Source organism: Chelmon rostratus, chromosome 13, assembly GCF_017976325.1.
Source record: "Chelmon rostratus isolate fCheRos1 chromosome 13, fCheRos1.pri, whole genome shotgun sequence".
NCBI classification, from domain to species: Eukaryota; Metazoa; Chordata; class Actinopteri; order Chaetodontiformes; family Chaetodontidae; genus Chelmon; species Chelmon rostratus.
In genome coordinates, this window is record NC_055670.1 from 23586257 (window position 1) to 23658109 (window position 71853).

The following is a 71853-nucleotide window of genomic DNA, read 5'->3' on the forward strand; positions in this document are numbered from 1 at the left end:
GCAGATTGTGCCAACTATGTCTCCCAGTTGATGAAAAGAACGACAAAAGTGTTCAAAAACTTGTTTCAAAATATCTGCAAAGCAGTTATCTGGCATTTTAATGAAAATAAATCCAATTTTGACACAAATAAAAGTCCATGCAGATCATTTTAAAGAAGCAGCGCAGCTTAGCATTTGCATATGTTTGGTTAAAGGCAGCATTTCACTTAACTTGCAGCTTTTTGCTAATCAGCTTCAAATTTAGTATTTTGTAAATTAGACTTTGAGTGACGAATACTTTTTGGCTAATTTAAGCGTCAGTCAAATTAATGGGACATTTCCCTGATCCTCCCATTCTGCCGCCATGGTGTGAATGCAGCATGATGTACAGACCGCTGTGAACTGGCTGACCGTGTCCTACTTACATGCAGATGAAATCACACTGAATTGCCATTTTGTTTTCTCTGCATTATTCAGTCTGACAATGTGCACATGGTAGCCAAGTTTTGTCTGGAAGGCACAGTTACTTTGCTCCAACAAGTCAGCATTTCACATATTCCTCCAACCAGCATCGCTTTCAACGACACGCACGCGATGACAGCGGTCGCTTAAATGTGAGTCTGAAAAAGCCTCGAAGAGGCAATTTCATTCTGTCAAACTTCATCACAAGCCTCCATAGATAATGCTTTTCATTGTATGCAGATGGTTTATATCAGTTACACTGTGTCTGATTTGAGCGCACACACACGCACAGCAGACTGTCAAGTCCTCACAGAATTCAGCTTTGATCTCTCAGAGAAGTTTCGTTGTGTAACAAGTCAGAAAATAGACATGTGCACGATACAACAGAGCGTTCAGACAAGTTTAGTTCAAAACAAAGCGCTTCATGAGCAGAAACAGCCGAGCGGCTCAGGCCGAAGCTGTAGCTGCGTTAGCTCGCTTACAGCCAGAGGCTACTGACCCACGTAAATATCTTATCTTATCAGTCACTGATTGCGTATTAGGGAATGACTTTAGTTTGGGCCGTCTGGCTGTTTCATTTACCGGTGAGAGGCTGTCTGTCACCTCTGTCACGTTCTACCTCAGAACCAGAGCTGGGAGGCAGGTGAGCTGGACCACCTGATGTCGCCCGCTGACTGAGCGAGCCCTCTGAGCTGAGACCTTATTTTATTTCTGCTTTTTCATCAGTCTTTCTAAAAGGTGTCTCAGGCCCACGTGTCCCTGCTGGCTGCTGGTTGCTGGACTTTCTTTGTTGATTGAATTGTTTAATTTAAGACGTGTTAGAGCTGAGCTGTGACTCCAGCACAGGAAATGACCCATTTTAATCCCGCCTGCAAAGCTCTGATTGGCTCAGTTAATTCAGTCATTCAGATGTGCAGAGCGACTCAGATGTACTGGAACCAGCCGACTAACTGGTCATATCCCAAAACAACCTGACTCTGGTAAAGTGTGTGAAATACAGAAAACTGCTGTGATCTGCAAAAATATTTCGCACGGAAGCATTTTTTCACGGGAATATGTTGACACAGGTGATGATTCCAAATTGATATTGACTCCGACCTTGTGCTGACTACATTATCAAAAATCTTATTTTCCACTTGCAACTTGTGGTTATTGCTTTTTCCCTTCGCAGGGCAGAGACAGCTTCTTCACATCCTGACTCATCTCATCCACGAGGCACGAGATGAAGTCAGACCGGTCGTCGCAACAGCCGCTATTATCAGCCAATCCTGTCAGAGTGTTAATGAAAGAGTGCTTGTTAACTCCTAATTTAACACCTGTGGAATGTGCCAGCTGGGCAGATACAGTCTTATCTGCAGGAGGATGTGGGAGTTCTGGGTGGTGGACATTCCCCAGAGGCTGAGCAGCTAACCTGGGACCTGAAAGAGGCTAAAGGGTCAGCAGAAGGCCACATTCTGGAGTACGCAACATGAATGCGTGTGGGTCCCCTTACAGTAGGAAAAGGCGACAACTTGGGGGGGGGGCAGTGGGCAAAACAGAGGAAGACAGAGTCCTTTACTCAGGGTGCAGTGGTGAGAAGTCAGCAGCAAAGACGGCAGAAGAGTTGTTTTCTTCACTGTTGGAAACACAGAACTTGTTGGTGACTTGCTGATTATAAGCAGGAGGGAAATGAAAGACAGTGACAGCTGTTCGACGGCGGGCGCGGCGCTCCCTCCTGGCGAGAGGCTATCTCAGGCCACTGAGAGCAGGGGGAGACGCACCGTCCAGATGGCGAAAGTGCATTTACAGTAGCACCGCCTGGCATTCAGCGTGCCGAGAGACTTCTCGCGCTAATTACACAACGCTGAGTTTGTGTGTGCCGAGAGTATACAACGAGAAAAATGTGCGTTTATCGATCAAGGGCGTGCAGTTCTATTTGATTAAGTCTTAAAGTGATAAATGGCCACGTTTGCTGTGGGGACAATTGGCATTTTTCACCATTATGTCTTCTTGGCGGCAGGACGACTGCAGGACTGTCAGCGCGCCCCATGCGCACAAGGAGTTTGTGCATCAGTGTGTGTGCAGAGTGTAGCTGAAGGTTCGAGCGTCACTGAATTGTATGCACGTGTTTGTTTGAGTGCTTGCTTGTGTCGGGATGACAGCTCTAAACAGCTCGGCGTCGCCCGGGGGGGTCATAGTCATTTCAGCGGGTGTCATTAGGCCACGGGGCATGGCCAAATCAGGCTCGCCCATGTGAAGAGTCGGTGTCACGCCACTCACCCCGCTCAATACAGCTGTCAGTCACAGCAGCCCCACCTAAAAAAAAGGCAAGCGGGCCGGGGGGGTCGGTTTGAAGAGTATGAATGTGTATGTGCAAACAGAAGAGTGTAATGTGAGGTCTTTGGGAAACACTGACTAATCAAATTCCAGTGTCAAGCTCTGGGATCGGGGTCCTGGTCCTGTGGAGGGGGGGTCCAAATATGTCAGGGGACCACTGAGGACTCAAGGGAATGGAATGAGTGCAAGTGAGGGTGTGAGAAACGGATGTGTGATGTGAGGCCTGAGGCACAAGAATTGATATGTCCGTCTTTTCTTTTCTGTCGACGTTCGTGTCATTTCAGAAAGAACTGAAGACCTGAAGGCGTTCGGATTCCAGCTTTAACTGAGCCTGAACAATCCACAGCAGTTTAAACAGTGTCTCAAGCTCTTTTCACACAGGCTAAGCTGCATTGTTTTACTGAATAGATTTATTCAGACATGACTCATCCAACAGGGCGCAGATGCTGTAAGAGAGATGGAGAGATAACAGAGCTTCTAAGAGGGATGTGCATGTAATGTGTATGTTCGTCAGTGACAGACTGAGAAGTGACCCTGAGACAAGAAAATAAAGACTGAATATTCATGTCATATTATTGTTTATATCCACTTCAGCTAAGCATAAAGACTTTTTTTGTGATCTTTTGACTGTTTCATGGTGTTTATGCACAAATTAAAAATGGCTGACGTATTTATTGTTCCGGTTAGTTAAAATGTGCTTTTGTAATAATGTAATGTCACTTTTGCAAACCAAAGGAAAAAGTGTGTGCTGCCCTGAGGGAGCAGGAACATGAAATAAAATGTTCTGCTTGTCAGACAGCGTGCAGGATTTATTCCTTTTGCCCGAAGAACAACTTTTCCAGTGCACCTGTCCCTCCAGACCTTTATACGAGAGCGCACACCGACGACTTTGAAGTTCTGCAAACACGAGAATTAATTTACTGTCGCCAACATCAACATCTCTGGCTCACAGATCTCCAGAGGACTGTTTTTACAGATCTTCACTTTTCCTTTCCTCTTCCAATTAACAATCTTAACAAGACCCGGACGGGCCACATATCTGAGCGGGGGTTTAGAAGGTTTTACACTCCGAGTCAAGGGTCAGCTAAGTTTAGTTGTGCCCTGGAGAGGGAGCGAGTGTTTCACCAGAGTTTGATAAAAGAAGCCACCTCTTGCAGGAGCAGCTAGCTCCATACTGAATGTGAATTAGGGCGGGGGCCCATCCACCTCTATTGTCTGGATAAAAGAATAGCTTGTCTTTCATGTCGTGGAGTTTGAAGCCCTCTGGGTCTCCTGGTATCAACCCTACTGATCTCTCTCTCCTGCCACAGGGAGGGACTTTGAAAATGAAAATGCTTTAGCTGCATGCTACTGATATGATAATTAAGATCAAACTGAGATCTGTCCGAGCGAAGGCTTGACAAGGAAACTTTGAGCTACGTCTTCATTGTGCGCTTTGATTGATTACTCCACATGCAGCACTTAAACACAACACAGCTACGTCCAAAGGTGGATTTCAGCCTCCTAGAACTCAGCTTGCAGGCTGCTGACAGTTCTCAAAGCTTGCAAGAGCTCCTGTTTTCCATTTGTCCCTGTCCTCCTGCACCTCACTCTGCACTCTTATGGAACTCATTACCAAGTCTTTCTCCCACCCCTGTTTCCCCAACACACCAGGGTCACATACCTTTTATCAAATTATTCTTCACATATTCAAAGCTGCTGGGAGGACCCTGCATCAGGACAAGTCGTGTGTGGTCACTGCAGAACTGCCAAAGTTGATTTTCTATTGCTTTCCTGCGATTGTCTCAAGGCTTGGCACTTGCATTGTCTTCTTATTTTTCAGAAACCCCACCCATCTGGCACACCAGGCAGGTTAAAACAAACACCCACACTGACGCAAACGCAGCAAACACTATTTGACCCAAGTTTGCTCCCACTTCTTCTTCTACGCTCTTTCTTCCTTCTCTTTATTCTATGTGCTCCACAGAATCAATCCACTGAAATCATTAGATTTTGCTTAGATGTAAAGGAAGCTGTGGAGATAAAACAACATCAAATCTGACACACAGTTCATGTGATTTTCTCCAGGGGAATGAAAGTTTGTCTTTTCACTGCATCAAACACAGTTTCATTGACAGTGACAGTAGCCTTCAGATCTTACAGTTTGAAATACAAGACTGAGAGTCTTTTTTACAACATTGTGTGGAAAAAAATGCTGACAAACCACTAACTCCCTGAGGATGGATGTAAAGGTCCTGTGCAGTAACTAGCCAGCAGTCAGCAACCCCACACTGAAATATCTCAACAGCTACTGGATGGACCCTCAGGATGAACTGTAATAACTGATGAGCCTCTGACTTTCTATATTTCGCCATCAGGTGAAAATGTATTTTTATTCCTGTTCTGGTTTGTTTGGTGGATGACAAAACCCCCCCACAAAGCTCATGACATTCCCATCAGCCTCTGTACTTGTTATTCAGTGCTAATTAGCAAATGTGAGCATGCTATCATGATGACTATGCTAAACACTATACCTGTTAAATGTCAGCATGTTAGCTCTATCATCGTTAGCATTTAGCTCATTATGCCTAAAAGCCTCACAGAGCCACAAACACGGCTGTAAACTGCATTTTCTACCATGTGATCATCAATCATCACACTTGCAGCCCATGTCGTCTTCACGTAGGTCTTGAATTTCATGCACAGAGACAGAAACTCAGACGAGGAAATGACAAATTTATGAATGTGACGCTAATAACACCTTTTCAAATCAATCACTTTTGAACTATTAAAAGAAACAATCAATGGCAGGCAGAAAGTATGATTCATGTGTGTGGATTCAGAATGTCGTACAGTTTGTCAGAAAAAAATGTGTTAATAAAGCTTAAATCGTACATTCGGCTTCTTCTCCTGATGTTTGTGGATGGAAGGAAGCATTAACAGAACTGTGTACACCTGCTGTCTGCGTCTGTTTTAGAGCATATCCTGCCTTTAACCCTCAATATATGTGCCTTCCACAAACACCTTGTTTTTCACTCCAACTTCTAATTTTAATATTATTCAAAAAAATCTCTTTTTGGTTTCTATTTATAGTAAAATGAATAGAGTTGTATTTGAAAGATCTTATTTCCACACAGTGTGTACACTGTGACATGTAGAAATTACTAATAAGAGGTGACAGGGTAATTTCATATTTCATGGTTACTTTAACAGCACGCAGGATGGATTTGTCAGATCATTTGTATTAGTATCATTTACAGCCCTGAAAAAAGGTGAAGGGTCACAGATAGGTGTCAGAATATCCGTAGACAAATGAGTTTAGACCTGGCAGCTCAATTCAGGTCCATAAAGAGGTCAACCCGGCGATGGCGGGGTGTCCTCAACAAGTTAACCCGACTGTGAACGGGCTTCCTCCAGCAGACAAGGCCTCCATACATCGCAGGCATGGCCTCCTACTGTTAGCTGAGGGCCCTGTAGGAGCGCTCGGGGAGGCTACTGTTTCTGCCACTGTCAGTGAGATGGATGAGGGGGGAAGCACGCAGAGAGGGAGGCTCTATTTAGGCCCGGCGACATCTTAGACTGTGGTTGACACGTGAAGAACAAAATCTCACAACCCCCGACTTCACTTAAACTCGCACAATGACCATATGGTGCCCCCAAACACTTCAACACATATGCAAAAGAAATTAGATTACCACTGACGATGATGACCAAATCAGATTTGTCACACTCTCGCACGGGAATAGAGAGCGTTTGCACACACACAAAGTGGGACGATGTGTGCACACACACACACTCATACACACACACGTGTGCGCTACAAAGGTTGGAATTGTGCACAAAAGATTAAAGGGATGACACCATACTGTGCCACGGACAGGCAGAGTGATGGATATGATGGATCAATCACCCTCTCCGTTTAATCAGGACATCAGTCACCAAACTGGATGGAGGCTGATGGGTAATATGGGAGGGGAAGCGGGGGTGAAAGGAGAGGGCGGGGGAGAGCTAGAGGCTCTTTATGACCACATTTAACCCCTGATGGGAATCTTTATGGATGCTGTATATGTAAATTGCCAGCAAGCACACGCTGGTCCTGCAGAGTCCTGTTAGCATAAGAGGAGGTGGAAGAAGAATTCTAAGGGCCGCAAACAACCAACGGCGTGTTGAAACTGATGCTGCTGTTGCTGTTTGTTGTGTAATTACAAAAGTGTGAAGGACCTGACATTATGGGATGTGCTGTCATATTTACATTTAACAGTATTTAACCTAGAACATATAATAATTTCTTTTACCTGCGGTTTAATCAATAAGTAGAGAACTGAAGCTTGACATTAAAGAATTCAGTAAGCTATTGACATCCACTTCACGTCTCGGTTGGCCCGTTGATTTAGGCTGATTTGGTTTTTGCAGGGTTCCGTTTTTTTGGCGCTTTTTGTGTGTAAAACTGAAACCATGATTGCTGTGCCGTTAACAACGTAGTTCATATTTATTTTTAACAAGGACCAGTGTGTCGGGCTTTTGGCATCTAACAGGGACTGCAACCAACTACACCCTTCACCTCACTCCTCCCTTTGCAGGTGTGACGGAAAACCTACAGTGGAAAATGCAAAAGGTACTCTTTAGAGTCTGTATTCGGATTGTCCGTTGTGGGCTACTGTAGAAAAATGGCAGTGCAACTTGGCTTCAATGCCTTTAGAAGAGGACCTGCACCGTCTTTAGATATAAGGAGCTAATTATAAGGTAACAAAAAGACAACAATTCTTATTTTCATTGGATAAAATATTACTGAAAACATACTTATTAATATTATGTTCCATTTCTGACATATTCTGCAAATAGATCCCACTAAATCCTAAACACTGGTCCAATAAGGACTTCCTTGTCTCCCCCTAATCTATGACTGCTTCTCGCTCCACCTTCAAGTGTGACTGCTCAGAACAACTACAACACTTTAGATTTCCAGTGTGGTTGGTTTTAATAGTCTAGTCTAGTCTTAATCCAGCATCAGTGATGCTCTGAGCTAAATGCTAATGCCGCCATTCCAACACACTCACAGTGACAGTGATAATATTGGCCTGATGTGTGGAAATGCACAGGCTCAGAAAATAAAGACAAACAATGGAGGCAGTCAAGTATCTACTTGTGCTAACAGTATGTGAGGCACCCCGGCAGGAGTCTGAGTCCGTCCCTGATCACCGTCCCAGCACCTCTTCAACAGCCAAGCCTGACAAACACACTGTGAAATCAGCCCAACCCCGTCCTCCCTGCCTTCCACAAGAGAGCACTAATGAAAGCTAACACGATCAGCCAAACAGCCGAAAAAAAGGCCCTGGCTCCCTGTCACGCCCTCAGTCCTCTTCCTTTATTCGCGCACACACACACACACACACACACACACACACTTTATATTGTTACTCTGGGAGCCGTACAGCTGTGACTGTAAATCTGAAAATATTGTTTATGTGTGAAAATGATTCAGCAAAGATCCTCGTTCACATTGAAACGCCTCAACAAAAGGCTAAAAAAAGGACGTGATGCAAAACTGCGACTTCGGGGACGAGACAGACGCTCTGGTTCCTCTGCCGAGGCTCAGTGGGGAAACCTCTGTTCTGTGCCACACATTCAAAACTGGGCTGCTCTCATTCACATGTTTTCTGTTTCCCTTGTCAGACAACTGAACAAGCAGAAACTGTCAAGGCTGACGTTCCTACCCGTTAACCAGGCGAACAGTATTTCCTGCACCAGGAACTGAGACATTTCAGCAACTGAGGGGGCGCACATATTCATATTAATTCAACTTATGCATTTTATAGGCTGATTCCAGCACTTTCATAGACAATATATTTAAATGTGAGTCTGGGCTTCCATGAGAGGAAATAGCATTCACAGAAAATGTAAATAGAATATCTATTTCTCTGTTTTTGGTGTGTGTGTTAGGCACACTGCACACACTCGGACTCATGATTTCCATATACATGAAATCCTGGCTGTGGCCCTGACTCTGAGACCTTGAGAGGGAGTGATGTGTGTGCATTCAGACCGACAAGAGATGTGCATTCAACAACAAACACAAAAGCAGGGAGGAAGGCGCTGCATTGATGGGGTGGGGTTGCATTGTTTTTGGATACCATTGTACCTTACTTAGTTATTTAAGCATGCACTGCATGTATGCACATATTGTACTTATTGCCATTTTTATTGATTGTTGTATTTAATAATTATAGTTATTGACTGCTATCTCCAAGACAGGCTGCCCCTCTTAAAGCTACACAACTTAAAGGCTTAAAATTCTTAATCATCCACATGGTGAGAGGAGTCTTTAAGGAATCTGGAAGAAGTTTTTGAAAGACCCTCTGGGTCTGGCATTGGGTTGTGTATATGGCAGCATGAGAAGCAACCTCCAGCAATGAGCCAGTACCGCACGAGGACAGTCTATGCAGTCTGCAAGGCAAAAGATAGGGCAAAAAAAGCAGCTCGCTGCACCACTTGCTGCTGCTTGATGCACTTGTTACCACAGAGCACTCAGTAACTCTTCTCTCACCTGGATTTTAGCAGCTGGACAATAGGAGTTCACTGTTTGGAGAGATTTTAGCGAGGAGACCAGCTGGAAACTATAAAGAGCAGGAGACTGAAACAGAATTTTGGAAAGTGTGGGGGGACACCGACACCCCGACCGTTGGCTCATGTGTTTTTCACAGCCTTAGCAAACACACACTCTCTAGCGTTCCTGCTCCAGGTAACACCTTCCTCTCAGCTCCGAGAGGTGACGCACACACACATCTGCCCTGAACTCACGCAACCCCTCCACAATCCCGTCTGAAAGCCCGGAGGGAGCGGGGTGTGGGCGGATCGACGCGAGGTGGCAAACTCGTCTGTTCATGCTAAACATGGCGGCTGTCAGGGCTTCGTGAGAGTGACGGAGCGGCTTCTTTTCCCTTAAAGCTGATGTAGACGAGAGCTAGCCTGACAGCGAGAGGCACCAACCTGACGAAGCCTGAGGGGCGCACAGCGCGCTCGCTCTGATCCACTTGTTGTTGCACTAAAGATATCAGACTGATGGAAAGAGTCTGAAGCCTTCACTGTTTGCTGCTTTCATCTCAGCATGAATAATTACCCCCTCCTCTAACCTTAGAGTGAATGTGCTACTCAGAGCAGTCAAGATGAAGTGATTCCTGAACAGCAGCCAGAAAGTCCATATCTGACAGGTGAAGCTGTTCCGGACTGTGAGCAGATAAAAATCACTGCTGCGTATTTGTACTGCGCTGATTAAAAACTGACTCATGCTGCATTCAGAGGCAGCAAACCAGTGAGCTGCACCTTCCCTTGTGAAATGTTTGCGTAACGCTAAAAGATGATGAGTGTTGAGTGAGGAAACAGCGCAAGAATCTGAAAGCAGGTCTCTTGTTGTGTGGGCTTCCATTAAAAAAAAGCCATTTGAGTGATGGTTGGATGTTGAGTAAGACCTTGGCTCCTTCCTATTCGCCGGTTCTTGAGCTTTCGCACACCGGCGGCTCGTCGCTCACGACGTCACCGTGACCCCGGTCTCCAGGAAGCGTCCATTGTTACAGTGTGGAGTGGCGAGCAAGGAGAGAGGACGGTGAACTGTGAGGAGGGGGGTGCGTGCTTGTGATGGATGTGTCTCTCTTCCTGTTTGTAGTTTCTCAGGAGTGCTCTTTTTCCCATGCTGTGATTCACACACACACACACACACACACTCTCTCTCTCACACACACACACTGCTATGCCTTCTATGTGCATGCTGTGGGAGGAAAGCAGGCACAAGAAGCAGGAGAGGAGGGAGATGAAAGAGTCGCAGGAGTAAATCTCATTCCCCTCGGACCAAATGATACGCCAGAGACACGCTCAGGAGGGCTGGAGAGTCTTTTAAGTCAAAAACTTTATCCCCCCCCTGTTTTGACAGAAAGCTCCAGGCTGCACAGCGAGCGTGGTGCACCGGCGCACAGAGCAGCTCCCGTCAATCCGTCGCCCTTTCATGCATCTTTTCGCTTGAGCAAACATGGGCCAGCCTTTCTGAGTTCACTCGCAGTTTTTAATTTCAGCTGATAATTGCTCTGATACCTAACCTTCGCTCGTTTGAGTTCTGAAAGGCAGGGCGGGGAGGGACCTCCGGGGTGCCGCACCAGGACGAGAGGAGAAGCAGGCCGCTCGTCTGAGATGAAGATGGAGACAAGAGCTTAACCAGATCAGCTTCCCCGCCGGCCAATACTTCAAACCCGACCCTTGACCTCTCTGTTTGGCCTGTCAGAATCACCTGTCCTCCTCTCTCTCTCCTCGTCCTGCCCTCTCGAGAAAGATGATCCCCGACGCTGACCGCCGCTTGTCAGGTATACGTGGTGGTGACAGCCAAGTTCCTTCAGAGCCTTTTGTCACAGAGGTCATCTCTGAAGCTCCTCTAACACTTAATTACATCTCTTAAGAGGAAGGGGACATGGCCGACACATGCGAGACGGAGCTGAGCTCTTCGCCGGCCTTGACGCAAACAAATCTTCAAGAGGGGGACATTAGGCATATGGTGGCTGAAGTGAATGGGGAGCTCTTTTAAGGCTTGGTGACTCTGAATTGAGTGAATCGTCAGGATGACCGTTCTTGAGTAATGGTCAGTCAGAGGACAGACATCTGGTCAGTGGGTCAGTGGAGACAGTGTGTGACGAATGATAGAGGAAAGTGGCAGAACAAATCAAATCGGACGGCAGCAGAAGAAGAAAGGCCATGTTGGTTCTTTCAAAACACACACACACACACACACACACACGATCAAATCATGCAAGCAGCATCAGCTCATGTGACAATGTTAGCGCTCTGCGTAGAAGTGTGGATCAGCAGTTAAGATTTCCAAACAGAAAGGTGGACACTGTGCTTTTTCTAATGAACGTCTCGAGAGGACGTCGTGATGGGGCTGGAACTTCCTCACTGACTGCAGCTTAGCAGAAACGTCTTGAGGTTAATCACAAAAACGCAGCTTTTTAAGTTGTGATGGATTTATTATGTTTTGTTACAGATGGACCTCGAGGACACCAGCAACACTTCATGCTTTGTGGGTTTTCTGGCCCACCATCATCTAACGTGTTTGATTATTCTCACACTGAACAGTCTGAGTCTTATTAAGTTGTTCTGAATCTGAATCTGGTCTTAAATGTGCTGCTTGTAACTACACAGGCCATGACACGGATGAGAGCGCAGTGTTTGTTCTTGAATTACGCCGTCATCAGACAGCAGCCCGCATCGACAGCCCCCACCAGAGACACTCGATGCATGCCCACCAGCTATTATTAACTCAGGCATTGACAGGTGTGTTTGAACCTGATCCAAAAAGCACCTGTGGAAAAGCTGCACGAGCTTGACATGCATAAATTAATTTTCAGAAAAAGAGGCTGAATCCAGAAGGGACCTGAGGACAGTCAAACCTGTTTGTAGGAGTTAATCACTTTAACTTCAGACGGTAAATAAAGAAACTCCAACATCATTTAACTTTTAACTGTCAACATCATTAAAAGTTGTTTCACATCACAACATCACAAACCTGCTGTTTCTGCACTACTGTGTTATTTATCTCTAACATTTTGCTAATATCCACTACATCCGAATAAATATCCTGTGCAATACTGCATTTTTTTTTACTGTGCTTATATACTTTATACTATTCTTTACATATTTTTCAACTTTGCAATAGTACAAAACACAGTATTTTTATTATCCATATCTTATCATGTGCACTTTAAAAACATTTCCATTGAGAAACTGAGGCGTCTAAAGGCAACTTTATTTTTTATACGCTTTTGTATATATTAGACATATAGTTTACAGTACATATGTATATATAGTTGATTCTTATTTTATATTCCTTCTTATTGTCCATTTATTATTCTTTCTTATTCTTATTATTTATTGTTTATTCTTGCTATCATTGCTGTGTGTAACAACATAATATCCCTGGCGTGGGATCAGTAAAGTTATATCTCATCTTATCTTATCTTATCTTATCTTATCTTATCTTATCTTATCTTATCTTAATAATTGGTAGCCAGAGACTTTTGCTGCATTAAAGTCTGTTAAAATAATGAGGAAGATTCATATACTTTGATTTTTATCACTCTGCCAGATTAACTGAAGGTAACTCAGAGGAAGCAACGAGCTTCATCGGTCAGTCCTGGTGCAGAGAGCACATGATGTGTGTTTCCCAGCTCTCATTGGTCAGCAATGCAGCCCAGGCAGACTAAACTACCCCCTCCCCTCTTTTCCTCCACATCCTCAATCTCTTCGCCCTCCTAAAAATCTCCACCTCCACCGTCCTCCCCCTTTGTCTCCTTCTCCTCCTCACCTCTCCCATACCCAGCCCGAGGTGAAAGAGCTGTTCTCATTCAGGGCAGTGGAGGGGGAAAGCTTGCTTTCAGGTCCCCCTCCTCAATGGCTCTTTATGCCAGGACCCCTGGGCCATCAACATGACAATGTGACAATGTGGCGGGGCTTTTTAAAAGAGATCCTGTGTTTGTTAAGTGTTTTTCCCCCTGAAGAGCAACCACGGGGCAGGGTCAGGAGACCTGAAAAGTGCCCATGAAAGAAGAGGGCCAACTTTGATCACACAATGTGAAAGGGATGGACTTTTTGATTAACTCAAGCGGGGAGATCTGGGTTCTGCTCCTTTCCTGTTTTAGAGTGCAGTTATAAGGATCTATAATCCATCAAAATGATTGGAGCTCAAATTTGAAATGATAAGAAATCTGAGATGAGATTTTTACCGAGAATGATTGACAGTGTGCTGAAAACGCTTTCAACAGATTTTGAGAACTCATGAATGCTTTTTGAGTTGCTGTGTGCAGTTTGAAGTTATGTTGACTAGCAAGATTACTGAGGTTTACCTCCACTCATAGATGTTCAGCATCTACACCTCCTTTGTATCTACTGTTTCCACCGCTGTGGAGGTGGATGCATGTAAACACGAAGTGGTGTAATTCCATTCATTGGGTCATAATGAAATTAGGGATGTTCTACGTACCTAAATTGCAACATGCAGCTGTTTAATTAACACTCACTGTGCTGCAATCACTAAGAGAACATTCACAAACTGTGAACAATGCAGTTTATTTTACCTCCATCCAACAAACACCGTCCTGCTGCCACAAATACTCACCTGGTTACCAAATGTGTTAATCTGCAGCTGATATTTCTCTCTGTTATATATTTTCTACTGTACAATAGTACAAAAACACTGTATTTTATTATCTATATCTTACTCAAGTGCAATTAAAAATTTTGCATTGAGAAACTGAGCCATCCTTCACAGGGCAATACTATTTTTATACTTTTTGTGTATAACATACATATATCTTGTTGATTTATTATTATTTTTATTATTTTTATTCTTGCTCTCTCTAACATCTAAATTTCCCCGGCAAGGGATCAATAAAGTTTTATCTTTTATTATCTTTAAAAAGTGCAAATGCAGCAGTTCCTCCTGTTTAATTAATGTTACACTCTACTGTACTCTGCTGCACTGAACACTGCCGTCCCAGTGGATGAGGCGATTGTTGTTCTCTTTTTCACAGAAAATCTGATTGGATGGATAATCATGACACCACAGTCCAGCCAAGTCCATTTTATTTATATAGCTCACCATCACAGACCATCATTTCACTCAAGGGGCTGCACCGCACCCGCTGTCCTTAGACCCTTGACTCAGATAAGAACCCGATCCAGATCAGAACAGATCAGCCAAAAATCACAATATATACAAATTTTGATTGCAGCAGTACACATAAATGTAGACTGTGAAACATAAGTGAAGAGTTTGGATCCTGGAGGACTCCGAGCTGATTTCAGCTTCAGTAGATAGGAAGGACCTGATCCACTTTTATTCCTCTCAACCATGGAGACCTCGCAGGAGGTCATATGACCAGATCATCATTCCGGCTAAAACTTCTCCCAACAAAGGAAAAGGGTGGTGCTCATGTGACACATACACCTTTAAGCCTTGACTGACATGTGATTATTAGTGACAGATCCAAACTGTTTCTCCTCTGCATGGCATCCTTTCAAATACAGATTAGAGAAATACGAAACTTTCTCTTTGGGCTCTTTGAAACCTTCCCTACAATCCTGCCTCCCCCACACGTGTTACTGCCTCTCCTTTAACATTCACCCCGTACCACCCAGGAGCGAAGCAGACAAACTCTGCAAATTCTTTCATTTACACATCCACTGCTTCTGCACTTCGGCTTCTTTTTTCCCAGCGGAGCCGCACTGGAACTCTTTTCCTCTCCACCTCCATGAAACATTTTCTATTATTCATCAAAAGGGGCTTTAAGCACCTCTCCCTTCCCGTTACACGAGTGAAAAACAAGACATCTCTGGCTCTTTAATGCCGATTCCTCTCATCTCCGGGAACAGAATTTGTGGATCATTAAAATAAAACACAACCGCAGTTACAGAAAATTGATTCTTTGGCTTGGAGCAGAGGAATAAGAAAGAGAGGGAGGGCGGGCGGGCATGGGAAGCTGTTCCTGGATGGATGAACTAAGACTTGCCCTCAATTTCTGGCACTAAAATCACATCATTTCTCTCTTTGCTTTAATTCTGATGAAATTTGTATTTCTGCGGCGGCGCTCACACGCAGTCTGACAATACAGGCTCTTGGATGAATGCACATGTTACTCAACACGAGGGCCTTTTCATCTGCGTGAGTATTAAAGTGACTCATCTGACAAGCGTTATCAGTTCACAAGAACTAAAAGTATTCTTGATCTACAATGGAGGCTGCACAAAGTGTGACTCCGTGTGAACAAATCATTTCTTTCTACTAAAATTAGATGCTATAAAGCTGCAGGTAATTAGAAAAAAACAGATGACAAAAAAAAAATCCTTGTGAAGTTGGAGCACTTTCATTTTTAGCTTGAGTGGTGTGACCTTTTTAAGCTGATTCACTGGGCTTTTGAGTTATGTGTTTTTAAATATAGTAATACCAGTTTATTTCGAGCGCAGCAGCACTCAGGGGAGACTTATCACAATGGCCTCATTTTACCAGAGTGGGACGGCAATCTTTTAGTGCAGGACTGTGTCATTGTCAAGTTGTGTTTTTTTTCCTCTCTCGTTATGTCTGTTGGTTGGTTATCTGATGCTCTTGTCACTATATTTACAAGCTCTGATAAAAGCATCATTTTAGCCCCTGATAATGCATGAAAACAGCATTTAAAAATGGACACAAGCGAGGTTAAATATAGGTCAAATGGGCCAGTGTCAGTGTAACGTCTACTCTGCCTTCTGTCAATAAAGGCACTTTTAAGTCAGCAGCTTAGACGGGGAACTAGTTTGAGGTTAAAAACGATGGAAAGCGATTGAGCTTTTTGTTCTCTCTGAGGTGTTTTTTAAGACGTTAGAGTTTCCCGGAAATGTTTATCTCCTCAAGACATTCATACATATACAAAATATAATAACCTGGAAACTGTTTTGGATAATTTTCCTGGCAAGAAAGATTATTTTAAGTTGTAAGAGTGCAATCTAAACATGTTTTATTGTCAAAATCTAATCTTAAAACATCTTTGACACACTCTCAAGAACATTCCCAACAGTTATTGATTTATATTGAGTAGGAGGCCTAGACACAGTGTAGGCCTACTAAAGGGGACAGGGCTGGCGTACAGGTACTGTATTTCATGTGACTTCAGTAAAAAGAAAATTACAAATAGATGACGTAAGACACGGCCTGATGCTGTTTACTTGACACTGACAGGTTTGTGTGCACTTCACCTTTATTCATAATAACATATCATAATTTATTTGTTCATTGTATTTTGTATTACTTATCTGAATGAGCAAAGTAACTTGTGGAATAAAAAGTACAATATTTTACTCTGAAATGTATTGGAGTTGAAGTATAAATTGGCAGTATAACTTACGCAGTATACATTGGAGATACTTGTGTAAAGTAGAAGTACCACAAAATTGGACTTAAGTACAGTACCTGAGTAAATGTACTTAGTTACTTTCCACCACGAGTGAGGTGGGCAGAAATGCAATGCTGTAATGCAATAATGTGAAAACTTCTAACACTAATGTGAAGGATGAATTCTGTATTTGTAGGAATCTCAACACAAAACACAGTTCCTTCCAGCTGCTACAGTTTGCCTGTATACATGTATAATGTTGTGTTCTCCTCGACATGACTCAAACATCTGATAAAATGCAAATTATTGTTTACTGATGTGTTCATTTGTACACACACATTAAATCTGAGAAAACATATGAAGTACAAATGTGTAATTTGTATGCACTATGTATTAATTTGAGAGGATAAAGTTGTCATGTGTGCAAACAAACAAGGCTTTTTGACTCTTAAACATCCTGGTGGGCTTAATAGGATTTAAATATATCATGTAAAGCTAAAACTGAAGGCAAGTGCAAACTTGATGTAACTGTACAAACTAGCATAAGCTGCATGGAGGGAATGGCAAGTCATCTGAGGCAAAGGCTTGTGAATTTGGTCTCTATAAAACTGACTTCACTTGACAACAATGGAATCAGTAGGCTCAGTTATTTGTAGTTGACCTAAAAGTATTTTGGTTTATTGAGTAGTTTTTATGAACGAGATTTAATATGCACACACTTTATTATGGATTTCTCCAACACCAGACAACGCAGACAAACATCGCTAACTACATTATATAGTCACTATTTTCCAAACTATTTTTGTGACAAAAGTAAAGGAAAGTCTCGAGACTGTGCATTTGGATCATGGATGCGAGTGGATGGACGCATGATCGGAATCCCGAAAACGGCCGGGAAACACCGAAAGCCGCGGTGCCTGCTGGGTAATTACAGAGTCGACAAACCGCCATCTTTCTTTAGCGAGTTAGTAGGGCAAAATAACAACCAGTTTGAAATGGTTATTTCTTCAAAATAGAACGATTGAAGCAATTCCACTTGTTCAGTTATTCTAAATAGCAAGTTAAAAGAGGAGCAAGTGGAACGGAAGTCCAGATACTGTGCACATATCCGCCATAAGGCACAGCAGTTTGGTGTAAACGCTCGACTAGTAGTGGTGGTCAACATGGGCCGCTCTCGGAGCCGCAGCTCGTCGCGGTCTAAACACTCCAAAAGCAGCAAGCACAGCAAGAAACGGAGCCGGTCTCGGTCGAGGTCCAGAGACAGGGAGAGGTCCAAGAAGCGGTCCAAGTCCCGAGAATCGAAAAGGAACCGCCGCAGAGAATCTCGCTCTCGTTCACGGTCCACCACAGCCTCGTCCCGCAGAGACAGGGCAGCCTCGCCGCCGGAGCGCATCGACATCTTCGGAAGGACGCTGAGCAAGAGAAATGCCCTGGACGAGAAGCAGAAGAAGGAGGAGGAGGAAAGAAGGGCAGAAATGGAAAGGCAAAGGAAGATGTAAGTATATTTCAAGATAAGACTCTGCACCTGTAGCGTTACATAACGTTGCCCGTGGTGAACTGCATGAATGTTAAGTGCTAAGCTAAGTGCTAGGTTAGCTGCATTCATTTGTATTGTTAGCGTTAGCTCTTTGCACTAGCGAGCTAATGCTAACAAGCTAGCCGCCAAAGCATGCTAACGTCAGCTAGGCTCTGCAGGGCCTTGTCTGCACAGGGGAGATAATCATCCCTGTCAGAGCAGACAGCTGCACCGCAGGGACCAGTTCACCTTTTCACTTGGAATGCACCTTAAGTTTTAGTTTCATTATGAGGCCATTTGGATTTTAATATAACTGATATGTAAACATTCCGAACTTATTATTTATATGTTGTGCAAACATCACAAATGTTATGAGGGTGTGTTCCATATGTTGTTTACAGACATCGCAACCTATGAACAGCAAAGTAATCATCCCTGAATTATCCATGGCAGTTTTGAGTCATTTATTGAGCAACTATACCAAACATCTGTGCAACCTCTTAAAACAATTTAATACCATTTATCTTGAACACTGAAGGTGTTTTTGGGTGCTTGTTTGGCCTCACCTTAAGGTATGCAGTAGATATTGGAAATAAAATTGATGAATTTTTATGGAAATAATAGTTGGTAGCAGTCTTGGGTAATAAATCGTTATATGTACTAAAAATTCATGCCCACTTTACATACTGTGCATGGAGGAGAGCATGCTTACAGTACCTAAGCTCAATTAGCCTTTCAGCAAAGTACTCCAACTACAGTGCAGTTGCTGCTTCAGGAAGTGCTGAGTAAAGTGCAACGCTGTCACGACTCTGCACATTATGGTTGCCACACATAATGACCGTGGGCTGCTATTTGTCTGCTGGTGGGTTCTGTTGGACAGGGAAGCTACTATTGTGAAAGTGTGTGTGGTAGCCAGAGGCGCGTAGACACCTGAGATCTGAGCCGCAGTCCCACACCTGGCCTCCTGAGTGCCTCTTTTTTACTTCTTAATAGCCACAGGGCCACTTAACCAGGCATACAAATGTAAATATCATGACACAGAGACCTTGTAGATAAGGAAGGAGTTGGGTCTGGGTTGGGTAAGTTCTCCGGTTTCCCAGTGGCTGACAGGATGAAATCAAACCCAGGGCGGGTAGGTTGTGTGTTTACAGTTGTGCCAGAATCAATGTGACAAAACACCTCCCAGCTCTTAATAGCTTCCTTTTCAGAGTGCAGTTGGAGGAAAAAAAGAACAATTTAAAAGCATTTTCAATGGGCAGCCAGGATGACAGGTGACTCCCTTCTGCGTTAACCCTTTAGTCTGCTGCTGTGTTGGACAGACTCATTCATCCCTGCAGGGGTTGTAGGCTGATGTAGTGAGTCAAATTTCTACCGAAACATTTAGGCTATTTTCTAAGTTTCCTGCATGATCACACATATTGAACCATTCAGTTTGTCTTGAGGACAAATGTGGCCGGGGGGCCCTCTCCTACGCAGGGCCTGATGTGAGCGCTTCCACTCAATGGGGAGTGACCGCAGAGACCTGCGTTATTATGGCCCTGTGGTCGCCCCTGCTGTGGGGGCTCATATGAAGACAACACTGGCTAAGCATGCTTTACCAAACCAGTCGAAAAACTATGCTAGACTTACTGTAGACCAATGTCAAAAATGTGAATTGCAGGGACACCACCTGTAAAGTAACTGACTGTGACAGATCACTGATAGAGCTCCATAACAAAGACAAAATGCTGCACAGGGCAGAACATGTGCTGTAAATGTTAAAAGTGATAATTACTTCTTTTATATGAGATATGGTGACTTCTACTCACAGAGTAGGATCTAAAATTTTAAAAGGTTAAACATTTTCAGAAATTGTGTTTTTAACTTTTTATGTGTTTGTGTTTGTATGAGAGCATCAGCTTTATGAAAAATTGTTCCATCCCTGATTTCCTGTAAACCATCCCTCTATATGTCTTTTCCCCTTCCATCTTTTTCCTTCCTCCGTCCTCCAGCCGGCAGCAGGAGATCGAAGAGAAGCTGATCGAGGAGGAGACTGCACGGCGAGTGGAGGAACTGGTGGCCAAGCGGGTGGAGGAGGAGCTGGAGAAGCGGAAGGACGAGATAGAGCGGGAGGTGCTGCGACGTGTCGAGGAGGCGAAGCGCATCATGGAACGGCAGCTGCTGGAGGAGCTGGAGAGGCAGCGGCAGGCTGAGTTGGCAGCGCAGAAAGCCAGAGAGGTAACGCTCGGTCGTTTGGAACGCAGCCCCTCCCTTTCCTACATACCTCCCCAACCCTTTACCCCCTTTCCCCATCTCCCTCACCAGTCACCTGCTCTGACTGGTGCCTTTCTGTGGGACATGGTGGAGGTAGAGGGACCTCCCACCGCTCCCTGTTTACTTTTCAGAGCGTAATCTCGCCATGGTACAAGTTTCACTGCAAGGAGGGTAGATGCATAGCCTGAAAGTGGCCATGCAGTAGCTTAAGTTATACTTAATGATAACATGAGTTTCTCTGCACACAGCGTACACAAATTAATAATACAGAGTATTAGTAAGTAACAGTAAGTGTCAACGAGCGTTAATATTTAATGCACACCTGCACCTTAAATTGTGACTCAGTTGACTCCGTTCTTTATTTTCTCACCGCCACTTACCAGGTTTTGCACCAATGAGTTTGGGTTTCTAACAGCAGGAATATTGCTGGAACTGAAGCAGCAATTTAGGCTTTAAAGATGAAGATTGTCTGTTCGTACTTACAGGTGAATATTGCCACAGGTAATTTTGCTGTCTCAAGGGGATTCCCCAACTTGCCAGTGAGAGTTTTGCCATGGCGGAGCTACAGAAATTGAGTGCCTGTATTCTGTTTCATATTTTTTTTCACCGGATCGGCCTGATCTTTTGCTTTCATATTTGTAAGCATCTCTGTTGATGTCTGTAATAAAGAGCCTTTTTTATTTTTTATTTTTTTAAGATGACACTTTTACATTCACCGTCTCTGTACATCACTGGCCATTTTTAAATGTTTCCCAAATGCCTTAAATTTATAGCTCCTTTAAAAAATGTGACATAGTCATGTATCAGGTTAGCCAGGCTTTAGCTTAGGTTCTAATAAGAAGCCCAGCCCTGTAACGACCTTTCTTATGCAGTTCTCAAAGGAAGCTCCTCAGGCTTCTTTAAAGTTAGCACTGCTACCCCTTTGCTTCTTTCTTTGTTTCTTTCCTTTGCGTTTTAGAGAGGAAAGGTAGACAGCTGTCTGACAAACCCTGTGCCCAACCTCCCCCCGCATCATTAAGAAAAGGAGGTTTGTTTACACTACAGTAATAATGTATTGTGAATGAGAGGGGCAGCTAAAGCCTAGTGACCCTGACTTGCACAGGGAGCAGCCAGTGGCTCGGTACTAATAGGGTGAGAAATGTAGTCCGAGCACGCCTCCTTTACCTACTTGGACTTACTCGGTCGCCCCTCTCCTGCCTTGTGTTCTGTCTGTATGCTACCGCTCTACTCTTTCTAAATCTCCCACTGTCAGTCCTAGACACTGTTTACCAACAGAACTGTAGAACTAACAAGGCTCTTCTGCAACCAAAAGGTCAAGGTCAGCCTTAAAGTATTCAGCTGAGTAAGCTTCAGCTAGATGCCTCCAGCGTCATCTGCAAGGCACCGGTCCAGGCTTTAGCGAGTGGAGATTTCCCATCTCTGTTACTCTGACATTTCAAATCAAATCTGATGTGTAGAAATGTTGTTTAACTCACAGACAGTTTGTCCTGTACAGGTTTTCTTTACCACCCCCTCCCCCCCTTACCTTCTCTTTAACAAGCCTTGTTTTGAGAATCTTCTGTTAGACGGCTTCTGCTCTGGGATACATAATGACGGACCACTACACTTCCTGTTTCCTGTTTGACACGGTTAACTATCTCTGGTCTAACCTCTGTGTTACTTTTTTTTTTTTTTTAAATACTCATTATTTTATACAGTTAAAGAACTTTTTCTCCCTAAAAAAACAAACAAATGTACTGTGTTATGTACTCATGACTTGCTTCTCCTATAGGGTTGCTGCCAAGTTTGCTATTTTTTGTAAATACATTTGTGTTGTTTTTATTTTGGAAACACAACTCACCACCTTCCTAACTAGCACTTGACCTGAGCTGGCCTGCAGCCTTTCAGCTCACCTGTGACTTGTGTCCTGTGCTGTAAGTGTACCGTGGTCCGGTCCTCCTCGATCACTCGCAGACACCACTTTGTACTGAGCTCGCCTTCACTCTGCTATCGTCTCAATGGGGACTGAGCCACTGTAAAGAGAAGGATAAACTTTAAGAAATGAATGTGAGCTGTGGCTGCAGGTGCAGGTTAAGCAGTACAGAGATCAGAGTTATAAAGAGGAATGCCGTGGGCGCAGTATGGCAGAATCCCCCCATACCTACCTACCCACCCACCCACCCCAGGAGCGCTTCTCTGTCTCTGCAGGGGCCACACAGTCCGGACGAGACAGTAAATATTCAACCGTTTAATGCCGAATGCTTTCACCAGTTGTGTAGGTACACAGGCAAGGAAAATGCGTAGGTATACGTGCATTGGTGAGCCAAAACTATTCCCTCCTTTATTTGTATCCATTTTTCTCTTGCTTATAATGATGTTAAAAAAACAGCAATTGTATTTTCTTCTAGATTGTATTGTCTGTCATTTATATCTGTCTTCTATTTATGAGTGTGATGAGTGGGTTTCCCCCTTTTTAAATTCTCGTGCTTAAGTTTTAATGTCTTTCACAATAATGCAGTGAGTGCCCTAGGTGTGGCTTAGCTTTAAATTTTTCTACGAGGGTGTTAATGGCCGTAGAGGGAGGGAAAAAATAGCGGGTTCATTTTCCCCCCCCACAGTTTCTTTAAGGCTTTTTGCCCCTTTTTTTGTATTTTTAAAACAATTCAGGCTGACTGCAGAGAATGCCACAGTGTGGTCATGTGCGAGAGGCTAAACAAACTTCTCTGTGGTGTAATGAGTTAGCTGTGGGTGTATGTGTACTGGTGGCGAGTGTGTGTGTGACAATTAGAGGGCAGGCGTGTGTGTGTGTGTGTGTGTGTGTGTGTACATAAAGTGCTTTGTGGCTGTAGCCTGTTCGTACGCTAACATGGAACCGTGTCACCCGTCTAGGAGGAAGAAAAATCTAAGCGGGAGGAGCTGGAAAAAATCCTGGAGGAGAATAACCGCAAGATCGCTGAGGCTCAGGCCAAGCTGGTACGCCTTGCACTGTAACCGGCAAAGCTGCCGTTTCTGCCTCTTTCTATAACCCTCAGCTTCATTTTGTGCATGCGGCCCTGGTCACACATGAAATGAATAGCACCATTCAACCTCTTTGAACACTTAAATGTGGTCATAAACCCAGAAAGAACAATTATGTTTGTACAACATTATAACACAAGGAGGCTGTTTGTTTTCTTGCTTGTTCACGTTTCATTTTAGCATCAAATTTAAATCTGAAAATATTTTTTTCTGTTGGAAGCGTAACTATGCTGATCCCATCCGATTATAAATAAGGTCACTCATTTCAACAGAGTGCAGGAAGATAACCTGACTCCCATCATGTCCGGTTTATAAGCTTTTAACATTGCTTGTGTGTCTTTAATTACAAATATCTGTCCTGCACTGATTGAGACCTCGAGGCTTTCACTCCACCACAACGCGACCAAATAACTTAATGGTCCTTTGGCAAGAACCTCTTCTATTGAGTGGCTCTGAGTTGATGGTTATCAGCTGTGGTTAACAATCCGGTGGTTTTTTTTTTTTTCCTCTTGGCTGTGTAAGCTTAAGGTTGTTTAATTTGTAAAGCAGTGTTTGTTTGATTCAGGCTTGATTTGTACAAGCTGAGGCTGCATCAAACAGCTGCACACCGAAAAGAAAAGCAGACGCCGTAAAGCTGGATCTTAAAGGGGGATCGGGAAAATGCCAGCAGTTTGTGGGCGCCTGGCTTGAAGGATGTTGTTTTGCGTCCTTGCCTGACCTTATTGTTTCTGCTGCGTGTCTGCTCTGTGTGCGTCTGACAGGCCGAGGATCAGTTGCGAATCGTGGAGGAGCAGAGAAAGATTCACGAGGAGCGCATGAAGCTGGAGCAGGACCGTCAGAAGCAGCAGAAGGAGGAGCAGAAAATCATCCTCGGCAAAGGCAAGTCCAGGCCCAAGCTGTCCTTCTCCCTCAAGGCCACCGAATGAGACTGCTCCCCCTTCGTCCACGTGTCGCGCCCTGCCTTCGCCCCCATCCGGCTCTCCCTCCTCATCATTGGACCCCACTCCTCCGCCTCCTCCTCCTCCTCCGTGGAACGCTCGCTTCGTTTTGGAAGTGCTGAAGGAAGGCCGAGGAAAGGGGTGCGACCCGGTGTGTTAACTCGCTCGTCCCTGTGAAGGCCCACGCTGTCCCTCTCGGCCTTGAAGAGGAGGCAGCTCTTCGCCCTTGAAGGACCTGACAGCTCCCTCCATCCTTCCTCATCCCCACCGCACAGATGACTCTTGTTTGTGCTTTTTTTTGTTTGTTTTTTTTTCTGTTTTTAGGGAACTTGAACTTTTGATGTAGAATGCTATAACATGTCCCTCGCCCCGCAAGTCTTAACTCTGGTGTAACAGCGAGCAACTGTGCGCCTGCGCTCTTCTTACGTCTTCACAGCCAGCAAACTACAGTAGAACGCCAGTCCCTGATGTGGAAGAGCGTGTGTGACTTTGTTTAGTTCAGCTTTACTGTAAAAGCTCATGTGCAGCTTGGGAGTCGGCCTGCGGTTTTCCCATTTTCTTTCCCTTTTTTTTTTGGAAAATCAGGTTCTTAAATTGGCTGACGCAGTGGTAACAAATCACAGCACAGCCTTTAAAAGCACAGTTCACTTCCCGTCCAGCTGACAGGTTTGTGTCTTCCACCTTCCTCGCTTCCTTTGCCCGTAAGCTCTGTCCACCGTATAAATCCACCGCTTCTTTTCTTATTGCTTCAGCTGTCTGCCGTGTACATATATTTTTTTCCTAAAGGCCACAGCAGCATGTCGAGAGGAAACGTGACGCTCGTGTTAGATTCGAAGTCGGCAGGTGAACTCAGCCTCGACTCCCAAGCTGCCCATGACCGAACCACAAAACTTACAGCAGGATATGTGTCTCGTCAGCGATAAGAGGCCCCCGTGGGCAGTGGAGGAGACAGAGGACGTTTCCTGTGTGATGTAATGTTATTAGCCTTGCTGTGATGTCCTGACTCCCACTCCCGCCCCAGTTAAGATTGTGTTATGAAATTGATCCACGATTAGGAAGCAAAGAGTCACAATAATAATAATACTTGAGTTTTATCGGTAAATACTTGAGTTTTGTTTTATCAGACGCGGGGGGGGGGAGGTGAATTGTATGAAAACACCCGACCGCACAGTCCGTGTCCTCTCCCTCAGTTTTGTTGTAGTAGATTAACTTGGCAAGGCGCCTGCAGTGGTAAGTCTTGATTCGTAGAAGGATGGACAAGTTCAGGTAAGATAAGGTTTGAGGTCAGCGTCTGTGAGTGTGCAAGAGTGTGTGCGTGTGCGTGTGCGCGTGCGTGTGCGCGTGCGTGTGTGTGTGAGAGAGAGAGAGCGAGACAGGCTGGCCTCAGGTGGGTATAATACATTTTTGCTATGTTGTGGGATCTTGAATTTGTTGTGTAATTTCCCCCCAATTGTCAAGGGACTGAACAGTTCAATAAATCCATTGAATGCCTCCACTGTGTGTGTGTGTGTGTGTGATGCTTTTCATCTGCTCGTTTCTTTTTCTCCAGGAGTTTTAAACTAGAAACATGAGAGTAAACCCACCTGAACCCTGCTGACCCGGCTTTATGGAGAGATGGCGTTGCCTGAATTCAAACTGAACTCCCTTCACACAATCGTTGGAAATAAGCAGTCGTTTGACCTGGTCAATGACAAATTTTAATGGTATTACTGGCACCGCCTCGTGTTTTATCAGCGGGTTATTGCACACCACGATCCACTTTCTACCCTTGAGCCGTGCGGGACCAATACATCAACGTCAAGTTAACGAAATCCCTGTAATAACAGCGCCTAATTAGTTGGCAGCTCCAGGTTGAGACTTGTGCAGCCGCTGGTTTGCTTCCAGCCAGTGGAGCCTGGCGGGAGTGAGATCACTGCAACCCGACCGGGAGTGCAGCAGGCTCGGCCTCGCCTCGCTCTCCTCTGCGCTGGATTTCAGCCGATGACAAATAACCTCAACAAGTCCGCAGCAGTTCAGAACTGCGTTAGGAAACAGTTTGATTTAAGGCTGGACAGCAGACTCTAAAACTAATCAATCCAATTGCAGCTGTCGACTACATTTAAAGGTGCAAGTGAAGCAGTGACGGGTGAGGATATGAATGTTGATGAATATTAATGAGTTATTAAACTCGGGTCAACAGGCTCCAGGAGCTGCGGTCTCCTCTTCAGTTACACCGCTGATTATTTTCATCTCTCATCACATCTCGACTCCTTTGTCAACATGTGTGACCGCACACAGCCGAAGATTTTCGGCGAGGAGAAGCTGGCGGCCCCGCGTCCCCCGGTCAGCCACCGACCCCGGTGCACGACGCGCTCCGGTGCGTTCCGGCATAAACAAGCGCTCCAGCGCGGCCTGTGTGCCGGTGCAGCTCCGCACAGCTGAGCCGAGACCCATTAAAACAAGGAGGGATTTTAGCTGGTGAGCAGTCAGCTGGCTTTGGAAACTTTTTTTTAACACACAAACCAATTTTAAAGAGAAATGTCAGAGAATTAGTCGTTTATTATTAGTATTGTTGTTGTAATGAGTATTATTATTATTATTATTATTATTATTTATTATTAGGAGTAGTAGTATAGGACACTTTTTTGTTTTTTTCAATGCATGTGAGATTCTTAACACTTTGTACTTTTATTTGAATGAAATTATCAGTCTGTCATCAGGAAACTTTCCATTAATCCTCTTTTTCTTTTAACATTGTCTTGTCCAAACTGTTTTCCAGCTCGGGAGCCTCAGAGATTCACAGCTGTGTGTGTGTGTGTTTCCCCGCTCCTTTGTGAGCCGGCGGATCTTCAGGAAAGACGCTCCGCAGCCTTCATTGCCGGCGGGTTGAGGGACTCGTTTCTGCAGCGCTGCGGCAGGAAGAGATTCAAAAATAAAGAAACTCATAACTTCCTCTGCGCTGTCAAACACAGGATTCGCTAAAAAATACATTTAAGGACACACACAAAAAAAGCTGCAATCTCACATGAAATTAAATTATAGTGACAGTGAGCAGGCCTGTAGTTCAGACAGCTCAACCAACTTTCACACTTTGAATAACTCCAACAATGCGCATGTTTTAGGACTATTAAAAATACATTATGACCTGTTTTTAGCCACTTTTACACTTTTTTTGTACAGATGGAAAGACCATTTGGAGAAAACTAAAGTCCTAGCAGCACATAAACCATCCAACTCTTCCTGAAAACTCACACACAGATTAAAGTCCCTGCAGAAATATTAGATTAATATTTAGGGATTTTTTTTCGTGGTCTCCAAACCAAAACACTTAAATATTTAGAGAAGGGGCCTGAGCACAGAGCAGCACATGTCAGCCGTGTTAATCGAATACATTCCGTGTCTGAATGAAATCAATCTAACGCTCATGCTGCTGCAATAAACATCCAGCCGGCGGTGAAAGCTTGTGCCCCTCTCTGTGTTTATTCCCGGGCAGGAAGGGAGAGAGGTGGGCTAGGACTGCTCCTTCTACCAGCCTGATTATCAGCTCAGCAAACAGCCGCAATCCACAGCGGCCGCCTCTCAAAAAGCGCCCTGATCGAATTAAGTCGTTAAAAAGTGTGAAAACTTCACATGTTGCATTCAGGGAGCTGTGATCCACGGCTGTGTGTATGTGTGTGTGTGCGTGCTCGTCAAATTAGAGGTCATTCACTAAAAAGTCAGTGTTTGCAGAAAAGTGTGAATGTATTTCAATCAGGCTTTGGAGGAACTTTAACGCACGTTAGAATAATGTTTGAGCAGTTAGAGGAGCGGCTGCAGCCCGCAGCTCAACACAACGAGTCCTCATGTGAATAAGCACAATTCAGTCAGTTTGTTCGTTAGAGACAGAATCCAGTAAAAATACCACAAAGGCAAAAACTCATCACTTCTAAAAAAGTCTACAGAATAATGAATTTCCCTTTAAAACTACCTCTGAGATAGGAAGCGGTATCAGTTTTACATCCCGAATTGTTCTGTTTTATTCGTTATAGATTAATGCACTTTATTCTGTGAGTTTTATGTTTCATTTCGATGTAAAATAAAACAGAATTCGACCGTTTCTGACTTTCCTCAGAACAGCTCCGGGGAGGATTTTCCGCTAGTGGGCGCTCTTGCCTTTCGAAAAACCTTGAAGCGCATTCTCGTGCACCCACCGGAGAGGGGCTCAGCACCGAGGCTCTGCCCGGCCCCGCGCACGAGCCTCGTGGGAGCAAATGTTTGCTCGTTGTTTTTCATTATGGGGCTATTCACAGAAACCATAAACACGCGAGAAGTGCGCCTTATTCGTTGTTTGGGGGCTGTAAGGCTTTCACGAGTAGCAAAAACACGGTTAATTTATATGAGATCTGGTGTGCTCGGTTCACCTGCTGTCATCTTTTTAGAGGTAACAGGAGTGTTTTCACTGTAGTGGAATTCAGATGTATTGTATTTTATATTATTAGACTAATTACATTTCTGTGATCTCATATATGACGTTTATGTTACGTGCTAATTAGACGAGAGTGACATTTATTCATCTTCCAGTCTTATTTATCCACCTGCCTGTTTGACAGAAGTACGATTCAGCTGTAATTCCTCCCTTTTTGCTCACCACTGGTCACCGTACTGAACCAGTTGCCCTCTTTGAGTGACAGCAGAGCTCCTATTGACTTCCCCGCCGAGGGACCAATCAGCGGCGGCGCGGGGCGGGGCCTGGGCAAAACCAGCTCCACCAAATATTCCCAGTCGCGGTCCCTTGCAGTTACTTTCCATCCAGGTTTCGGAGCAGCGCTGAGGCATCACCCCTGCGTTGTCTGCGGGCGTTCGGGACGGATCTGCAGGAACCAGCCGCAGCGCTCGTTTTGGGGACCTCTAGTATGAGAACTTCCATTCCAGCTCCTTTGATTTCTTTCATTCTCATTTTTGATCATTTTCTTAATTTTGACCATCCGACCTCATTGTTTCGCCCTTCTCATTTTGCTGCTGCTGCTGTCACCCACAGTTTGTTGCTCACTACCACCACCAGCTCCAGCTGAAAGGGGAATATCTCACCATTCCACCGCCAGCCATCACTGTCCTCTTCTCTGCTGCCGCTCTGGATTTTGGCGTGCACTGCTGGACTATAACGCAGGGGGATTTATATTTGTATTGATTTCCATCTGCCGCCCGGTCCTCAGCGGACACCGCCACTTTTTCTCTGTGAGGGATGTATAACAGCGGGTCGAAGTCTGCGCTCTGAACAGGGGAGAATATAAACGCACTGTCCGCTGAATGAACTGCTGCCGTGCGCCTTTGGTTTTTTGGAGCAGGTCTCTCATCTGGAGATGCTCTAGTACGTCTGATCTGGGTTTGTGGTCCGTGCGCATCCCACTGGATCGGGATATAAGGTGAAGAAATTGCCGCCGTCAGCCCTTTCTGGAGCGCGTGTCCCCTGATTTATTTTTTGTGGACATATTTGGTTATTTTGAGAAGGATTGTGCACCCACCCGGAGGCGCGCAGGCTAACCATGGGGGACTCGATGTGGAGATATTATTTTGGAGTTTTGTTTATTGCCTTCAAAGTGGACTTGTGCCGGGCGCTCATCCTGGAGTCCATCTACTGGAACACAACAAATACCAAGTAAGTAGAGCACAAGCCGCGCTGATTACTGGCCCCCGCAGTGCCGTACGCTCCTCCGTGTGGGGACGACTTCATGCCAGACTCCGTTCAAAAATTATGCAATTTAATTTTGGCTTGCTCGCCGCCAGTGTCGCGTACACGTAAAACAAAACGAGTTAACCCCGAGTCGTTCTTCAGAAACAGCTCTTCAGTTCAGCACACACTGAGTGAAACAAAGAGCTCTCAGAGGAGCGTGATGTGAAATTTATCTCCGCCGGTTATTCTCACAGTCGTTTTCCACGACAGTACACGGTGGCGTCTCGAAAGTAAGATTTGTTGAGAATAAATGCGGCGGAGTCGCTCATCTGTGTGCCGAGTTTTCCAGAGAACCTCAACGTTTCGTAAAAACGCTAAATGAATCTCGAGCCGCTCTGCAGCTGAACTCCACAATTTTTTTAACCGAGTTTGGGTTTTTATTACTGAGAATAATCGGGCTTAACCACGCAGGATAAAAAAGCCTCAAATGATAAAGCCATCATCCAAAACACCTGTCAAGATAAAGAAGCTGTATTTAGTTTTGCTCATTGCTTTGGCGCGTCGCTGATAGATTTACTGTTCGGGTCTTGTCGCCGTTGGGGAATATTTACGCGCAGCGGACAGCGAGGGCCGCTCGGCCGTGCGTCATGGTGGCACTCAACAGTACACTAACCCGCCTCAGAAGAACCAGCTCAGTGCTCATTGGGATCCATCGAATATTGTTGATTATTGGAACATTTCTGTGCAGTTGGTCTCGTGTGCGCCTCGCCTCGGTTGTGCGTTGGGGGTTTGAGGGCAAATGAAGAGGTAGCTAGGTAACTTTACGCTCGGCTTCCTCAGCCGTTAATAACTTGGACTCGGCGTATTGTAATTCATGTGTGACTGTAAGTGGTCCGAATCAGTTAAAAATAGCAGACCTTTGAAGCTGCACGGAGCTCATTAGCAGGCCCGTTTATTCGCCAGCAGATGCGTTGCCACAGGATCAATTCTTGGATGTTATTTTTATCCCCCGTGATGAAAATAATATTAACGGAGGAGACTGAAGAGGAATGCGTCCTTGTTGTGCCTAACATGACGAGGCGGAGGCTCCATGGAGCTGCTGGGACGCTCCACCGGGCCTCTGATGCCCTGACGCGGTTTCCAACACTTTGTGTGGAGAGAATTAAATAATTAAGTGAACAATGGGCTAAATTTTCGGCCGGATTATGCAGGAAACATGGTCGTTGGGATGAAAACTTTCCATAGACCGTCGTGCGCCGCCAACCCGCCGCTCTCCGACCGTTTACAACGTTTCTTGCATCTATCAGGAGCCTGAACGTGAAGCGTCTCGTAGTGGAACTGGATGCTTTCGGGTGCGGGGTTTCAGGAGGTTCCTAACAGTTATGTGTATTTTCTTTTTTTAATCGTGCATCTAAAACCACCGGTGGGGGATTATTAGGAAATAAGGCGAGCAAACACAGGCCCGTTTGTTTATCACGTTCACCAATCTGAGATCATCTACACCCTCCATGTGCCCCCTAAATATTCCTGCAGGCCAAGAAAGGCGGTTAAAGTCTTTTTCTGCAAATAAAAAGGTGTCTTTCTCCTCCTCTACACCCCTGGTCTCAGCCCGGCGGGGGGCGCCCCTCTTTGTGGCGGTTTCGTCACGGCCAAACTCCAACTCGCTCAATAATTCAGCTTTTGGCTCCCGTGCGGGCAGAAAGCCCCTCTGCCTGTGCTTTTCCTCGGTGAGATGCACACAATGCAGACGCTGTGACGGGCTAACAGGTGTCTATTGTTGCTTGGCTCATAGCTGCTGGAAATGAACATTAACTTGTGCGCCCTCGCTCCTGTTTGTGTGTTGTTTCCGTGTATGTGCAGAGAGGATTTGGAACACAGCTCCGATGTTCTACATGCAGCAGCTTCGGCCTTCTAGCCTCTTGACTGCCACGGCCATCTGTGTCCGGCGCGTGTGAATGCAGCGTGTGCGCGCGGTGATGCGCTAATGTATACTTGTTATTCATTTCAAGACAGAGAGGCAAACAGAGCATTTATGACGCTTAATATCCGTTAAGGTTGCACTTTGCACGAATATATTTGAGCCCAAATGGCGCTGTGCTGTGATTCATGTTTAGGTCATTGAGCCATTTGACGGTGACGACAAGAAAACCCCCCAAAATGCCTTCAGCATTAAAATGTGCGCAGATAATTTAGTCTGAAGGCGAAACAAAGTGGCGGGTCACAGCAAATAGAAGCAGTGCAGAGGAATATCTGGCTCTGTGCAGACATGCTGCAGTTTCCTTTGTGGGAAAGCTGTCTTTCTATATCCAGATCACCCAACGAGTTATTTGCTGCTTTTAAAATACCCTCCTCATAGAGCCAGAACATGCAACCTCCTCCATTTTGGAGCTGCAGTCCTACGAAATTAGTATGTCATTTCACTTGGCGCGTCACTTTTGATTTTGAAAAGGAGGAAAAAACAAAGAGGAGAGCGCGTCCACCCTCGGAGCAAGTATAGGCCTCGGGCTGCCACAAACGCAGCGGGCATTCCTCGGCATTAGCGTGTGCATGTGCGCATTCTTTACGTTCTGTCTGGGTGAGGAGTTCAGGGGTAAAAGGCCACAGGGTGATATCATTGTGTGACCGGACACCTCGTTGTTTTTGGGTTAATCCACCTTTGTGAACGGCGTCTGTTTGGAGCAGAGACAGAAACAGCTTGTCAGCTCTCACACAGGCCGAGGATGTTTGGGACACTCGACACGAAGCCGAAAAGTGAATCTTTTCTTTATTTGTCATGAGCAGATGTTGACGAGCAGACGCGCTGGGAGAGTCTCAGGATGGAAAACGAGCCTCTGATGTCTGATAAATAACTTTCCTGTGAGCGTCTGCTGAATTAAAGCACCCAAACTTCTGATTGTCCCTTTTCACAGCTCGGTGAAAGTCCTCATGCCCGTGTGTCAGTTATTCCTCCTCGGTAACAGAGACCCCCAAAGGGTGAATATCTTTATTCAGCAGGTCAGCAATATGCTCGACGGCCTCCACGTCTCTCTTTTAGTTTGTGTTAGTCCTCCTCTTTGACTATTCAAGGAAGGATGAATGTTAGAAATGTGAAGGCTGTGGGCCAGTCTAATGCCTTTGTGTGTGTAGGCTGGGGGAGAGCATAAAGAAACAGCTAGTCTCTCTCTCTCTCTCTCTCTCTCTCTCTCGCTGTATACTAAGTGTGTGTGCATCTATAAAAAAATCCCTCTGCAGGGCCCACGGCTGTGTCGATTAAACCTCATTGTTGTGCGAGCTTTACTACTTTACTGCCCTTATGCATGAACCTCCTCAGAAAAAAAACAAGAGAACGACCCCACCACCTCCTAGTCTCCCCAATCTCCCCAACACACACACACACACGGACACATCACACACACCACACACACCTCCTTCTTCTGGTAATCCATTTTGTAGTTGGGAGGGAGAAACAAAAGAGAGGCCTGCTTTACATGGTTTATCTAAAAGGAGCGCTCCCTCTCTTCCAGTGCAGTTCATTAAGAGATTACATAGAAGCCCGGAGACCCTTTGTGACCGGGCAGTGACGGGGGCACCTCTGTGGGTCCTTTTGTGATTGCAGGGGGGTTAAGGAGGGGGGGCACAGAGATGCAGGTCCATCATGAATGACTGACGAGGCCTTGTGGTGAATGTCGTAACGACGCCCACCCTCTTCCTCCACCTATCCCTCCATCCAAACCCCCGCAGTGCCTCTAATTTTGCCTCTTCCTTTTCTTTTGGAGCCGAGAGAGAGATCAGTTGTTTTAATTTAACTACATCGACGGCAGCGGGGAAAACGGAGGTAGAGAAAGTGAAGCGCTGCCATGTTCGACACAGAGTTCACAGCGCCGGGGCGATGGAGGTTGACGTGGCTTTTTAACGATTACTGCTGAGAGAAAGGTTGGTGATTAAGATTGTGGAATAAATGAACGGGGAGAGAAAGAAGAGAAGCAAAACTGAGAGAAATGAAACAGAGAGAGAGAAGAAAGCGTTGGGGCCCCCTTGGGGCAAGGAGGGTAATTATGTCTAGGCCTGCTCAGATCCCATAGGCCTGGATTACTGGATGAAAGGTAGGGCCGAAGGCACGGAGCGCAGACAGAACCGGAGAGAGGCCGAGGGGGGATTGGGTGACGGACCTCCGTCCCCTCGGCCGACAGAGGGCGAAAGCCGGGGCGCTGCGAAGAATCGCCGGTGGATTAACCCTCGCTCTGCCTCGCCGTGGCCTCTTTGTCTGCCGCCCTAATGAATCCTTGCGCTGCAGCTGGGATTCAGAGTCAAACAGTTGCTCTTGATCCGCGGTAAATATTCACCCTCCCCTCGTTTCGCTTTGTTTTCTCATAACTTCAGGGCCACAGGAAGAGAACGGAGGGGAGACTCAGATGGGGGATTAGACCAGGGCGGCCACCGTGGTTTTGTTTTGTCACACACAAATCCAACAATCCAGCGGTTTAAATAGAGAGGAGTGGAGGAGGGGGTGGGCGGAGATGTGCAGTGACAGGAGGACGCAGGGAAAACAGAGAAGGAGAGACCAGAAAGATCTGGAGACTCACACACGAGCTCAGTTCTCGGTCGTTTTTTTTTACTGGCGACAGATGCAGCGGTCACAACCTCTCAGGAAGTAGGTCTCCTCCTCCTCCTCCTCCTTTTTTTCCTTTTGCTCCTTTTGCCCCAAAAGCATTTCCTCTCTCCTCCCCAAACCCCTCCACACACACACACACACACACACACACACACACACAGACACCAAACCTAAAGGTGAGAAGATGGAGGAGGAAAACAGATGTCGCCCACCTGTGTGTCAGAGAAGAAACGGCCTTAATTCTACTGTCACTCAGTTTTAAAAGTGCCATCGACACATTCACGCGTCCATATTTCACGTTTCATCAATATTTGTGTTACTCTTTCGTAAAAGTCCCAGCCCTCGAAAATGGAGACGTGGTCGGCCGCCGCAGCGCAATCACAGGCAGAAGTCACAGCTTTAAAATCTCTTTCTGAGCAAAGCTGCGAAGGCTTTTTGTCAGCTGAAAATTGCTGCTGTCTGATTTTGCCATTTCATTATGAAATCCTCCTCAGCATTATAAAAGCCCCCCCCCCCCCCCCCCCTTCGCTCTGACAGACGTGGAGAGAGTTCAGGCGCCTGTGGCCGTTCTCACTTTCCCACCAAATGTCCTGACGGCGCAGTAGAGGTGAGAGGAAGGAGGCCGGCGGAGGAGTCGGCTCTGTCGGAGCAGTTGGTGCGTGTGTTTGTGGGGGAGGCGGAGGGAGCAAAGAGAGGGACGAACTGTGACAGGAGGAGGACGGCGAGGAGCGCGGCTGTCTGCCGCTCGCTCTCCTCACCTCCTCTGATCACACATTCTGCAGGGTCACACTCATCGGGGAGCGTCGGCCTCGTCGCTCGTCACGACGGGAAACTGCGAGAAGCTCAAGAGTGACGGGATCAGGCCGCAGCTCAGACGGATTTTCAGCTTTTTTTATCTTATTTGTTCAAACAGTTTATTAATTAGTCTGGAAGATTGTAACAAAAACGTCGAGCGCACAGTTCAAACCGCAAAATATTCAATTCAAGATGATAGAAAACAGAAAAACTACAAATCTGCACATTTAAGACGCAGCAAATGTTTTTGTTTCAAATGAATTTAATCAATTAATTGATTTTTGTTCTTTATATCCACACACACACACACACACACACACTCATTACTGCACATCATCACATAGAGCTGCTAAAGCAGATATTTCTCAGACAAAGCAATTTTTTTTAGATGCTTATGATAAATTCGGACGTTTGTTTTCAGGTGTTTATGATGCCGTTTAAAGCAGCGCAGTCATTTTTCATAAAGTTTTATTTGCCATTTATTTAAAAAAACTAACCAGAAAAACAAAAGAGTTATTTTATCAGTATCCATTATTGCATTTTCACTAAAGTTGCACATGCTGCTGGCATCCAGCCGGCTGAACGGGGGGGTTTAAAGGTTCATTCGATTGATTAAGGAATCAGAGCTAACATGCTAACATGGACATTAGCTCACAGCTGTTTACATGCTGACTGCAGCCCTCTGTGATGAAATGTCTCAGCTCTTTAGTTCAGGAATATTTATGGTGTGTGTGTGTGGGGGGGGGGGGGTTGGTTTGAGGAGGAGGGCTGGGAAACAGGAGGGGTGAAGGGCCAAGTGTGCCTTAAAGCAGGCTGGGGGGGCCAGAAGAGGGTGGGGGTCAAACGCATTTACAATCATGAGATATCGGCGCAAGCTTTTATTTGTTTTGCGCCCCCCCCCCCTCGTTTAGCTGGAGCGGGCTCCTCAGCCGTCTGCGTGACCTCGTGTACCTGCTGTTTTGTTGTAATGGCTGCCATCGGGCCAGGTGTCTGGTATCCGACACACTCATTGAGCCGTCGCGCCGAGGGAGGAGCAGAACAAATGAATGAGTGTCCGACTCGACAGTCTCTCCGTCTTCATCGCCTCTCGCGCTCCTCACCATTTTCCCCATCCCTTTGTGTTCGTTCTGAGAGACGATCCAGAATAGCTCGTACTCGCCCCTAATCAGCCTCTTGGCAGCTTATCTTTAAAGCCACATTTTAACACTTTTATTCTCCTTCGTCAGCGTTTATTGAATGCTTTCACTATGCAGGACTCTGGAGTGTGAGGAAGACGAAGGTGTATGAAACCACATCTCACTAACATACGTTCCCATCGTGTTTGTGTGTAAGAGGAACAGCTGAGGTGCAGCTCATACGTGTGTGTGTGTGTGTGTGTTGCCGCTCTCCCTGTGTGTTGGCTTTGTGTCGGTTCAATCGTGTTTGATCTCCTGCTAGCTCCTGTAGAGATAGCATTCATGCTAGCGGAGCAGGCGCTGCGACGCCCTGTTTGATAGCGTGGTCAGAGCGGCGTTGATGGAATTTGTCATCAGAAAATGAAATGATTCACCTGTTCGCCACGTATGCGTATGTGCAGCAGGTGTGTCTGCGTGTGTGGGTTGTGTTGTCACAGTTTCACTTCCTGGTTTTACTGTTACTTCCTGTTTACTCCCGTACCTGCACTGAAGCTAAAGCTAATTCTTTTGGGAGATATTCAGATTCAGGGTGTGTTGAGCCTAGCTTAGCAGAAAGATAGAAAAAATGCTTCCAAACCCTCCTAAAGCTGTTTAATCCACGCCGTTTCTTATTTGTTTAACCTGCACATGAACAGAAACGTAAAAACAACAGCGTGTGCTTTTATGTGTCAGAACTATTAATACATAAAAGCAGTTTGTTCAGGACTTCTGTGCAGCTGTAGCGTGCATTCGTTTATCCATTTTTTTCCAGTTTGTGTCAGGTAAACAAACAAATGTTTCTCGCTCGGCTTCAGAGTCGTTGGCGGCGTATTTGCTTCTGTTCTGACAGGCTGACGGTTTCCCCGTGGCTGCAGCGCGAGCAGACACAAGGCCGCCGTCGAGTTTAAGAGCGCGGATGAGTTAAAATACCGTCGGCCATGAGCTTTGATGCGTGACTCCCGAGCAGCGCGGCGGCGACGCGGACCCAGAGCCGCCGTTCACCTCTCATCATCGCGGAAGCCTCTAAATCTAAAGCGCTGTCAGATTAACCTCAGTGGATAAATAATGGCCACACGAACGCGCACACGTACAAGCCCGCACATTTAAAGCAAGCGTACGCATGCATGCGCGCTTTCACCCCTGCACAAACACACGTGCCCACTTGCACGCATGAATGGACGCTTCCAACCACGCACACACACACACACACACACACACACATAAGGTTAATGCATACACATACAATTCTACAGTGTTTGTGTGGAAGTGAAGCCCCCTCAAGGCTTTTCTAAGGACCTTTCCCCTCTGTGCTCTACTTCTCCCCTCTCACCCCCCCTTCCTCCACACACACACACACACACACACATGCACGCACACACACACAGATGATAAGATGATGCCAGATGGCGCTGCAATGCATAGACATACATCTCGCTCTCTCTGTGTCCGTCAGTGGACACACTGTACCGCTGCTGAGTGTTTCTCTGGGCGGGGGGGCAGAAGAAGTGCTCACTCGGCCTAGTTAGCCGCTGCGCGCACATGTGCGAGCTTGTGTTCGTTTGCGTGTTCAGCTCACGCCCGGAAGCGATAGAGAAGATGCATGCTGCTGGAGAGAGGAGGGGAAATAATGCATGTGTGTGTATCTGTACGTTTGAAAGACAAAGAGTGTGTGTGTGTGTGTGTGTGTGTGTGTGTGTGTGTGTGACAGAGACAGATGAAGAAGAAGAAGAAGAGGGAGAAAAAGGTTTTCTGTGAGAGCTGACAGCCGGGATGTTTATATATATATAAAACTGATTATGCGCTGAATTTTCCCCCTGCTATTTCATTTAGCGCTCTTTGTTAATTATGAATCGACTGTGCCTTGCCACCGGTCCCCTGTGTGCAGGCTCCCCCGCCGCCCCGCGGTGGCTGTCTTTGTAGTCAGAGGAAAAACCAGTCGAAGCCTCACGCTGGTGTTCAGTCCTCACTGGGAGAGCAGAGCACGACGACGAGCCGACGCGGCTCTCCTGAACGTCCAAGAGAAGAGGTCAAAGTTCACTTCGAGATGCTCGCCTGCACACACGTAAAGACACCAAAGTGTTTACAATGTGTTGCGTACATGCGTGATGCTGCAGGTTCGTGAGTGAAAGACGGACGAGGAGGAGGACAGGAGAAAAAGGAAGCAAGTAGTGCGAAAACAATTAATCGATTATGAGAATTTTCAGGCAAAAATGTCAATTTGCTGCTTTTCTCTCATTTATTTAATTGGACATGTAATTGTCTTTTGGGACTCTTGGTCAGACTAAACAAGCAATTTAAAGATGTCGTCCCGAGAACCAATTAATCCCTGAATAATGAATCTAAGATTGCTCTCATTTACAGTGTAGAGCTGCAACTGCAATTATCTTATTATTTTTTCAATTAATCAATTAATTGTTTGGTTTGTAAAGTGTCACAGTGGAGGAAGAAAAAAAAAACAGAATTCCCTGGATGACGTCATCTAATGTTTTATCTGACCAGCCGACCAGAAGATAAAACAACGAAAAGCAGCAAATCCTCACAGCTGTTTGTGCTTAAATAATAAATTAAAGTGATTTTTTTTTTACGCAGGACCACATGTGCACACGTTAAACCTGAATGGTCCCTCCCGATATTCACGAGTCAGTATTTGCACTGCATTCCTGTCTTATTTACTCGCGCCGGTATTCGCAGCGTGCCATAAAAAAAATCCTCCTGGGTCTCCACGGTTAACATTTCAAATTGTATTCAAGCGTGGGGCAAATTCGTTTAGCAGATAAATACAAGGTTTCACCTCCAACTCAAGCTCCAACTGTGAATGTGTGTGTGTGTGTGTGTCTGTGTGTGTGTGTGTGCAATCACAGGAATGCTGCAGGGGCTCTCAGTACTTGGAGACTAAATGGCAGCATTATTTTACTTTTGGGAAGAATTTAGGGAAATTCAACTACACTCGCAGACAAACCCCTCCAGGCGCTGTGTGTGTGTGTGTGCGTGTGTGTCTGTGTGTGTGTGTGTTTCTGCTCCTGTTGTTGTGATTTTGCTTCAGCAAGCTGGGCTTTTATTGTTTTTTAATTTTCTGTTTTGTATGCCAACGCTGTTCTGCCATTTCCCTCGCATCCGGGAAGTGCGCCGCCTTCCCCTCATTTAGCCGCTTAATTATTCTTCCGTTCCATCGCCGCCACGACGCTGAAGAAAAGCCTTGTGATTTCATCCTCAGATATGGGGGTCACTTTGTACCCAACACACACACACACACACACACTCGCACATATGCATACATCACACAATCCGCCATTATCCTCCATCATCTAAAATTAATGGACACAATCAGTAATTACCACATCAATAATTAAGCCGACTCTTTTTTTTTTTTTTAGCAAGATATGGAGAGGCTCAATGGCAAACACTCCAATCTGAACTGCATAATGAATGACTCACCATCAGTTTCTCTGCAGCTCTCTAATATCCTTCTTTCTCTGCCCGTGTTCCCTGCGTCTCCTTTCAGATTCGTGCAAGGCCAAGGCGTGGTATTGTACCCCCAGATCGGGGATAAGTTGGACATTGTGTGCCCCCGCGTGGACGGCGGGGTGACCGATGGCGTGGAGTATTACAAGGTGTACATGGTGCCCAGGGAGCAGCTGGAGAGCTGCACCATAACCAAGGCCGACACGCCGCTCCTCAACTGCGTCAAGCCCGACCAGGACGTCAAGTTCACCCTCAAGTTTCAGGAGTTCAGCCCGAATCTGTGGGGCCTGGAGTTCTTCAGGGGCAGAGACTACTACATCATCTGTAAGTACTCGTCCCTCCCTGAAGGGATAATAAATTAGGCCTTGCATAATTTAAGAGGAAAAATGGCCGTAAACAGTTCAGCAGGGTTGAAGAACCAGCTGTTGGCGACATGCCTCAGATTTCCACTTTTCTAATCGTAGTCAATAACTGCTCAGACAGATGTGGTGACTTGCTGTGCTGACATCAGTACGAGGTGTCATTCTTTCAAGACTCAACATTTTGTACAAATGCTCGCACTTTGCAGTCGATCTAGTTCACACACCCTGCACAGATGTTGCCGATGGACATTCTGAGGTATATGTGAAATAGACTGAAATGAGTTCGAGGGGAAAGTGGCTCCATCGGCAGATAACTGAGCATCCCTGAACATCACAGATTGAAGATATCCAGAAGATTGTTTTCCCTCAAGATCCTACAGATTTACGCTAAAAGTCCAGTCAAAGGAATCTGTCGTGCTTTCGGAGATTCTCCCTGTGGGATTGGCGTCTTGTAGAGATCGAGCCTTTAGCAAGAGAGAAGATGAGAACCTGGAAGCCAAACCAGTCAGAGTGGTAGGAAAACTTTGCTTGCGCTTGTTCTGATGTTTTACAGCCTCAGTATGCTGAAAACAAAGGCCCAATCAGATCGTGACTCAGCATCTGAACCCACTCAAGCCCCCCCGCCCCCCCCCCCCAGCACTCTCTGACACAGACGGATTTGGTTAAAGCATATTGAACCATTAAGGGTCCCTAACTGAGAGACCCCAAGCAGCTCGGACTCCTCGGTCACCCTGCGTCCTTCTGGCTTAGACATGACTCATCATCCGGCCTCATGGTGCAGGTGTGGCCACTCCGCTTTGCTGATTGCCTGTGATGTACTAACGCCATCCTGGGAGGAAGTTCTGATGGGGTTTAGTGACGGCCCCCTGGTTTGAAACATGGGAGGTGGACTAAACCATCTGTGTGGTGCTGATGGGGGGTGCGCCGCAGATAGGACCATCTGTGAGGCTCTGCCACAGCCATCTGTGAGCTGTCACAGTCGTGGAAGGCCATATTTCTGACTGAGTAGAAAGAAAGAGAGTGAAGAGAGGAGGAACGGCGAACAGGAAATACCTCTTCTCATCCAAACCATCCACTACGGTAGAGGAAGTGGAATTTTGCATAACAAATATGCACAGTAACAGTGCGCCGTGCCGTATAAACTCCACTTTAAACCGCCTGCAGTAGAAGGACTCCTGCAAATTCAAATTTTCCTCTGAGCTCCACAGTACTCTGAAGTCCCGCAGAGAGATCTGTCAAGCAGCTGTTTCAGAAAAACAGGTTCACCGACACAATATGCTCATTCAGTTCTGCTTAAATTAGTTTTAAGCCAAACAGGCAACAGTGGCCGCTCTGTCACTAATGTGTCATAGCTGCAGGATATTTGCATGGCGAGGCATGCCTCGCTGTGTTCGAGTCCAACAGGTACTTTGTGGTCTTGCAGGTGTGACATGTATTAAGACAAATATGCCGGAGCACACAAAGCAGGTTAAAAGTCGACAATGAGTCACAAGTGCAAAACTGCAGTTGAGTTTGGTGGCACGTAGAGTGCGAGGGGCTACCTGCCCGGGGTGGACGCACGCGCAGCTACACCTGTGCAAGCACGCACGTGCACGAGCATCCACACCCACAGAAGCCGAGCACGCCGTTAGATGTGGTTTGTGTGAGTGTGTGATGAAGGACTACAAAGGCTTCTGGCTGAAGAGGCGCAGACGCGATCGCCCTCCCCTCGGCTCCTCCTCGGCTCCCTCCACCCAAACGCTGCAGTTAATTATTGATGAGCCGGTGCTGGTGTTTACTTACCTCTGTTCTCCCGGCGCTCTGCCCGTGCTCCTGCCGCTGAATGTGATCACATGGTGATGGATCAGAATCAGAGCAGAGGATGATGTTAAGTTCAGGTTAATGAAGAACGTGGATAAAAGAGTGCAGCGCGGCCCATCGCAGGGACACGTGGTTTTTCATAGGAAACACGCTGCTAATACACGTCGTCCCTCAGGAGAGCGGCGCTGCAGCTTCTCTGTGCACACACAGCTGCATATATACGTCCTGTGACAGCCTTCCCCTCTCTCTCTCGCTGTAATATGTATTTCTCTCTGTGGCTGCCTATCACAACCTGAGCAGACGAGAATATTCAATTTCCCGCCGCCTCATGCGCAAAGCCTTCCTCTTCATCAGCCTGCCGAGTCGACAAGTTGGAACAGAAAGAGCGGTGGGAAAGTTCAATTCCTAACTTTAAAAAGAGGGGTTGGAAAATCCAATTTTGCAGTTCTTGCAAATTCCCTTTCCACCGACGTCCCCGCTCCTCTCCCGCCTCCCCCCGCCGCCGCCATCCCTCCTCTCTTCACAGCTACAAAAAATGCTAATGTGCAGCCTAAAGAGGGGAGAGAGGGAGCTGTTTCTCCACTGGAGTGTGCCTCGTTTTGCTGTTAATTGCCTCTTCTTGGCTAGCTCTGGCCCCAGCTCTGCAGCTTTCGCAGCCCACTGCAGTTGCATTGTGGCGCTATGTTGTGTACTTAGTGCCGTTCCTTTTTATTTTGAATCAGCCGCTTGGAGAAGCTCCAGCCTTGCATGGGTAAACACTGAGAGTGGAGCACAAACAAACACCAAAAAAAAAAAAAAAAAAGGAGAGACAGAGCGAGGGAAATGCGCAGAGGTGTGCGTAGGCGGAGTCGGATTCGTGGTTGTATATACCTTCCAGTGTAGTGAGCCAATGTGTGAATCTTTGCTTGTGGGCGTAACTGCATGTGTCTATGTGCTGGGTGAATAACGTATGGGAATTAGTAGATCGGCTACATATACATACTCGGGGCTTGACTTGCCCTGTGCACCTCTACATGAAAGCATCTCCATCTTGTTATCTGTGTGTGTGTGTGTGTGTGTGTCATCCCTGCCTTCCCTCCAGCAGCGCTGTCCAAGATCCATCCGAGTGTGACACTGCCTCAGAAAGTTCACCGTGAGGTTTTCATTAGTCTTTTGGAGTGAGCACTCGATACGTAATTAATTAACCAGCGTTTAATCCTCCATTTCTTCTCACAATTGCCAAGGCCCCCACATCAATGCTACGGATCTCAACCAATTGGATTAGCGCTGCCTTGTGTTGAGTATTGTGCCAAGGCTAGGCCTAGATTAGATGGGCACGCTCACCCCCCCCCCAACTTCAAAACCACGTCTTTAGATTCAAACAGCTGCGACATCGGGCCTCAGCGTTTGACTGTCTCTTCCTGCACCGTCCTGCAGTGAAGACTGACAGGTGGTCAGATCTGCTTCCTCTGCACCAATGAAAAGAGGACACGTGTGTGAATCAGTGTGTCTTTCATGGTCAGCTCATTTGTGTGTGAGTGTGTGTGTGTGAGTGTGTGTGTGAGTGTGTGTGTGTGTGTGTGTGTGTGTGTGCAGCTTCACATGTTGTTGTGAATCTTGACTTTGTGTCCTGTGTTTGTTGCATGCGTAGAACGGGCGGCTGTATATCTGCAGATTTCTTGCATGCGTGCACATTTGTGTATTTGTGCATGTGTGTGTGTGTGTGTCTTTTTAAAGCGGCCGTGCACAATGCTGCTCCAGTTGAGAGCAGATGAGTCTGATGTGATTGTTTGCGGCAGCATGGCCTGCAGCCGAGAACCTAGTGAGCTAGATGATTACATGAGCTAAAGAGGGAGAGGGAGATGGGAGAGAGAGAGATGAATAAGGAGGGAAAGGGGGCAGAAAGAGTGACGAAAGCGAAAGAGAGCTAACGAGGAAGGGAAGGAGGGAGAGGTAAAAGGAAAGGGAGCTAAAGAGAGAGAGGGAGAGAAGGAGGGAGGAGAAATCGAGCTGAAGGGAACGAGGGTGTAGCAAGAGACGAGCTAAAGAGGGCAGAAGAAGGACGAGGCTGAGTTTACAGTCAGAGCAGACATTTAATCACCTCCTGCCTCAGCCACAACAGGAAACAGCCAGGCCACCTCACCGCCGCCGCCGCGCTGACTGTCGCGTGAGTCCAACGTGAGCTCCGAGGGGGAAAACTCCTCTCATTAAATCTCAGTTCTTGATTGACCCCAATACATCCAGGTTCATAGTGTTAGAATGGTGGGGGCGTTATTATCACATTATGAAAATGGCTGGCAGGATTAATAGTGAACGAGAAAAGGCTAAAAACAATCCACAACTCAAACTGTGCTTTTTCAACCCAAAATTGTAATTAAAGCACTTATCACTGCTGTAATAATTGAGTGTTAAATGTGAAACTTAGACTTGAGTGGATTTAATTAACGGATCTGACATGTTTGTGTGTTTTTGAGCGGTGGTGATTGGTGGTAGTGCGGCGGCGGGTATTTGGGGTGACCCAGCTTCGCCCCAGCCTGTTTCCGAGGGTCACCCGAAACGCAAAGGCGCCCCCTGTCACGGGCGATTAGGGCGCCGGGTGGTGATGGGTATTAACCGGCCCGTAACCTCGGCACTGTGATGATGGCTTCACGCTCCACGGCAATCCGACGGATGGCAATTACGCTCAGCGTTTAGATTATAGCTGCCTTTGTCTCTCGTCTTCCTCTCTTTCTGTCTTTCTGGGACACGTCCATCGGTTCGTTCTCTAACCCCCTCGCTGCGTGCTCTGTTCTTTCTCTCTCCTACTATGTGTCTTTCTGAGTCGCCTCTTCGGTTGTTTCCATGCTCTGTTTCACTATTTATGAGCGGCCCAGCATTGTCTTTCGGCAGTGCATTGTGTATTAATTATACCCACAGATTTTGGCAATTGTAATAAAGCAGCTTTCAAAGAGCAGTTTTTCAAGCTTTACGAGGCTTTTCATACTGACGAGAGACAGTTCACTTTGTCTTAACTCACAGTTCTGTAAAGTATCTGTGAAGATGCTCAAATCTTAAAGCTGACATGTCAGAATAGTGAGCTGTTCTGCCTAATACCCAATAGAACTAAAACTTACAGCTAATCAAGACTAGAAAAATCCTATCACCTGCTAACAACACTTGAATGTTACGTTAGCTAGACTGCCACATGCTTCTCTAAAGCTGGATATCTGCAGTGTTGGAGGTTTTTCTTGCTGTTTTCTTGCCACTTACATTGGGAGAAAGTAGGAAATATCTGGATTGCAGCTCACAATTGACTGTCTCATTAAGCACAGGGTGATTTTCCACCCGCTTGATTTGATAAACAGGAGAAAATCAAGTTAAGGAGGTTAAATTAAGTTATGGAGGGTAAATTAAGTTAAGGGGGGAAAGGGCGGGGGGTGGAGCTATGGTTGGAGTGCCGCGTGCTCGTCGTGTGCTGGTGCTAGTTTTACAGGTGTCGTACACTCAAAGCGAGGACACCTCTGTGACACACTTCTGTTTGTTTGAGACTACATGTGGCCTGTGTGTGTGTGTGTGTGTGTGTGTGTGTGTGTGCGCCCACTCATGCTGTCACTTTGGTCTCGAGTAGCTCAGCCGGTGACTGATTTTTCCCGGTGGTCTTTTCCCCCTGTTGCGGAGCCTGTTTTTTGCATTTCAGCCCCAAAAACCCGTCTTAACCACGTCGGCAGGTAGAAAGCAGCGAGGAAACCGACTCTGTGGTTCACAGTGACGATGAATCAGCTTCTCTGCTCCTTCATTGCGTCTCTCTGAGTCTCTGCAGAAGGTCACACACAAGCCGAAGCAGCTGGTTAATCTTTCTCGCTATTTTTTTCTCCTTTTTCCTTCCTCTCCTCCTACACCCCCCCCCGTCCTTGAGCCTTATCTGGCGCTGTAATGCCAGCGGTAGTCGGTGACTAAATCCATTTGTGAGGGTCTTGTATGAACCAGGTCTATCCCAGCCCCCTCCTCCAACGTGTTCCAGCAGCATTACGGATTAGCCGGTTAACTCTAGCCAGCTAGTCTGTCAGCCGGTCCGGCCCGGCCTTGTCTGGCTGGGCCGGGGAGGGCCAAGTCATTCAGCCGGCCTTAGCCGACGCAACAATCACATTCTGTTTAAATCCAAGTCAGGCCTGCCTGGACTGCAGCCTCGGCAGAGCGAGTGTGTGTTTCACTCCGCATTTGAAGAGAAGAAGAAGGATTTAAAGTTTAAAACGGCTCCAGACTGAAAGACGACTTCGATTTCTTTTAAATGTCGAGGAAATGATGTTTTCGGAGGCCTGACAAGGAGGATGCAGACGGCGTCGACGTGCTAGACGAGACCTAAATACACCTTCTGTGCGGTTCACCACCCTTCCCGCCCTGTGACCTCTGACCTCTCAGCACAAGTGGTCGTGAGCACACACATGCACCTCAGCATCACGCAGCTGCTCACACACACACACACACACACACCGCCGCTGTGCTGCCACTCATAAAGCAAACAGTGTTGAGGTGGTTAATGACATCCTGCAGGATTGTAAAATTCATGTGTGTTGTGCTAACAGGTTTATGAAATGAACACACACACACACACACACACACAGGAGCACAAGCCTTTAAGGAGCTTTGTCTGTAATGTGCTTTTCGGTCTCCGCTGGAAAGCCATAGGTCAGCGAGAGAAGGAGACGGGGGGGAGAGAGGAGGCGAGATGAAGGCTGGAGAGGAGGGAGGGAGTCCTTGTTAACATGCTCTTTGTGTCCGCTCCCATCACCGTCTTATTGAAGCAAGGGGATTCGGATCAAAATGATTGGTAGCTGGGAGGGCGGAAGAGGAAGGAAAAAAAGAAAAGGGGCTGGGAGGAGGAGAAAGAGAAAGTGGCAGACTATGCAGGGCGACATTTTTCAAAGCTATTTCAATCTGAATCCCAGTGAAGCACCTGCCTTTGAATTCCCCCCCGCAGCTGATGGACGCGATTCGGCCGCAGCGGGACCGGAGGGGAACGTGTTGAGGCGCAGACGAGGAGGGGCGGCGAGTTCAGGGGCGAAGGGCTTGAGAGAAGAAGGTGGCTGCTGCAAGGTGGTCGCTCAAGTGGAGGAAGCTGAGGATGATGGGGTTTAAGGGAGGGGAGAGAGGCTGTGGAGGAAGCAGAGGGGAGGGGATGGGGGTCAGTCGTAGTGAATGCGGGCCACTGCACGTTGGCGGGAAGCCAAGCCGCTAAGCCCCGGCAGCTCGTTAGCCTCTGTGTTACTGACCTGATAGACCACAAGCCCCGCCACCCCCGCCTCCCCCTTCCTCCTCCTCTCTCGCCTGCTTCCTGCCCCACTCACAATCCAAGCTAGCTGCAGTTCCGCCCAGCAGCCTCCAGGGGCAGCGCAAATAAAAGCAGACGAGGAGAGAGGCGGACGGCGGCTAATGGGCTTGAAACCATCCGGCCGGGCAGCTTTGTTTTTGTGTGTGTGTGTGCGTGCGTGTCTGTGTGTGTGGGGGGCACACCTGTACAAGTTCGACACAAGCCGAGATTTCTTTTATGAAAGTTTTTAGTGAGACGGCCCTCACAGCATCTGCTTGCAGGCCCGTTTGGTTGCTCCTGTCACATGTGGGACGTCTTGCACCACCCCTCCAGATTCCTCTCCCAACATCTGCTGCTGTCCCTTAAACACAGTGTTTAGCAGCGCACTTCTGTTTTCTCCTGTGTTTAACTGTTTTTTTTTTAGATCCTTTAAGCTCCTTTCATCTAAGGGCCATTGAGGTATTTATCACCTCCCTCTGTTCCCTTAATTTCACCGCCTCTCCTGGAAAAGTGCCCTGTTTTTTTAAACCATGTCTCACCCCCTCCTGTTGACATCCCTGAATCTTCTTTTTTTTTCATGTTGTCAGCAGATCTCTCCTTCTTCATAAGCCTGGCAGCACGTTTGGCTTTCAGATCTGAGCATTTGAGGGCTTTTAAAATCCAAAAGTGTGTTCTTTAATAACCGGCTACCACTCTCTGGAGTGTCGTTAGCGCTAATACGCGATAAGCCGGCGAATTTCCCGCCGGCTTGCCAAGATGGCCGCTGTCACCGCCGTCGCCGTTGTTTTTCTCTCTCAGTCGCTTCCCTCTCCTCACCTCCCTTAACTGCCTCCTTCATGAGGCCCATCAGCACAGTTAGAGATATTACAGTCACAATTACTCAAGCTAATTGACTTTGGGGATGTGAAATATTCCGCCGGAGCGGAGCGACTGAGGTGATGAACGGGTGAATTGTGATTTTATTAAGGGGGTATGACTCATATCCTTCCTCGGCGGAAGGCTTTCAGTGCCTCTGTTGTCTTTGGGAACTGGCTGTTTTTCCGAGATAGGCTGAAGGCATATATGGCAACACGTCTCCTCTGCACCAGATGCTCGCAGTGACAGCTGACTCTAACCTCGTTCCTCTCTCTCTGTCTGTTGCAGCCACATCTAACAGCACCATGGAGGGCATCGACAACCAGGAGGGGGGAGTGTGCAAGACCAAGTCCATGAAGATAATCATGAAAGTGGGACAAAGTGAGTATTGCATTATTGAATTACGGCGGCGAGCGCCTGCAGGCGCGAGCAGGCAGCCACGATGTAGTGCTGGTACATTCTGTAAAATTGTGTGAGCCTCTGAAAATGTCCTAATAAGGTCATAGGAGGCTGTGCAGCACACGGCTCCATCGTCTCCATGACACCTGGGGCTTCGAGGGGGCAGGAGATGTAATCTAGCGGAAGCCCTAATGCGCTGAAACATACACACACGCTCACACACAACGGCGTATGCCTGCACGCACACATGCACTCCAAGCATCTGCTGTTTCACACTCTTCCAACTCGACAGCTTCCTGCACATGCGAGGTGTGGAAGGTGCACACAAACAGCTGATGCTCGTGAGTTACGGCCCTGTTTGTGTGACACCTGCACACTGCGTCTGCAGCACACACACGCGCGGTCACACCAGATAGCCTGTTCTTAATTACAGCCATAATTATTCATAAATCATTTGCCACCCAGAGTGGTCCTTTCTCGGGGCCGACCCTCTCGTCAACACCAGCTTCAGCGCTATTGAGAATCGCTGAAGGTCAGGGAAGAAATCGAAGCCGCTGCACGCCGAGGAAGAAAAGAACAGGTGCTGATTTACAGGCCTGGAAATTGGTTCTGCCACTTAACAGCACTGAAAATCATCTCCAGCGTTCGGAAGAGCCGCTGACAAATCAGTGGATTCATTAAGTAAAATGTAATATTAAGTGCAGCTTCGGTGCGGTTGAGCTTGACGGTGCACAGTTCAACCTGAGAGCACTCGTGATTGTACCAGCAGATGCTCAGTGAATTACTCCAACATTCAGCAGGACTGTTTTGGAGTCTGCTCAGCATTAGAAGACGCAGCAGATATACTGACAGACATTTTAGTAGCATTTAGAACCAAATGTTCCCAACCAGAAACAGCCCGTAGCTGCTCGAGTCAGGTCAAGTCTGCATGATGAGAGGTGACCGATGAAGCTTTCAGAGTTTTGCAGCTTTCCCTCTGACGCTCATTTCAAGGAAGCATGGATGAAATGTTTTTTTAAGGCTGTATGAATGAATCAGTGATAGCTGATTCGTGCACATGCCTGTGTGTACGTTGAGTGAGTTATTCATCGCTGTTGTTGTTCCTTCTGACCATACAGTGTGCATGGCCAAATCCATACGAATGCAAAAATGCATTCTCAGGTTCACCTGAAGCAAATATGAGTTAGACAATTAACAGGTTTGACCAATCAAGTGGGAATCTTCTAATAAAAAACAACGTGGACATACACTGCAGTAAAAAAAAAAAATCCTCATAACTCAATGCATCGTATCTGCATTTTTCCAGATCCCTCGGACCCTATTTCACCCAAAGACAACCCCACCAGAGTACCCTACCCTCCCAAGCACTCAGATGGCAAGGACTCCTACAACCCTAACGACGTCCTGGAGAAACCAGGTGAGTTCACCTGTTTGCAGCTTAAATCCTGAGCAAGTGGTAATTGGGTGGAGGATTTATTGAAACAATTTGGCATCTGGGCGGATGATTGTTCGGCCGGCTAAGAGCAGATAGCGCTAAGTGAGCGAGTGTGTGTTTGCGAGAGTCAATGGGGTGTGTGTGTGAAAGTGAAGGAAAGAAAGGTCAGCGATTCATCAGCCAGTAATTGAATGTTGCCCATAAAACTGATAGGCATCTCCGGCCTCTCAAGGACTTATAAGGTATCTCCACGCTGGCCCCATTCCAGCCTCAACCCGCCGCTTAAGTGACATTTTCAGGAAAATGATCTGATCGCTGTCTGCCATCTTTTTAATGACCTGTACTTAGTACAGACGCACACTTGTTTCTTCACCGAACCACAACTCAGACGGACGTGCGGGTCCGTGCAGACCGCTCTTATCTCTGCTATTATATTGCAGTTAAAAATCTCCCAAGAAGAAAATCAGACCGGCAATTTCCGCAGTGAGCCGTGTGCAGAAAAAAAAGAGAAACGGGAGGGAGAAGAAAAACAAGCTGACCTACATGAACAGTCCTGCCGCCCGCCCCCTCCCCCGGCGTCCGGCTTCATCGAGGGCGTGGCCTCACCTGACACGTTCTGGTTTCACTCCCAAATCTGTGCCACGTAGAGCAAATCTGCCGTCCCGCCCGATAAACCCTCGCTGGCGCCGTTTACTGTAGACATCAGCATCTCACTCTCCCCGTTTCCCGCCCTCTCTCCTGCTTTTTTATGTCTCGTCCCTCCATCCCGGCCACTAGCAGGAGCATATGGGCGTCAGAGTGCTACAGGCAGAGCGTCTGAGGCAGCGTAATCCCCTTGTAAAACAACGGAAGGGTCCTCGCTTTGGGCTGCCTGCCATCCCGTATCCACTCCCCCGCCACAGCAAAAGCACTTTTAGGCCCTCGGGAGAGCGGCGGCAGACAGGGAGACACAGTAATCCCGCCCGCTTGGGGACCGCGGCCTCGTCCCGGGGAGAACAGAACACACCGGCCCCTGAGTGTTGGACGTGAACCAGAACGTGCATCGCTGGGAGTCAGAGCACAGCTTGGCTTTCATAATTGATGTCTCATGATGACATCAAATATTTCTTTCTTATTTTCTTCCCTCTGGGGCTGTTAGTTGGAAAATTAAGTTACATTTTATGTCTTTCAAAATGCAATTTATCTAAGTGCCATTTACCTGTATCTACCCCAGCCATTGTATCTGCTATCAGGCTGCGCTCGCCCTAGTTTCAAGGTTGCAGTCTTCACCGGCTGAATTTGAATAGCCACCGATCGAATGTGACCTTTACACAAAGCGTTGTATAGGCAGGCTTCACTCTCAGCCGGCCTGGTCCTCACACCTTCAGTGCGACACGATGAAACGACAGTGAGGACAGAAAAGGGGAAGGCAGGGAAAGACACACTGCTAAAGACAATGCTGCTGCCTCCATTTCTTTCCTTTACAGGCGTCATTATGTCTCACACACACACACACACCCACACACACACTGTGATGTCAGAAACACATTCAAACTGCTATTTCCAAAATCAGGCCCACTTCACGCAGCGACTGCTTCACTCTTGAGCTTCTCTCTTTTTTTTGTGCACAACCTTGAAAGCCTTTGAGGAAATATTTTCCAAAAGCGCGTGCTGTCGCCCCGGTTTAGATGAATATCACATCTGTGGCAGCGCACTCTTCACGGTGCCTGGCGTGGAGCAGGTTTAACCCTCCGGCCTCCAGACATGGCCGGAGGACATGTTGTTGGCTCAGTCTGCATGTTTTCTCAAACACGGAGCTGACTTTGCCGTCATACTCAACTCTGCTTCCCTCCGTCTCGCAGGTGTAGCATCAAGAGAGAGCAACGAGAACGACAACGGCGGCAAGTCCTCCAGCGTCATCGGCTCCGAGGTGGCCATCTTCGTCGGCATCGCTTCAGGCAGCGTCATTTTCATCATCATCATCATCATGCTGGTCCTGCTGCTGCTCAAGTACAGGCGGCGGCACCGCAAGCACTCGCCGCAGCACGCGGCCACGCTGTCTCTGAGCACCCTGGCCACGCCCAAACGGAGCGGAGGCGGCGGGAACAATAACGGCTCGGAGCCCAGCGACATCATCATCCCGCTCAGGACTGCTGACAGCGTCTTCTGCCCGCACTACGAGAAGGTCAGCGGCGACTACGGCCACCCGGTCTACATCGTGCAGGAGATGCCGCCTCAGAGCCCCGCCAACATCTATTACAAAGTCTGAGGTGGAACTTTGAACAGCCAGAGAGGAAGTGGAACGATCCCCCGGGCAGAGCGGGATTTGTGTTTCGCCTGGCGCCGCCGACATGCCCGTGAACACTCTTGCTCTTTCTCTCTCTGTCTCTCTCACTCTGTCGACTCCTCCTCCTCTCCTCTGATGTTTTGTCACTATTTTTTTCTTTCTCGAAGTTTTGCTGATACCTTGTCGCTCTGGTTTGGTCACAGTTGGCGCAGGCGGGGTGGGCGTAGGGCCGGAGAGAAGGCCGCCGCCGCCACTGCTGCTGCTCTCTGGGGCTCTTGGGAAGTAGAGGACGATCTCTTCTTTCCCCGGTGTCGCTCCCTGTTTTGTTTCGTGCACCGCGGCCGGCGTTTTAATGGAACTGAGTGTGTGCGATGGTAAAGTTGGACGGTTTCTCGACGGGACGGACAGACGGATGTATGGATGTGAAGGTTTCCTGGTATGAGAGGAGGGGGAAGGAATGTCTGGCCTCACCTTAAGAGACACTACTGCTTGGAAAAAGAGAGGGAAAGAGACAAAAAACAAAAAACGAGTGAGGAGGAGAGCTGACGGAGAACATGGGCCAACCATGAACTCGGTTAACGGCCGCCCTCCCTTGACGCTCGCTAGCCAGAGAGACTCTGTGGATTTACCAGCCGGACGAGGACGAAGGAGAGAGATTCTCACACCGATCTTCTCCGGGACTTTCCCGACTGACTCACGGAGATCACCCATTCACCCGCCACCCACATCCTCACCATCACATGCACACACATTCACCCACTCGCACAGACACACTGTCTCACCGGTCAATGTGAACTGTTTGGGTTTAAGTGTGGATTGCACCATTTCTCCTCATTCCCAGATACGTTTTCAGCAAACCGTTTCTTTCACGTTACTTGAAGGTTTTAAGGAAAAACTTTTTTTTTTTGTACTGTCAACATTTATTGAGCTTGTTTTGGGGATCTGGTTTTCATATCCTGGTGTAGTTCAAATGCAGGTCGAAGTTTTCTTTTTCCTTTAGTGACATGTCATGTCGTTCGTGGCGTGCAAACACAAGTGACCCGGCGGTGCGTCGGAGTGGCGAGAGCGTGGAAGGAAGGAGTGAGGGTTTTTTTTTTTCCAGTTGGGGACAGGGTGCATTTCGGGCCTGCCCAGGCGGCTCCTGGGAAGAGTGGAGGGCTTTCATATTCATAGAGCAGCACTTTTAACCCCCTTTTTGGTGCCTCCACTCTTCGCAGCGGTCAGAGAGAGACACAGTGATAGCTAGAGATGGGAGAGCAGCTGTATCCCGTCAGATTTAGTAACGAGGGCTCGCCTCAACTTCTGGAGAACCTGGGCTTTTCACAGGCAGGCGTCGGGGCAATAAGAAATCCAATTCGCCTTACTGACGTTTTCTGCATCAGGTGAAGAAGAGGCCGAAGATCTAGTTGAGGTTAGCGTAGCTGGCTGAAACAGCTCTAGGTACTGTAATGTTTACCCCTAGGCGTCCAGTGATGACTATGGGTGCCCGAAGGGCCCAAAATCACCGTGACCGGTGCTCTCCTATTCTTGTTCAAAAAAAGCACAGGGACATCTATTTACATTGTCACTGTTTCTCAATCTCCATTAGCATTTCCATATTGTGAGTTTTCATTTACTTCTTTTCTTTTTTTTGTTTGTTTTTTTGTTAAAAAATAGATGTACATTTAAAAAAAAAGGACATTACAAAGATGAAAAATTAAAAAAAAAAACAAAAAGCAGAATTTATTTATGATAGACACATAGAGCACAGGTGTTGTCAGGCGGTATGGAGAAGAAGAAGAAGAAGAAGTAATGTTAATATATTACGGTATAAGTGCACATTATGCAATCTAGGTTTTTGATTATTTGATATCTCTCGACCCACTGAGTCCCGTATGTTCACGAGCTGTCGTCCGCAGACGCAGGGCTCGGTCCTGGGGAGGGCGGCCTGGGCCCCGGCCCCGGCCCCGAGGGCAGTAGAGTTATCTGACCCAAAAATAGCTCACATTGGTGTACACAAGGGCAGAGTAGCTGTGTCTCCCACACTCACTCAGTGTAGCATCTCCCAAAGGATAATTCCCATGAACACCCAGTGCCCCCGATTCTCCTCATGCACACCCTTCATGTTCTCTGTGCATGTGCGTGCGTGTGCGTGTGTGTGTGCGTGCGTTGAGCAAGTCTATATTTCAGTGACTTCACATCCATTAATATCTTCGGCTTAGGATCAAAATCGTGACTTAAGCCGTCCCCCGAGCATGAACCAGCCCATCATTAACATCGTCATTTGTTCATAAAGAACATCAAATTTCACCGAAAAGCCAAGCCTTGTATGATCTGAGGTTTGTGCCTCTAAGAGGCTACAAAATCTGCAAATATGCAATTTTTATTTATTTTTTTAATCAATTCTGAGAAAAAAAAAACACCTATGGAAAGTGTTCTTAACCACTGAAAGATGTAACGACAAACAAATGACACAAAACTCGCAAAGTACGTCACACAAGCCTGCTGTTAGTTTGTTTTTCCTGCATTATTTCTAGTATTATTTTAACCTTTTCTGTTTTAACTATGTGCCGTAGTACAAAGGTAAACTGTGAAAAACAAAACCATTAAAAAGCATATAATCACACCTGAACAGGTATCTAAGAAAAGATGAAAAGACACACACACACGTACAACAAAGAAATGGCTGTTTAGTTGCTGTCTGTCTGCGGCAGAATATGACAATCTTATTAGTTTCTTTGAATCTGACGTCCTTTTCGTAGCTGCCACTCGACTAACTCTCTCCCAACATTGACCAGGTTTGGCTCAACCTGTTCTGAAATGTGGTAGCGATGCTGTGAGAGTCTTAGCGCACGGGCTAGGAGAAGCACCTCAGGCTACTGTAAAATGCCTTGCTCGTATGGTCAGCCCTTGGTCACTTGACTCAGTAATTTTGCACCGTACTTCTGTAGGTAAGAAACTGTAAATACATTAATGTTTGTATTGTATATGGATCCTGGGTTGTTACAATAGCCTTATTCACCTTTTTAGGAAAGTAAATGGAAAAAAAAGTACAGAAAAAATGGAATACACTTCAGTAAAACAGAGCATACTACTTTTTTGGTAAATAGCTTATGTACATATTGACCAGAACCCAATAAAAACATTTTTTATAAACTCTTAAAGTAAGATGTTTTGTATAAAATTTGAATTTTTTGCTATGTATTTTAGCTAGCGCTCGATGGAAAGCCCGTGTCCTCCCCACTCCCTCCCCTTTTGCACTGTTTCCATGGTAATTTGGTTTAAAAAAAAAATGAGAGAAAAGTTGCCAAACCGACTGCTGCATATTTGTGCCATAAGTGTGTACCATAAATATTTATTGAATTAGTTTCTTTTTTTCTTTTTTTGTTCTGTTTTTGGTTTAATTTCAGTCCAGTTTGTAAGTAACTCAGTATTATATTTGCATTGTTTGTTCGTCTCCCCTGTTTTCTTTAGTCGCGTCATGGTAACCGGGTGGCTGTCGCCCTCTTCTCCCCTTCCTCGCAGTATGAGATGGTCAGGCTGTGAAAAATGGTTTTAACATTCAAAAATTTAAAACAAAGTTCAAAGTGAGGATAAAAGACACACATTCCACCAGTCTGTTACAAACTGAAAATGTTTTTCAATAAAATGTTTTTCCTATGGACGCGCTGTCTGCTGTGATGCTTCGTCGTTAGAATAACCTTCACACATTTGATTCTTTGCTTTTCTTAAAAGCTGAAATAAGAAACCCAAAAATCCAGATTTTCCATCAACACTACGTGTAACAACTGAATATTTCATTCTAAAACCGTGGGTGTTTTGGCCAAACACTTGCTGAAACAGGAGAGGACCCTCCTCAAATTGTTGCCACAGTTTTGGAAAACCACCGCTGTCCATGCACGACGGACACTGGGAAGAGAGGAAATGAAGCAGGACACAGATTCAGCTCTCAGATTTGGCACCACCAGCCAGGGACGCAAGTATGAGGCGTCCTGATCACCTGAGAGTTTAAAATGTTGGTGATTAACCGCAATGTGCCCAGTTTGAGCCCACCTGGGGGACCATTTCCCATCAAGTTTATGACAGAAATGACGACAATGCTCAAAAAAATGCTGCGTTTGCGTCTCAGTTTTAGGTCCAGGCGGATCACTAATTTCTAACACCAAGATAACCTCGATGACATCATCATCAAAGCATTGTTAGGATTTCACAAGCTAATAGGTGGACGGTGGCGTCCACACAGTTTTTACCATGAATTGTCCAACACGAGGGATTAGCGCAGTGCTACGACACAGCAGTGAAGGTGCGTCTGTGTGTGTGGTGTGGCCCACTCTTTGTTGATGTAATGTGGAGCCAGTGATTAAGGGATCCTGTTTCCTATCAGTGGGATGATGGTTGCTCTCTGAAACAGAACCAGCACAGGGCCAAACTGCCACTAAGCCGGTGAGTCAGTCTTGTTGTTTTGTCGGCCAACATATCCAGGCAACTAGCCTGTACAACCAGCCATTCTGCCAGTGAGTCAGGAGGAGAAGCTGCCAGGACGGAGCCAGGCAGGGACGCAGCCGGAGCAGGCCAGACATCCCTTCCGCTGCCGTGCCAGTCAGCCAGCCATCAAATCAGCTCTTATAGCCCATCAGCTCGCCACCGTAACTCTCTGTTCAGCCAAAGAGTCTACAAGCCAGGATATCGAGCAACAGGCAAGATTATAGCTGTGACAGCCAAGCATCCAGCCAGCCAGCATTCTTGGCCAAGTCTCGATTAGGGCGGTCAGAGTCTTGGCTTTATTTTAGCATCAACACAAGGTCACTCGGTTTGTGTTTACTTTCTGAAAAAGACTGAGACACTGAATTTGATATTAAAACTTTGCAACAAGGTTGGAGCTATCAGAATATGTGTTTCCATAATACGCATTCTTTGGTTTTTAACTCTGTTTTAAGGCTATCTGCAATTTCCATGAGTTTATGGATGAATACATTGAACTTTGAATCTTGTGTCATCCAAAAACAGTCACGAGAAACCAACAAAATAAGAGAAACACCTGATAGAGAATCATACACGATTTATCAGGCTCAGTAACACATCGAGCGTCCAATGGGAATGAAAGGTGCCCTCATGTAAATCCTCATCATCATGCAGAACTCAAACTGGATCCTGACTGGGATCAATTTAAACTCAAACTAAACAGTTATTTAAACAGGACTGATCCATGACTAATAAACAGCGTGCTACTGCCAGAAGACGGCTAGCTTAGCTTAGCACAAAGACTGGAAGCGGGTGGAAACAGCTAGCGTCACTGTGCGAGGTAACAGAGATGGTCAAATTAACACGACATAAACACTTCATGTCTTGTTTGTTTCATTCATGCACTTTTTCTTTGGATTGTTTCACCGCGAGTGAGCTCAACCTTCTCATCTAATGAAAAGTGCATTTCCCAAAATCTTCCTGTAGCCAAAGCCTTTGTTCAACACCTGAAGACCCGGGTCTTCCTGTTATTTTGGCGACCCCAGTTTTGGACATTCAGCACCTCGAGGCCATATCTATAAAAAGCTGCCTTGTTTGTCCTAAGAAAAGAATTCTGGTTTATTCTAATAGAGAGCAAAACCTCAGAGCTGAGAAGCCCTCACACTCCTTTTTCTTCATCATTATCTAATACTGTTCTCTTCTTCGCCAAATCCGTGGCGAGCATTAAAGATATTAAAGCCACTGGCTATATATTCATCACTTCTAACCACATTGTCTTCACAGCGTTCTGTTTATGAGGCTGCAGCTGAAAATGAAAATATCTGCACGGCGCTGGAGCCCCGCTCTCGACTGTTTATCAGGAAAAAAAAAACGCCCGAGAAGTTAAGATGAAAAAGAAAAGCGGGAAACAAAAAGAGAAAACAAATTGCGAGCCTCCCATCGCTCGCTCTCTCATGGTGGTCCGTCATCTCCTCGCATCTCGCTCTCACACTTTGATGAGGAAGAGGAGCAGCAGGGAGAAAACTTTCTGATGTTTTTCCTATTTAACGTTTCCGTTTTATCTCCTTCCCGCTTTCATGCCTCGGACTGCGGAGCGCTGTTGAGAGGCGACGAGGCGTTGCGGGTGTTTAATGGGTTTTTCGTCTTGAGGAGGCTGAAGAGTTTATCATTGGGGAGTGGGCATGTTTTTAGGCCCTTAACCTCTCTCAACATGTCTGTAATTTAACATTGTTCAGAACCAGAGGGCCGGTGTCTTAAATGCCCAGGAGCTTCCTGTGTCAACACTGATTATGTCTTCGGTAGGAAGACGACCGCTGGGACTTTGAGTTGTTTGAGCAGCATTAAACCTCTCTGGAAGCTGCTCAGAATGCAGACCTGTGTGCGCTGACATACTGTACGTATCTTGTTCGGGGGGGCTCAACTCTTTCTGCATAACAACTTAAAAACACTAAAGTCACGAGCTGGGATGCAAACTGCATTTAATGTTCCTCTGCAGCATTCATGTGCAGAGAGAAGCAAAGTGAGAGAAACTCACCTGCACTGATGCGCTCATTACTCACTCACGTACGGTGGCGTCAGGTGACCGTGGCGCTCCATCTCAAGTCTTGATATTTGGAGGCAGTAAACAAATAAGGATGCATCAACACGTTACGTTAAGAAGATAATCCACACAGAAACTCTTGATTCCTGCTGCGTGACTCATGCAGGAATATGGATGCCACTCATGGGCGTGCTAACATGGGAGCTATTCATCATATCACTGAGGATTTTACGTGCCTTTCATGTGTCTGTGCATGTTAGTCAGTGTAACCAGGTAAACAGAGTAAACACAACAAACTGAGTCCAAAAAAGAGAGGAAAGAATCACAAGTAGCTTTTAGAGGGAAATATTTTGAATCTTTGATGAGCCCCTCCAGTGAGGATCAAGTTTTTAGCCTACAAGACGTGAGTGAAATAAGCAGTCAGCGCCATGGCCGAGCATGAAACATATGTCGACGACGCCATAGTGTATGAGGCAAAAGAGAACAGTCGGAGAACACACACACATACACACAGAGTAGTTGCATAGATGTATATTTGTTCATCATTGCCCCCCACACAGATAGGTATATGTATATATGTTCATCATTGATCATATGATAGGCATATGTGTATATGTTCATCATTGATCCCCCCCGTACAGATAGGTATATATGTATATGTTCATCATTGATCCCCCCGTACAGATAGGTATATGTCTATATGTTCATCATTGATCCCCCCACACAGATAGGTATATATGTATATGTTCATCATTGATCCCCCCCGTACAGATAGGTATATGTGTATATGTTCATCATTGATCCCCCCGTACAGATAGGTATATGTCTATATGTTCATCATTGATCCCCCCACACAGATAGGTATATATGTATATGTTCATCATTGATCCCCCCCGTACAGATAGGTATATGTGTATATGTTCATCATTGATCCCCCCACACAGATAGGTATATATGTATATGTTCATCATTGATCCCCCCGTACAGATAGGTATATGTCTATATGTTCATCATTGATCCCCCCCGTACAGATAGGTATATGTCTATATGTTCATCATTGATCCCCCCACACAGATAGGTATATATGTATATGTTCATCATTGATCCCCCCGTACAGATAGATATATGTGTATATGTTCATCATTGATCCCCCCCGTACAGATAGGTATATGTGTATATGTTCATCATTGATCCCCCCGTACAGATAGATATATGTGTATATGTTCATCATTGATCCCCCCGTACAGATAGATATATGTGTATATGTTCATCATTGATCCCCCCCGTACAGATAGGTATATGTGTATATGTTCATCATTGATCCCCCCGTACAGATAGGTATATGTGTATATGTTCATCATTGATCCCCCCGTACAGATAGATATATGTGTATATGTTCATCATTGATCCCCCCGTACAGATAGGTATATATGTATATGTTCATCATTGATCCCCCCGTACAGATAGATATATGTGTATATGTTCATCATTGATCCCCCCACACAGATAGGTATATATGTATATGTTCATCAATGATCCCCCAACACAGATAGATATATGTGTATATGTTCATCATTGATCCCCCCACACAGATAGATATATGTGTATATGTTCATCATTGATCCCCCCACACAGATAGGTATATATGTATATGTGTGTGACTTACAGCAAACGTTACTCGAAACAGTTTGTGAGACGCTGAACTGGTGAAACAGATGATGCTAACATTCATTCTGAAAACATCACGTGACTTTCAGGGTGTTCACAGAGAAAAGATGTCAGAATAAAGGTTCGGCCTCACAAGCTGCTGCTGTAGCAACATAACTCAAGGCGTATGTCACATGGGAGTTTTCCTTCAGGGCTTCCTGCCAGAAAGCAGCGTTTGTGTGTTTTGATGAGCTGAACGAAGGTGAGCAGGTAGACTGGAACTGCAGGTGAGTGGTGGGCGGAACAGGCAGAGGATATTTGCATATTCATAGATTGTGTGTGCTAAATGAAGCCAAAGGTGTAGAGTTACATTGAAGCCTTTTTAAGGTGAAAGATGGTTTTGGTAGGTTTTATTTTGTATGTTGAGTTTGAATGAAGGTAGTTAAACTCATCTTAAAGAGAGCTTAAGCTTAAATTCAGACGGTTGTACAGTTTTTCTGTTTAATAAGGAAAACAGGTGTAAGAATATTTCCTTTCTTGACATTTCACGAGTTTGTTTTGTTTATTTATGAGACTAAAAAAGCTAAAAGTGCTTGTGAAACAAAGCAAAGTTCTGATCATCACCTGGACAGGAGCCTGGATGGGCTGGAGCTAGCTGGTTAGCATGCTAATTCCAGCAGATATCTGCAGACGTCTTTGACGTACAGTCAGAACTGTTGCCTCTTTACACTCTGTCCATAATGTTTGTTCATTTTTTGCTCGTTTCAAACGAAATTTCGGGCCATCTCTTGCACATTGCACCTTTTAACGGCTCCAGGAGAAGAACTTTAAGGCTACATTTACTGATTTTTGGAAACTTGAAGTCAGCTGGAAGCGGCATTGACAATTTATCAGCATATCATGTTGTTAAGATAACTTCACACCTCACCTCGTCCAGCAGCTGCAGAGCAACATTAGCATTCTTCTGGAGTGTGGTTTGTGTCATCCTGATGAATGAAAGTCCAATATTCACTCTGTCGCTCTCCAACTGCTCCTGCGGGAAATATCCGTCTCTTCAATGCTAAACGCTGCGCTAACCTGAACGACTAGTCGCTAACTTCATCTGCCGTTTGGTGCTGATTGATACGCAGACAATAGGCTTCCTGCTCAGTAGATACGTTCAGTGTTGTTTTTTTCTTTTTATGGGATCTGTCGACGATAAGAAAAATACTGAATATCAACATGGTTGTTAAAACCTTTTGAATTAAAGATAATTATGGCGAGTGAGGATTTAAGCTCAGTGTGTACTTCTCTGTGATGTGATGTAATGATGAAATACTTTAAACCAAACTCACTGAGCAGTTTCGGTAAATGGCGCTGGACCACAACAATCCCAGAGATCTGGGACTGTGGGGTGGCGACCTTGTTGACGTGTCACACAGGTATGTAAACACAGCCACCACCTTCAGCTAATGGAGAGCAGCCCGACGCTCACGTACACACACTCCCTCACCTGCCGCTCTGCGCTGGTCTGGCGGGGAAAGCCAGCTCCACCCCTCTCTTTGTGTGGATGAATGGAAGGTGTTAGCATCTCTGGCTCAGTGTTACGTGTAGAAAAAGGAACAAAAGAAAGAGCTTCGAAATCACTTCATCCCCTTCAGCATGGCCTCACCTCCTCCCAGCCTGCATTTTAACTTCCTCCTGCACTCGCCCACGTTTCTGTTTCTGTTTCTGTCATTTTGACCACACGTCACAGCACAAAATCATCATCCGTCGTCTTTTCTCAGGTTCAGTCATGCAGTTCGAACGTCACGAGTCCGACAGAGTGAAACTGTAAAGGAAGGAGCGGTCCTACATTTCCTGACCCATCTGTGATGTGGATCAATACAGCCACCCGTGACTGATAAGTCCTGACTCACAGCACCACCTCATCTCGCCTCACTCAGGTCAGCATTCAAACACACATGACCTCATTTAACGTACACTTAATTTTCTCATTCAATTCTTCAATAACTGATTTCTGCAATTAATTCACATGAATGGTGATTTGTTTGTCAGAGATCCACCTGAGATGAGTCACTCCACCTCACGACAACACTAATGATGGAGGAATTCTAGCTATGAAAATGAGAAAACCTGCACACGGAAGCGAAGCAACAGGTGCTGCACATGAGTGCTATGTTGATTTCTGTGATTTCTGTATTATTCGACATGTTTCTGATTATGCAGCTGTTATAAAGACACTCGGTTTAGATGAAGGGAATACTGTGGTGGTGGTTTAAACAATGCGAGTGTGTTTTGACAGTGGAGACGACGTCCACCACAACGGGTCCTTCATCAGGTAAATGTGAACATGGCGCCTAATTTTTGTGGTCAGATCAGCCTCAAACTGAACTGTTCCTTCAGTGGTCCAACTAAAACCAGCGCAGACCAGGAGGTCTGTGGACCACCTTGTTGTTTACAGCTGCTGATTCTTTGAGCACCACAGACAGATTTATATGTTTTCACCTGATTCACCTGGACCACAGCCTTTATCACCCAGTCTGAGCAGCTGACGGTGGGACGCTGAGCTGAGCTGCAGCCGTGAAACCGTCACATGTCACCCGAGCTAACTGACAACAAATGGGCGGGGTGCGTCGGCGCAGGAGTCCCTCCCTCCTGCTGTCCACGGCGACCCGGGAGCTGTCACTCATCCCGTCGTCATGGGACTCCTGCGCCTTGAACTGCTCAGCTACCTCTGCTGCCAGAGCCACATCAGCATCATTAGAACCGCATCGGTCCCACCTTAATGGACCCCTGAGGAGCCACAGCACTGTTTGAAGTTCAGTGTGCTCTGCTGTGAAAACACACACACACACACACACACACACACTCACTGCTGTTGCTGTTTTGGAGATTTCTGTGTTGCAGGAGGAGGATTTTGTTATTTTGAGAAGACTCTTGAATATTTCAGGATTTTTGAAACATTTTTGAATCTCAGTGAATGAGCTAAAAATCCAGCGACTCTTTTCTGACTTCCTGGAAAGTTTGAATAGTTTTTCCTACGTGACAGCAGCGAGAGACCAGGACAGAGAGGCAGACCCCAGCACGTTTCAAGAGACAGGTCGGCTGATATCGCTCTGCTCCCTGTTTTCTAATCTCACCACTTATTTCGAAGCAGTTTCACTGTTCGCCTCACAGCCAGTGTCAGCGAGTCACTCCCAGTAAAACCACAGCTTGTTGTTTTTACTTTTCACATTGCGCAGATCAAACAAACAAGATGCAACATGTTAATTTCTGAGCTTTAGGGATGTTTGTAGGCACATTAAACGTTTGACGGAACCGGCCTAGCTGTTTCTGCTTGTTTCCAGTCTTGATGCTAAACTAATCTCATCTATTGATCTTCTCATCCAAAGATGAACAAGAAAGCAAATTAGCATCGTTCCAAAAATGTGACTGATGAGTGATGAATCAAGTGACATACAACCAGTTTCGGGGCCCCCTGGGGGTCTGGGCCCTGAGTGATCCAGCCTTAGCAACAGTAATGTATGTTCACAGTGGTAGTTTAACCGTTTTCGTACCTGAAAGTTGATTTTCATGTTGTTCCTTCCATGAATGGAAAACCAGCAGCTGCCTGAAAGGTGCGAAATGTTCAGTAACTTCACATGCATGATTTTCAGTGAATGGGCCGAAACAGTTCAGCTGATGGAAAAGGCTGCGTTTAAGGCTGATCGCTGTAATTGAGCCATTGTAGCGTCCACGTGACCGTTTCATATCAGAGGGACTGCAGGAAAATGTGCAATGATACGGCAGTGCATGTGTGGCGGCATTATTGAAAGGCTCTGTGTAAGCCGCTGCCCGGGCGCCAGTGTTTTTGAAATTGAATGTGACCGCTGCATTGCGGTTTGGGAAGGGAAAAAAAATTGGATTGCAGGGTAATGTGTCTGAAATACTTCCTCACCCCATCACCATTCCTAAACTAATCCCCATCACCTCGGAGAGGATCATCTCACAGCTCGGAGAAAGAGGGAATGCTATCCGAGCCGCCGCCGCCACTGCACTATTTTGCTTTCACTTACCTGCTTTTCCCGGCCCCCTCTCCCCAACATTTCCAAAAGTGGATTGACCTTCTTACTCCAGTCGGCACCACAGAGTCCTCGTTCATCCAAGGCTGAAAACTCATCTCTTCGAGAAGTACCTCATGCTACCCTTTCTGCACATAATCATATCCCTTCACCTCTTCTGCTTCTTCTGATACGATCGAGACGAAGTAAAAAAAAATCCCTCCCACCTCATCTTTGCTCCTTCTCACCACCCACTTTTTCCATTTCTTTCCTCATCACCGGCCGCTGAAATCATCAGTTGAGGTGACAGTTTATTACTTTGTTCTCTCAGATAACCATTTTCTTAACTCGGAAGATAAGAACTAAAAAATGTCCTGATATTCAGATTGTCGAGGATGTGGCTTTAAGACAGAACATTTTCTAAACAACAAGGTGAGAACTAGGGGATATTTGGTTTAACTGCAGTATTAATACACATGAAGTCTTTCCATTCTGCTGTGGTCGGAGCAACACTGACCCAATTTAGAGGGCTCGATCAGTTCAGATAAATCATCATACCCAACATTCACAACAGAAAGAACAATGGAGAGGATCGAATGGCTTGAAGGCAAAACCTCCAGACCAAAGGGCTGAACCCTGGTCCGACTAAAGAGGGGGTCTTAGTCCGGATCAAAGTGAACAATAGTTCAATTTGTTTCCAGTGTGAAAACATTTTGGATTTTTTGGGACGTTTCAGACTCTCAGACCAACTACAGGAAGTTCTGGTCGAATATGTTCAGACCCTGAAAAGAGAAAAACAACATTCAGGACATTGATTTGGTGAATTTAAACTCGTCTCGAGTGTCTCGGTGGGATGGTTGTAATTATAGCAGCAGCTAAATTAACCTGTAAATTCATTTTTTTCAATTTATCCGACCAGTGATAGAAGGCTGCTCACCAAATTAACATCACGCCGACATCAGACGCACGCCAGTCTACAAGCCAATCAACTGCAAGCATAGGTGATGACATCACATGCTGTAGACATGTATAGTTCTGTAATACACCCGCATAATTGCCAGCAGAGTTTAACTCTTGAACTTCAAGAAAATCTGCAAGAGAAAACAAAAATATCATGAGCTGGGAACAAAATAATTGTGGAGGCGAGTGCCTTTAAACCGCTGCTGAAGAAGAAGAAGTGGGCGGATGACTTAATTAAAAGAGCGCCAATCAATACAGAGACTAAAAGACAATCAAATGAATCTGACAGGTATTCATAATGAGAACAAATCCAAAAGTGTGAGAGTCTTTGGTGATTAGGCGTCCATGGTGGCGAGATGCGAGAGGCTTGACTGGAGGAGTGAAACACCCACAGTCAGCTGAGAGAGAGGAAGAATGTAAATAACGAGTGAGCATGAAGATCCTCAGTCTTCCTGTTTGAGCTTCAGCTAAGCTTCATTTTTAGATTCACACTCTATAAAAAATCTCCAGTTCAATTGTCTTACTTTTCTTCTACAAGCTGCATTGTTCACATACTTGCCTGCGTACTTAGTTTGTGCTGGCGGAGCTGAAAAGTGTCCACTAGGGGGCAGCCGAGTGGTGAATCACCCCTGGCTAACTGAAACGTAACACCGGTGACGTCTAACGTACAATATCTTATTAATGAGATTATGGCAGGAAAGATGGCAGCAGCCACAAGCTTCCTTCTCTTCAAACCTTTGCGTCATTGTCGTTGTTCGCTCCAGGTGGCCTTGATCCAAACATGTAGCGTCCTGATAGACTGCTGCGTAACCTCGTTAACTTCCTGTTTCAACTCAACAGAAACTTTAGAAAAGGAGTTGGGCAAAATCAAGAATCTAAACTAAATGGCAGTTTGTGGAAATTAAAAAACATTTTTTTGTACTTTTAAACGTCTTCAAAGTGATTCCAACATTTATTTAGGGATGAGGTTAATGTGTAATGAATAAAATCATTGTTTCTACCTCTTGCATGTCGACATATACCCCTGATTTTTGTTGTAATTGCTCATTTATTTCATTCTATTGGCAATACAGAACAATGACCTTCTTAGTTGTCGATGCAAGTTGGCAAAAGTCGTGAATTAACTCGCACCCTCATCACAGGCCTCAGCAGCAAATTTCAGCATCGTTCTGTGACATTCGTGTTCCAGAATTATTAAGTCCAGGTTCAGACTCACCTTGTCCCTGTTTTCTGGCGACTGGCTTCTGGTGACTCCTCTGTCCACGATGCTGACATCATGGACCTCTTTTGTCAGTCTTATCGGCTCACTGTGGTTTTATTATTTCCTGATGTTTGGTGGCGCGTGACTGCAGCACAAAGGTTCAGATCCACATCTATCTGAGGGGTTTTTGGGATAGAGAAAAAGAGACAAATTAACAAAGCGACTCAATTTCATTTGCATTGTTTTAATGGCAGAGCGAAAGCGGTTTTGCATACATAAATATAAATGGATGAATTAGCTCTTTTGGCTTAGCGAGTAAGAGCGTCAGTAGCAGGTTTGGTCCATTGTGGTTGAGATAGAAAAAGGAGGAGCGACTCAAAAAACAATAGCTCGCTTTTCTTTCCTCACGCTTCAGCCGGATCATCGGCACTGATCCGTATGATTGGCTGATGATGAGGTGTCGCACACAAGCACACGCGCGCACCACGAGCTGGGATGCAGTGCTAATCACGAGCAGGGCGGCAGACGATTGGATATTACGGTGGGATAATGAGAGGACTCGTGGCGGACAGCGGCGATGGGAGACGAGGTAGACTTGGAAAAGAAATCAGAAGAGAGATGAGATGAAGGATGGATATCTTGTAATGTAAAAAAAAAAAAAAGATAGCATGGCTGGATCAGCCTGCTAAGCTACATTTCCACCATGCGTTCTGTTCACTTCATTGCACATCACAGCACTTATTTTCACGTTTCCGTTGTCAAACGTTGTGGATGGTACGAATAGATCGACTCCATTTCACCCTGTCGGTTTGTCAGCTGGCACGCTGATCCGGTCTTTAAAAGTGGAGCTGGAACACCGGAGTCCGGTGAAGAGACGAAGGCCCAGTAATAACATTTCGGAGTGCTGTCTGTGGTGGAAACACCAACCAGATCGAAGGTGAAAACGCAGGGACAAAGTCTTGTTGGGCTCCTTCCATAATGGCGCAAACTCTGCTAGTAGTTAGCGCCCTGCTAGTTGGTGCAAATTTGTTCACCAAAGTTTAAGCTGAGAGAGATTTTCTCCACAACAGTAAATCCTCTGATCGACGCAGTTCCTTCACATTTAATTAATTTTGGCATAAATGTTGTCCGTCTACGTGCTGGTGTGACCTGGCCTTTAAGCAACATGCTAACTTAATTTATACGTTTAGGTTAATTCATTAATAAAGGCTTTCATTTGATCATTTGCTGGCTCTTTAGCAACCAAACTGCATGTATAACAGTCATTATTGAAAAATGACTATAAGTGATTAACAAGGTTTTTTAAACTGCAGTACTTCATGTTTTAGAGTTTCTGCTGGAGTCACAAGTTTGTCTCTTCTCAGGAGCTCGTACAGGTGACCTTCAGCTGGATGGTTTTATTGGTCTGGAGGTCAAATCAAGTTTGGTGTTCAGTTTTATTAGCACAATGAAAACTAGATTCAGACAGATGGCCTTCTGTAAAACAAACAATAAGGTAATAATGCAGGACCCACCTCCAACAATACTGTACTTAAATTGAATTTAAATTACTAAACAAATTTGCAATTAATCTAACAGCTTACAACCAGTTTCTACAGAGTAGAGTCTCTGCATTTTCCTCTCCATGGCTGCTAATCCAGCCCTGACAGACAGACAGAAAAGCAGAAATAAAGAAATTCAACAAGCGGAACAGACAAAGGATACAAGAGAAAGCTACAAGAGAAGAGAAATAAAAGACTGCAAAGGACAAAGAAGGAGAGGAGGCTTCATGTCTTTATCTCATTGCATGCATTCATTATGTATGAATAACTTTACATACAGCTCAGTCCCCAGTGCTACAGGCTGTATCTCCTTCAATGTGTGCTTAAAAGGTACAGCCATGAAATTATATGGTCATATATAAATAAATATCCTCCTCGGTGTTGTGTTGCCTATCTTAGTGAATGTAATCCTATGGGGTAATGTGTCAGAATCCCTGGAGTCTATGCAATGAGAATCACTTCCCCTGACTGCGCTACATTAAAGTGAAAATAATCCAGGCTAAAACTGGGTTTGCATACATTACTCTGCTGAGCTCAGTCTCTTTTATTAAGCACATAAACAAGTCTCAAGCTGCCGTCCACAGGCCCCAAAGTTCATCTGTGATGTGACCCATGAGATGAAACGTGGAGCCGATCCACTGAGAATAATCTGGAGGCAGACTGCAGAGTTATGGCGCGTTTGCATCGAGGATGTTGGGGTTTAATGAGACTCCTCAGCTCCTCCAGATAACCACACCCAGACGGCTGCAAGTATGGGTTTCAGTCGTCTTCCGGGAAAACCGTGAGACTTTTATCTGAGCCAAAAAGGAAACCAGCGCCAGACAAGAGCTGATGGGTAAAAGGAGGCAGATGACGGTGGGATGACAGGTTACCAAAACTCTCTCGAATAAACTAACTGCGTGATTCACAATCTGAATTGTGTTCTTCAGCTTTGGCTCTTGAATCTGGGCACTTTTCCACTGTGGATCTTGTTGGCGTTGCCTCAAATTTGGTTGCACCTAACAGATTCTGGTCATAAAATGAGCCTGGATTCATCTGGGCGATGCCGCAGCAACCATGAAGTCCGACTGACGGCGAGAGGAGCAGACTGAGGATTTGTCCTGCCAGAAACACTCAAAGGGAAACTATGCTTTATCACAGCTTGGGTTTATCCAGTGACTTGTGCTCTATCAATTATCATAACATTGGATTTACCAAAGTAATTCTGAGATGAAGGAATCGACAGCAACAGTGATTGAAATAGATCAGAGGGAGCAGCAAAAGAAGTTTAAATTTAGCCAGATGAACCAGCAGGAGCAGCAGAACTATTATAAACAATTATGTATATAACCTTTTTACTGCTCGCTATTTTGATATTTTATTATGTATAGTTTGTTCTTTATAGTCTTATTATTTCAGAATTTTTCACTTATTTCACTGTGTGTAATGCTGCTGCTGCACTGCAATTTCCCAGCTTGGGATAAATAAAGTCTATCTATCTATCTATCTATCTATCTATCTATCTATCTATCTATCTATCTATCTATCTATCTATCTATCTATCTATCTATCTATAACAACTTTAAACATTGAAGTCACCGCATGAAGCTGTTTAATAAGCAGAAACAGACCGACAGGATTCATTTGGAGTTGTGTTTTTGTCCGTTTGATGAACGTCAGTCCAGTATTCTCTCTCTTTTAGCTTTGTTTTTGGTCTCCACCAGCTCCTGAGGGAAATATCTGGCTCTTTAGCTGCTAAATGCTCCACTGTGTTCACCAGCTAGTTGCTAACTTTGTCTCTCTGCTGTGCAGGAAGCGTAAAGTTGTTTAATCAGAACATAAAAAAAGGTTAATGAAAGCGTTTGTTAGAATAAACACATCGATTGGTGCAGCTTTAATCTTCTGGTCAGTAGTTCTGAGAGAGAAAAACAAGCCCAAATTGTCCCTTTGCTGCAATTCTATAGACAATATACTGCTAATACATATTAATACCAATAAGACTCATTCCATGATGATCCATACAATCCCAGTGGTTCCTCATAGAATCCCAGAAAGCATTTTATTTATGTTTTATCATTTTTCAGTGTGATTCAGTGGAAGCTGTGACACATTTACCTTCCTGTGTGGATACTGTGGGCAGATATGCATAAAAATTGGATTATACAACCTCCACTCTACATGGACTCCTATAATGTTCCTAAAATTATGTGCACTTAGCGTTCAGGCCCACAGACTTGGGCTGTGCATCCACCTGAGGCGCTGCTGTTAATTGTACATCTGTTCCTTTTTCTGTTGCAAGGCGAAAGCACATCTGTAATCTGTGTCTCGCAGCAGCGCAATGTCAGTTTGAGTTTAGCCTAGTTTTAGGTTTATTTGCACGGTGGAAAAAAAAAAATGTTAGTGAAATGACAACAAAACAAGGATAAAAATACACCATAGAGAGAGAGAGATAGAGAGAGAGAGAAGGCAAGAAAAATAACAAATTGGCTCAGGTGAGATTAAAATACACCGGGGGATGATGAAGACACTTCCAAAAAACAAACCACACAACAACACAGGAACAAACATTCAAATTAAGATAACAAACGTAGACACAAGACAAGGAAAGGTTTCTTATTTTGGGCAACATGTTCTCAAATTAAAGCTCCAAAAAACGTTTAGGTCCTGGTGGCTTCTGAAAAGGCTGTGAACCTGGAAATGGCTGCAAAGAAACTGTGTGTGTGTGTGTGTGTGTGTGTGTGTGTGTCTGACACACCAGTCCATCCATCGAGTGTCTGAGAGGTCGGTGTCTGACAGGCAGCGGCCATGGCTGACTGAGCTCCACCACCGAACGTCTCTCTACTCCTGACCGGCCCTGGCACACTCTAATCTATGCTAGACACACACACACCCTTTCCAACTGAGACCACGCACTGGGACGGACATGTAATTGATGTGTGTGAGTGTATTTTCTTTGTGTGTGTGTGTGAGACAAAGAGCTGGAGAGCGAGCCAGCACGCAGCCCAGCACCCTTACAGGACCCCCTCACCTCTAATGGCTTGACTTTGACGTTCCTCCCCTGGAACTGGATCAGTCACCTGCCAATCATCCTGCAGGAGCTAAAGCCCGCCCACACACAGTCAGGGCAGCATGTTCACAGCCATTGCCCTAAGACAAGGTGTCACGTGTCTTCAGGTACGGTCACCTGACGCTCTGTTCCTGCAAATATTGGCTTTGTCTCACGTGCACATCAGTCACAGAACAATGTGCAAACTGCAGGTCAAAGTTCATCCCTGTCGACCAAAAAGTGAGGCCCCATTTCTTGTCTAATATTACACTGTCATAAATTATATATGGAGAGAGCAATATGCTCAATATGTTTTATGAGCCACTTCCTATTTTGGGCGTGGGCCACTTTCATTGGACGGATGGCTAAAGGGGCGGGACCTTCCTGCCCTTTCTGACCAAATGGAGCAACAGGAACTGAACTCAGGAGCTAAATCAGAAACTAGAAGTTCAGTTTGTGTTTCCTGTTAGCGGTGGAAATGGAAAGAAAACGCCAAATTAGTCCAATCAAACTTTGTTTGCAATGTAATTCTCATTCACGATGAAACAACAAAGACTGATTGTGCTGTTTCTTGTAGCTTTCTGTTGTGTGACTCTGACGTCTAAGTGACGATCTGCTGAC

General features: G+C 45.9%; 2 protein-coding genes across 2 annotated transcripts; both read left to right on the top strand.

Moving 5' to 3' along the window:
• Positions 1-17568: 17568 nt before the first annotated feature.
• LOC121616451 (arginine and glutamate-rich protein 1-B) lies at positions 17569-25832 on the top strand. The gene is made up of 4 exons (XM_041951220.1): positions 17569-18132; positions 20145-20370; positions 23275-23358; positions 24165-25832. Exons 1-4 carry the CDS (start codon positions 17801-17803, stop codon positions 24327-24329), a joined length of 807 nt encoding a protein of 268 aa, XP_041807154.1. The 5' UTR covers positions 17569-17800; the 3' UTR covers positions 24330-25832.
• Positions 25833-29075: 3243 nt separating this feature from the next.
• On the top strand, positions 29076-55987 carry efnb2a (ephrin-B2a). Its single transcript, XM_041951385.1, has 6 exons — positions 29076-29210; positions 29338-29955; positions 40013-40296; positions 48544-48636; positions 49961-50071; positions 51931-55987. Exons 2-6 carry the CDS (start codon positions 29843-29845, stop codon positions 52335-52337), a joined length of 1008 nt encoding a protein of 335 aa, XP_041807319.1. The 5' UTR covers positions 29076-29210; positions 29338-29842; the 3' UTR covers positions 52338-55987.
• The last annotated feature ends 15866 nt before the right edge of the window (positions 55988-71853 follow it).

Coding starts and splice junctions, on each gene's coding strand:
- LOC121616451 (XM_041951220.1), top strand. CDS start 17,801: ATGGGCCGCTCTCGGAGCCGCAGCTCGTCGCGGTCTAAACACTCCAAA. Junction 18,133..20,144: donor ATGGAAAGGCAAAGGAAGAT/GTAAGTATATTT, acceptor TCCGTCCTCCAG/CCGGCAGCAGGAGATCGAAG. Junction 20,371..23,274: donor CAGCGCAGAAAGCCAGAGAG/GTAACGCTCGGT, acceptor TCACCCGTCTAG/GAGGAAGAAAAATCTAAGCG.
- efnb2a (XM_041951385.1), top strand. CDS start 29,843: ATGGGGGACTCGATGTGGAGATATTATTTTGGAGTTTTGTTTATTGCC. Junction 29,956..40,012: donor TGGAACACAACAAATACCAA/GTAAGTAGAGCA, acceptor GTCTCCTTTCAG/ATTCGTGCAAGGCCAAGGCG. Junction 40,297..48,543: donor CAGAGACTACTACATCATCT/GTAAGTACTCGT, acceptor TGTCTGTTGCAG/CCACATCTAACAGCACCATG.